Genomic DNA, 72089 nt, shown 5'->3' with positions numbered 1-72089 from the left:
TAATGGAGTTCGTCCAGGAGGGACTATGTCTCTAAGCCCCAGTTTCAAGAGGGTGTGGGCCGCTACATTAAGTGTTGTCAATAGTGATGATGTACATAAGAGGTGATGTCACTATCATACAAGGAAAATTCCCTCACACGGGAGTGGCTCCAAGAGATGTTCCGCTACAGGAACTCTCAGTCAAAAAGGACTCCTATCAGTATGACACAAACTCATGCATGATGATAATGAGCATCCCGCCAACATGGCATAAAATGGATCTCAATGAAAACATGCATTGTGACACATGAGTATCCCATCAACATGATGGCAAAGGGACCTTGAACAAAACATGATGAATCATGACAACAAGTACATCACATAGATGATTCCACATCACATCAAGCAGGAATCATGAAAACAAGTAAGAGACAAGATCCCATATCAAACATCAAATAGGGATCTGTGCAGCACAATGCATAGCAAAAGAATTACATGAACACACTACATATACCTCACATCCAGGTGCCATCTGAAGAAAAGGATGTCAAACTGTTGATCTGTCTGTACCATTGATCTCACAATGTCGAACCGCGTGGAAATGGTTGCTCACACATAAATGTTAACACTTGCACTCCACTTAGAGAAGTGGCTGAAAAATGAAATGATAAAATGGAAAATTTGAATACAGTGTCAAATTTGTGGCGTCGAATAGTGCAAAATCGACTATCAAATTTCTAAATTCTAAGAAAGTGGAATTCTAGGGCTTAAGGAATCTTTTAGATTCTCCTAGATTCCTCAAATATTCCCTCCTCCAAGTCCTTTGCAAATAAACTACTCAGATCAGGAAACTGACTATGCCATCGGGTTCATGTCGCTGAGAGGTGTAATATTGACATAAAATTTGTCCAATTTGGACACTACAAAAATTTCACCCTCTTGGAAATTTCGCTCAGTCATGGTTCCACCTGCAAATAAATTAATTAAAAATTCACCTTGATTTCCATGCCTTCTCCTGGTTCCTCCATGCTACCTGGGCGCACTAGTGAAATGAAGGTTTATATATATTTTCGGGCAGATTAACCAAGGAATTTGTTTGGTGTATTGGTTAAAATTGAAATTGGTTGAGGAGGGGTCGGGTGGTCAAATCTCGCCCCTCCCATTTTTATACATTATAGTTTTTTTATAAAATCGAATGTATGTTTTGTGGGTTTGGGTCCGCATTGGGCGGCTCACCCCATACCCACGCACTATTTTATTTGTTGGAAAATTTGTCACATTAATGTTCAATGCATTAGTTGTTTGGAGGCACGTTTGGTTAATGTTTGGGTCGTTGGTTTATGGTGGTGCATTATATGATTTGGTTTCCACCACATGGGGCCGCCTGGTGGGGGCCGGCCCACATGTACTGGGTGGGTTCGATCCCCACCGGCCTCACATCAAATGGCATATGGTTATGTCATTAATATGGAGAGGCGTGGGGTGGTGGGGGTGGTGACCCACCACCTCCTTTTTTTATATTTTTATATTTTTATTTTTTGTAATAATAATGAGCCCTTTTCGAAAATTTCAAAATTTGACCGAAGGAGTCAAATTAAACAGGCCACAAATTTCCCTGGAATCTAGTGCAATTTGGCTGGAATCTGGTGACCGGATTTTGTCCAAATCGTAGCCTCCTTAAGCCTGCACAGTCAGCAAAAGCTAACCAAAACATTGACTGCCTCTATCTTCCTCATCCAGACTCGGATTGAAAAACCATTTGCACCATCATGATCACAATGATGAGATATTTAACATGAACCTAGTTCGAGCATATTCCAAACATTTTGATTTTTGACCCTTCCTGAGTCCTCTTAGACTTCTGCATGTGTCTGGAGCCACCTAGATCAATCCTCCCCACTTGGTCCTCCAAAAGCATGAAAAATAGCCTGCAACTTCTCTATACCTTCTCTGCATCACAAGCATCCTGAAATTCCTCGCTTCCATCTCCTTCACCTTTGTTCTTCGGAGCCTTAAGTAATGAGTTGTTACCTGCAACCTCTGCAACCTGCAGTACATTGTTTTGCAAATTACATGCTTGACTTACATGACCAACTAATGACCCAAGCATCCCACACTTGCCACGAGTTTATACCACATACTCAGTGGTCAAGTTTACATCAATATGGACACAATACCCTAGCTACGACAACAAGGCCAACATATCATTGTGTCTCCAACAAGTGATGGAAAAAACATCATCATTGCAACACATGATTTACAACAACAAGGCCAGACACCATTTTGTTTTGACAAGTGATGGAAACACAACATCACTTTCACAGTTTATCATGCAACTCAAAATAAGCCTAGACATCATTGTTGTTGAACAAGTGATGGAAAACACATTATCACTTTTAGATTTTAAAATGCAAAAAATGATTTACAAAAGCATGACCATGACAAGCTAACATATCTAGAAACCATTTTTCACTTATCAACGTGAATGGGTCACCCTCCTATGATGGTTTTTCTTGTCGAACAATTGTTTCACCTAGTTCATGCACCAATACTTTGTCTTTAAGCCGCTACTCTCGATGGAGCCTCCAACAAGTGGATCTTTTATGGCCACTTCTATCGCAATGACTGCAATAGGTTTTCTTCCTCTAGATTTTCTGAACATGTTTCTTTACCTGCTGTTGAGAGGGTCTTTCACGCCTCATCCTTTTGTGTTTTTCCATTCTTTTCCAACACTTAGAAAATGTATGGTTATTTAATCCACAAAAGGTACATGTTTTTCAATGCCATGTTTTATGTTCATCGTTAAAAACATGATTATAACCGAAATGAACATTCGAGTATCAAGAGTGGTTATATCTTTCCTTGTTGTCTTCGGTGTAAGTATGGCGATGAGAGCTTGCCTCAGCTCTTTCCCTGCAATTGGCACTGCCATGGGATGATGGGAATGTGTTCCCATCATTCTCTTTCCTCAATGATTTTGACGATGTCTCGAAAGCATATGACACCTTCGAGCATTCTCCTTTGGTGTATCTCAAGCCTACAAATTGAGGTCTCTACACAACCTCCAATGGTTGAGTTATGCCTTGGTTATTAACACCAAGTTATTTTTCCTCCTCGCTCCTCGTCCTGGTAAGGAGCCTCATGTTTGTCCCTATAATTGGGATCTCCAAATCTCCAACAAAAACCATACTATGTGAAGATGAAACTGAAAGGAAATCAACATCTTTTTCCTCCGCTGTCAATTTGGAAAGAACTGATGTGGGCTTCTCATCATCTATTTTTGGTGGTTCATTAGCTGTCTCGACACATTCCCCAACTTCCTTTCTAAAATACCCAGGTCCTGTCTAACGGGGTAATTCTTCTACTTTTATGGGGTTGACAATTCCTCGGCCATTAATGCCCAAGACTTCCTTCATACCCCATTCTCTTCAATAGTTTGGAGCCAATTCCTATGGTATGATTTTCAAAAATAGTGAAATCATCATCAGGAAACATACCTAAAGATGGAGAACTACTTTTTACATCACATGGGTCACGCTGCAGCTTTTCTAAGGCCTTATCCTTTGCTTGCAGTTGTCATAGCAAACTATGTTTCTCCTCTTTCTCTTCATGTAGAAGCATCTTCAATCCAGCATTATCTATTTGAAGATTCTAGTTGTTGTGCTTCAGTTCTTCCAGGGCCTCTTTTGTGGCTTCCAACTGAAGTTGCAATCACTCTTTTTCCTCTGTCTCTCTTTGTAGGGTTTCATACATTATTTCCACTCTTTTGGAAATTTTAAGCATGGTCTCATACATTCCTTTTTCATCCTCTATCGCTACACGTTCCGTTTTTCACGCTTGCAATTCACATCCACGCAAAGACCACTCTGATACCACTTGATCCAGGTCCAGGTGTGACAAAGGACCCTTCCAAGACCTTTTACTTTCATGATGTGTTAAATTGCATTTTTAAAAGAAAATAAATGAATACATCTACATGCTATAAAGAAGAGGAACATGACATTCATCAACACATGAAAACATAAGTCATTGATAATGGAGTTCGTCTAGGAGGGACTACATCTCTAAGCCCTGGTGTCAAAAGGGTGTAGGCCGCTACATTAATTGATGTCAATAGTGATGATGTACATAAGAGGTGATGTCGTTATCATAAAAGGAAAATTCCCTCATGCAAGAGTGGCTCCAAGAGATGTTCCTCTATAGGAACTCTTAGTCAAAAAGGACTCCTATCAGTATGACACAACTCATGCATGATGATAATGAGAATCCCACCAACATGGAATAAAATGGATCTCAATTCAAACATGCCTGGTGACACATGGGTATCCCATCAACATGACGACAAAGGGATCTCAAACAAAACATGACGAATCATGACAACAAGTACATCACACAAATGATTCCGCATCACATCAAGCAAGAATCATGAAAACAAGTAAGAGACAAGATCCCACATCAAACATCAAACAGGGATCTGTGTAGCACAATGCATAGCAAAAGAAGTACATGAACACACTGCGTATACCTCACATCCAAGGGCCATCTAAAGAAAAGGATGTCAAACTGCTGAAGTTGTCCGTACCATCGATCTCACGGCGTCGAACCGTGTGGAAATGGCTGCTCGCAAATAAATGTTGACACCTACACTCCACTTAGAAAAGTGCCTAAAAAATGAAATGAGAAATTGAAAAATCTTAATACAACATCATATTTGTGGCATCGAATAGTGCAAAATCGACTGTCAAATTTCTAAATTCTGAGAAAGTGGAATTCTGGGGCTTAAGGAATATTTTAGATTCCCCATAGATTCCTCAAAGATTCCCTCCTCTGGGTCCTCTGCAAATCAGCTGCTCAGATCAGGAAACTAACTGCGCCATCGGGTTTGTGTCGCTGAGAGGTGTAAGATCAACATAAAATTTGTCCAATTTGGACACTGCAAAAATTTCACCCTCCTGGAAATTTCGCTCAATCATGGTTCCACCTACAAATAAATTAATTAAAAATTCACCTCGATTTCTATGCCCGCTCCTGGTTCCTCAATGCTTCACGGGCGCAATGGTGAAATGAAGGTTTATATATATTTTCAAGTGGATTAACCAAGGAATTCGTTTGGTGTATTGGTTAAAATTGAAATTGGTTGAGGAGGGTTCAGGTGGTCAAATCCCGCCCCTCCCATTTTTATACATTATAGTTTTTTTTTATAAAATCGAATGAATGATTTGGGCGGCTCGGGTCCACATTGGGCGGCCCACCCCATACCCACGTGTTTTTTTATTTGTTGGCGTTGTTGGCGCATTAATTGTTTGGAGGCACATTTGGTTAATATTTGCGTCATTGGTTTATGGTGGCACGTTATATGATTTGGTTGCCACCACATGGGGCCGGCCCACATGGTCCGGGCAGGTTCGATCCCCGCCAACCTCACATAAAATGGCATACGATTATGTCATTCATATGGAGAGGCATGGGGTGGTGGGGGTGGTGGCCCACCACCTCCTTTTTTTATATTATTTTTTTTTTGTAATAATAATAAGGCCTTTTCAAAAATTTCAAAATTTGACCAAAGGAGTCACATTAAACATGCCACAAATTTTCCTAGAATCTGGCCTAGGTTGGTCGGAATCTGGTGGCCATATTTTGTCCGAATTGTGGCCTCCTTAAGCCTGCCCAATGTTAGTTCCATTCATCGCAGCCTGTCACCAGGGATCAACATGGGCTCTTACTATATCTAGTTTTTTCACATGATTTTCAGCACAAAACATGTCATAAGTGTGTCCATCAAAAGTAGCTCGGAAAGAGCTTTCCAACGGTATATCACACTCCAAAAACTGGCTCCCGGATCAGAAGATATGATCAATTGAGTGATTGGCTCCTGTGTATGAAAAAGGCAAGATTCACTGGATGTGGTTGTAGAGTGGTGATAGATGAAACTGCTCAGGTGTTTTCTAGAACCAACAACTCTTATCCCTATGCAATTTCCAAAATCGATAGGCAATAAATGTGTAGTGGTTGGTGCTTCCATTAAAGTAGCTACACTTCTGTGTCTAAATATGCCTAAAGCATGGCTTTCATATGCCTCTTGGTGTTATTATCAAACAAGAGCATCACTTTCATGTGATTGTGCAGCTCATGTTGAGGTCATGCGAAGAACAAAAGTTGGGATGAAGGAGTATCAATTGGAAAAGCAGTATCAATTGAAAATCACATTCTTGCATTATGTGTATATGTTTGGTGGTTGTAGGCGTTGCTCCTATACTTGCATCTGTGCAACGGCAGAGAATAGTTCTGTTCTCCACTATGGACATGCTGGAGCTCCAAATGAAAGGACACTAAAGGATGGTGACTTGGCATTATTGGATATGGTGCAGTCTATAAGTGCAACACAGGAAACTTGTAAAATTGCATGGATGTTGTCTAGAAGCAGATGATCTGCTCCTGATCTATGAGTACATGGAAAACAATAGTCTTGAAAAAGCTTTATTAGGTAAGAATGGAACTCATACCCAACTGGATTGGCCCACTCGATATAATATTTGTATTGGCACTGCACATGGACTCGCTTACCTTCATGAGGAGTCCAGCTCTCAAATAATTCATCGAGATATCAAAGCCAGTAACATTCTGTTGGATGAGTCTCTGAACCCTAAAATATCATATTTTGGCTTGGCTAAGCTATATGATGAGGCTACAACTCACATCAGCACAAGAGTTGTTGGCACAGTTGGATATATGTCTCCGGAGTATGCTATGCGGGGTCATCTTACCGAAAAAGTAGATGTATTCAGTTTTGGAATAGTTGCTTTGGAACTTGTGAGTGGTAGAAGCAACACAGACACAAGCTTGCCACAGAGGATGGTTTACCTTCTAGAGTGGACCTGGCATCTCTATGAGCAAGGAAGGCCTCTAGAATTGATGGATCCTGAGATAGAATCAACATGCTCAAAAGAAGAAATCCTCAGAGTGATTGAAGTGGCCCTTCTTTGCACTCAAGTTGTGCCTACAACGTGTCCATCGATGTCTCGAGTGGTAGAAATGCTAATTGGTGATGTTGAGGTCATTCCTGTTGCTTCTCGCCCAGGGAACAGAGAAATTTGTTTGAAACTAGAAGGAAAACCTGTGAAAAAAAAGGCTTTCATCCAAGAGGTAGCACAATCCTCGATTCTGATTCAGTGCAATGTTGTTGATATTGCAATAGATTAGGCAGAGTCCACGAATATAAAGGTTTTCACCAAAGGCCCAGCTCAGCTCCAAATCTCAGTGCCCCTGCATCCACAACACAAATAAGTCTAAAAAAAAAAAAATTAGCCAAGTCAATCAAAAGCCAAGACAAATTATAGTGGCGCTATGTGTAGCACTATGGCACTGCGCTCTTGGGTTTAGCACTGCATGTAGGACTCAGCATTGGGAATGAACTGCACTTACCTTTCATTGTAAGATTATTGGGACTGCATGTATGTTCCTTGCTACCAAGGTAGAAGAAGTTGCTTTCTCTCTTCGAGATGTGACAATGTTGTCCTATGAAATTTGGCACAAGAGGGACCCAACTGCTGCTGAACGTATTAGACAAAAAGAGTGCTATGAACAACAGAAACAGTTGGTAGTCATGGCGGAGCGGATTCTCCTTGCCACGCTGGCCTTTGATTTTAATGTGCAACATCCCTACAAATTTCTTGTTTCTGCAATCAAGATTTTTAAAGTTGAAAAAAGTTCTTTAGCACAGGTAGCATGGAATTTTGTGAATGATGGATTGATTACAACACTCTGCTTCCAGTTCAAGCCACAACATATTGCTGTTGGAGCTATCTTTCTTGCTGCTAAGTTTTTGAAGTTTAAACTGCCATTAGATGGAGAGAGGCCTTGGTGGGAGGAGTTTGATGTGACTCCTCGGCAGCTTGAGGAGGTTAGCAATCAAATGCTGGAGCTATATGAACAAACTAAGTTAACGGCAGCATCCACTTCAATTGACATCAGCTCTCCTCAAGGTCAAGCACCAAATATAAATTCATTTACTGCCAAGACTAGATGTGATACCATGCTTGGGCATGTAAATCAAGGTTCAGCAATTCCAAAAACTTTTACAAACTGGTCAAAAAGAGCACATCTGAAGCAATAAAGAACTCAGCCACTGAGAGTGAATTAACATTAATGGTAAGCTTAGGTAAAAGGGGTAACACAGATATAAAAGAGAGTTCTTATCAGGTTGGAGAAAAGAAAGCTTTCGGTGTATCTGAAGGAATATCATAGTCTGACTGATGTTGAGAAGCGATATCGCCAACGATATTTGGACATGATTGCAAATCCAGAAGTAGCAGATTTTTTTCATTCAAACTCAAAGATTATTTCAGAGATTCGTAAAAAGATGGAAGAGCTTGGCTTCATTGAAGTTGAAACTCCCGTGCTTCAGGGAGCAGTTGGTGATTATAGTTAAAATGAAGTCCTAGTAAATTCATCGATAGGATAGTGAGACAGAAAAGGCGATCAGGGAACATTTTCAAAATCTATAGTGTATAGATTTTGTGTATGGAGGTTTTGGAGGAGCTTGTTGTATGATTAAAGAAGTGCTAGCTAGAAATAGTTTGTCAAATGGTTACAAAATCAGCACGAAGATCTTCAGTTCCATTTTCTAGGGAAACAAGAATAGCAAATCGATCAAACAACTCCAAAATTCGTGTAGGCAGCTGCAAGGTGGTAGTCAAAAGGAAGATTTTGTGGAATATGGTTCCACACCTGAAGGATCAGATATAGTAATATTAATCCACTTGGAAAACCTTCACATAATTTGGGTTTTCAAAAACTATTTCTCATGGTTCTCGAGATAGTTTGGGATTTTAGTTGCAAATTAGTTTATAATAGAGTTTTATGATAGGATTTTATTTTTTATTTTTTTTAATTTTTTTATTTCCTATGTTGAGGAAATAAAAATAGATTTGTAATTTAGTATATATAGGATTATTTTTAAAAGATAGAGGTTCGATTTTTGCAGTAGAGAGAGGCTACTTGGCACTATGTAAAGTTTCCTGAATATCATTTAATAAAGCAATTTTTTCCTTTTGGACCTGGGATCCATCACGGTGTTTCCTGTTCAGTATGTTTTTCATGTCATTCACTTACATATTTTGTTTTCTCTACCTTGTTACAGCATTATCTAAGAGATGTGTTAGGAATACATCCCCTATGATGCTCCTTTCATGATGATTTTGCCATTAGATGTAATGGTTGTCTTTGCAGAATTCATCCTTTGCTAGATGCTCTGTTGAGCAATCTTGTGTTTCTCTTTCATCTAACACTGCTACTAGAGATCCATCCCCTATTTGATGCCTGCAGGGCAGCGGGCTTTCTCCCCTCTATTCTTCTCACATTTGCAATCTTCTATCTGGCTGAACATGGCACTTACTTTGCCCCAAGTTTGCCGATAGAAACTGCATTGACTCCATAGCCCAATCATCTTGTCTTTTGTTGTTTCGACCCAAAACCTTTCAAACAAATCCCTACACTCCATAGCTAGCCTAAAATTTCATTTATTGCAGCCACATCTTGTTGGCAAAGAGAGAGCCCTCTCTGGTCTTGTAGGGCTAGATGCTAAATCAAAAGATTGGTCTGTGGTTAGCTCATAGTTACCTCTTCTCAGCCTTGAGGTTAATTCTGAGTGATGACACCCAGTCAGCAAAAGTCAACCAAAACTTTGACTACCTCTATCTTCCTTATCCAGACTTGAATTGACAAACCATTCGCACCACCATGATCACGACAACAAGATTTTTAACGTGACCTTGGTTCGAGCATAATCCAAAAAAAAATATTTTTGGCCCTTCCTGAGTCCTCTGGACTTTTGCATGTGTCTAGAGCCACCTGGATCATCTCATGACATCCAAAACTTTCTTCACATGCTTGACATGATCTTCTTGTGATTTGTTGAATATCAAAAGATCATCTAAATAGGCAATTACAAATTCATCAAGAAAGGATCTTAAAACATCATTCATAACTCTCATGAATGTAGATGGAGCATTTCAAAGACAACAAGGCATAAGCAACCACTCAAACAATCCCTGTTTGGTTTTAAAAGAAATCTTCCAAATATCCTACTCAGCTATTCTAACTTGATGATATCCACTTCTCAAGTCTAATTTAGTGAAATATTTTGCATTCTTCAATTGATCTAGCAAATCATCTATTCTAGGAAGTGGGTATCAATTCTTTATGGTAATTTTATTCAAAGCTTGATAATCTACACACATGCACCAGATTCCATCTTTCTTGGGTACCAAAACAATTGGTGAACCACATGGTGAAGTAGAGGGAATAATTGAACATTTATCTAACAATTCCTGGACTTGTTTCTTAATCTCTAATGACATTCGATACATACTGATATTTGGGAGTGGAAAGTCTTGTTGTAGCTGAATTTCGTGTTGAATTCCCCTTTTTGGTGGAAATCCCTTTGGTTCTTGAAACAAGTCTCCATATTGATTGACCAAATCAATCAATTCGACTTTTAGCTTCACGTCACAACCTACAAAGGATTCATGCTTCATGTCATTCTTTCGTTTGATCATAAGGAGCATGCAATTATTGCTGGAATTGACCAGTTGCTTCATTTTCCCTATGCTTGCCAAAGATAGATTAATCTTTCTGTGATGGAATCTCACAATCTACTCCACTCCATCTTTGAACAAATGATATTTTTCTTGAATCTATGGAAAACAACTTTCCTATCATACAAATGCGGGCTTCCCAACAAAATCCCAGAAATATCCAATGGCACAATGTCTAATTCGACTTCATCAACAAAATTGGCAGTGATAGCAAATTTGAAAACACATTTCCATGTGACCTACAAATTTGCATCCTTGGTTATCCAACCCAACAGATACAGTTTATGATGAGGCATGGTTTCCATATTTAACTTCTTGACCAAGTCTGTAGAAATTAAATTTGCCTAGGATCCACTATCAAACAATGTATCAATTTTGGTGTGTTTGGAAATAACTCGGATATGGAACAACTCTATTATGTTTTCCTCATTGAAAATGTTATTGGAGTTATTTACTGCACTGGTGCTTGCCACAGCTTCCTCTTTTCTTGTATTTCCCACGACTTTCCCTTTAGTGACTGTGGATGCAATATTCGCTTCATTACCTGATTCAGAACCCAAGTCTTGTTATGTAGCAACATTTTTCTTATGTTTCCCTTTATTGTTAGATTTCTTTGGTCTTAATTCAGGATGAAGCTTCCAACAATGCGCTTCATCATGACCCTCTTTGGAAAAATTATTACACATGGGTTTCTCCCCTTCTTTCTTAACAAAAGAATTTTTCTTCTACTTTCCTTTAAATTTCTTCCCCTTTTCACCACTCTGAAATGGCTTCTTCTTACCTTCTTATTGTACATATTTCCCTCTTCCTTTGAGGTGTGTTGCTTGAACACAGACCACATCAAGATTCGTGGGACTAAACATAAGAATGGTATGTCTAATATAGCTATGAAGCCCTCCTATGCATTTTGGCAAAGTATCTTGTGACTGTAAATCTACTCCTAGCATAAGAGATCTTTTCCTAAACTCTTGAGTATACTCTTGCACTTTTTTACCTTTCAATTGTCTAAAATTTTGCCAATTCCTAATAGCATTTTGCATATGGGCTAAAGGGTAGAATTTTCTTTTTATAGGGGTAATGAAATCAAACCAAGTAATAGAGATATTACCATGTTTTTTGATCTCGTCTTGAGTCCTTGAATCCCACCATACAAGTTCTGCATGCTCCATTTTCAATGAAGCCAATTGAATTTTGATATCATCCTCTTGAAGGTTCTAAATTCTACAATACACCTCCAACTGACAAATCTAGTTATCCAGCTTCTCTGCATTAACTTCACCATTGTGCATAGGCAACTCAATTTTAACATCAAGCTTTAGGAAAGGTGATTTACCAATCCCTTTAAAAGAATGATGATGAGTATGAGTAGTGGTGGTATTAGTGGAAGAGTAGGAAGATTCTTTCGAAGAAGAAGATGGTGGAGATGGTGGAGGCTTGCCTCCATTCCCATTACCTCCTCTTGAAGAGCCTTCTCCTTTAGGAGGCATGGAGCTTTATCCCTGCAATATTTTGTTTCTCTCTTCAAAGAGGACCTTCACCATCTCTGTCATATCAAAGAGATCCTTTCTGAAGGTCTTCTCATCTCCTGTCATGATAGGTTCTCCTTCATGAGATATGATCTTTCGAGACTCAACTGCAACTTCTGTAAATTGAGGATGTACTGGTGTAGAAGAGTTTGGCAACCTTGCTCGTCTTCCACTTGACCCAATTTTATGGCTTTAAACCATCTTTCCTTCACCTCTTTTGATCTTTGACCTTGTAAGCATGACATAAACTTGCAAACAACTAAATCCTTTTTTCACAAAAAAAATCTAGTAAGAAAAAATCTCGCTTTGATACCAACTTGATCTGAATGGAGAAAATTAGTTATGTTGTGCTAATTCCCCATTCAGATTAAAACCCAGGATGCTTATCATTTTCTTATCAAGTGCTTAAGGATTCGATACTTTTGCGTAATTAACTTATTCCCATGAGAGTTTCTTATGGAAATGTTAGAAACAATTTAACATAAAACATATGATGAACAGCAGGAAAATAACAACAAAGAAAATCCAAATACAACACACAGTGTTTTGGGAAATTTTAGTGCTTCTTAAATAGCACCTAACCCCTAGACCTAGTAGCAAGTCTAGAACAATAGTTAAAGTAATTCTATTGCTTTTCCTATAGCTAACAGATAAAAGAAAGAGGAGCAAAAGTACCACCCTGTATCTCTCGCTCGATCCCTCTTCCCTTTGGCCGCTTTCACCACTCCCTTCCATACTTAACTCACTTGAAAGGTACCTACACACAAGCCGAGATAGAAAACCATAAAAGCATACATATCGATATGTTAACTAAACATATTATAGAATCGAAAGTACAATATACATCACATAACACATGAGATGGAAAAAGCATATAACTCTTTATTCATAGAAGGAAAGATTACAACCCATCTAGATGCATGTCCGATTTAGCATCATCCTCCCAGCTTCAAACCATTCTCTCCTCATGGAAACAACAATTTGATATGATAACATTACTCTCTCTACTAATCTCATCCAAGCAACATTCCCTTGGCTTAAGAAGTTCCAACCTTCCTAACTAGACCAGCCTTTGAGAGCTTGGTCCTTTTACCGCTGAACAGAGGAGGTTAGGCCATTAATGGCTCTCATGAATGCTTTGCCATATTTGGGAAGTGGTTCCATGGAGGAAGGGATAATGGGTCAAGGTTCATTCATCTCCTTCCTCATCCAAAAACGAGCCCAATCCCTCTAGAAACATCTAGAAGCATCCATTGGATGAGGAATCCAATGGATTTATTTGAAAAATTCGTTGGATCTCGCCCATCACAGGTGATACAAAGGCTAGGTGATATGCATAGCACCCTGACAGTGTAGTGCCTGCCATTCATTGCCAGCTAGATAGAAGACTACCTACGATGGTCTCTTTAGGGAAATTTTTTGGATGAATGGTGTCATGAAACTCTTGGGAAGCAGGCATGATGCAGGTTGACTTCATTAGGGAATGACAACAACTGAATTAGGGTTTGATAGACCCTAATATCACTGATTTGGAAGTTGGGGTTGATGTGCCCATATTTCCCTATAACAGATGCCCCCTAAAACATGAAGTCAAAAATAACCATGTCGAGTGAGGTGCTTTACCACTTTGGAGAGAAGGTTTCGAACTGGAAGGTGACCTGTATCAGTTACAATACAAATATAATGATATTTTAATTTTTTCTCATAATTTAGCTGAGGGAAGGCATACCCATGCTTAGCTTTATAAACTTTCATTACATGTACAAATATAGTCATCTACAGATGTAGACCCATGAATGGATGACCATGAATGTAAGGCCATTATACATTTGATATAATACTCCTGAAAAATATATCACAACCCAAATGGATAAAACTAGATCCGGGGTCTTCAATCTCATCCAATCTTTCACTCAATGTACAAGTCTAACCATGTGAATAGATTATTTGAAGTCGAACATGGAGAGACATTGTCGATTACCAGCCAATGATGTAAGTCATTAACAGACGCGAGAGGAATCACTGATAATGATAATGACCCTCAAGGTACTGCAGTACAGTCCGCATGGTGTGAATAAATGATTTGATGTCGAACACCATATGAAGTTTTTCGGTCGAAGGCCATTGATGTCAACCTATCGTCGGAAGCGAGAAACTTGCCAATGATGTATGCAAGCCTCAAGGTACTGAAGGGGTGTTTCTAAGTCAACTTCTTGGATGATGTCCTGATGTTGACAATAAGTGACTCGTCGCAGGTGGGCCTTGATGTATCCCACATCAATGACACGAAACGAGGTAAATGATTTTTGAGATGAAACATCGACTAACGACACCAGGTTCAGGAATGGCAGGCATGAAAATGAAGGTTTACTGTATTGTAAAGGATGAAGTTTTGAACTGAATGACTTCTCTTGAACATATCGGCGACATTGAGGTGAATTAGTAGCATTGACCCAAAACAAAGTAATGGATGCTATGATATACCAACGATGTGATAACCATCAAGCTGAATGAACCAACCCACATAGTCATGGTGATGAGGTGAAAGTGTCATGTTCAAGAGCGACCTGCGACCATAAAGTATTCCCAGCTTTTTCCCATTTTCCCCAGTCATTACTGACCAATACCTATTTATTTTTTATCAATCTTGAGGAGGATAACATATGCTTGTTGTATAATTCCACCCTTCAAGTGAATCCATCGCTATTTGATGTTTTAATGAGTCTAGCGAAGGTGAAACTCGGTCTTGTCTAGATGGACAAGTTTGTCGCTATTTAATGCTTTTAACGAGTTTAACGACAAAGACAACTCTGTCCTTTTCATGTTTAGAGAGTCTTAAAAGGGACTAAAAGAGAACTCGAAAAGTTCTTTTTCGTACATTTGTCTCTCAAGCCCAAAAATGCATAAAACAATGCAAGAGAGAACCTATTGATCATGTTTGACCAACGAGTACCTTTTTTGTAGTTAATCTATCTCAGCTCGAAGAAGGGGTAAAACTATACTGAGTAGATATCAATTCTAATCCATTAACGAGCTAGAAATGACAAGCGCTCGGCAATCTTTTCATGTTTAGAGAGTATGAAAAGAGCTTAAAAAGGACTCCATTTTGAGGAACGAGTGGTGTCTAGGGTAGAAACTGGTTCCGGTAATATTGGAACTTCTTAAAACATGTTGATTTATGTGAATAGGCTGGCTAATAAGACCACTCATTGCAGCTGTTCCTCAAAAAAGGTAAAACAACCAAGTGAAAGCGTATGATCGGCCAAAGGGATGGTGGTGATGGGATGAAAACAACCAAGGCTCATCTGATGAAAGAGGCCGATAGAATGGAAATCACAAGGGTTAAATTGGAAATGGGTTCATTTTTAGACAAGCTTGAACCATAGGGAATTGTTCTTGGATTCAGTTTCATGTTTATATAAGCTTGAAATGAAAAACTATGCTTGGATTCAATTTCATTTTTACACAAGCTAAAATGAAAAAATATGCTTGCAATTGGTTTACATGCCCCCAGCACGATGAAACGGAGAGTCTCCTGTAACCAAATGGAAGTCGCTGCGGTGAAGAAGGACAGTTATCCAGCACTCTTTTGGCTTCATCCAAATAGGAACAAAGGTGAATGGGGTGATTCCCTTCACATAACCTACAGGGAAACTTAACTTTACCACTAGGTGCATGCACCCCAAGCTTCATTACATTCAACTAAGTAGACTACTCATGGCTATCAAGTTGATGGAATGAAGGTTCCTTTACGAGATCAAGTGAAAGACTCGACTGGGATTTTACGAGATCTAATCAAAGACTCGACTCAACTTGGAACTTTGTTCGAGGGGACCTTGTTTCATTTTTTAATGAGCTTGACACAAGACAAGAAACTCTATTCAGATTCCTTATTTCATTTTTTAACGAGCTTGACACAAGACAAGGAATTATGCTCATAGACCCTTGTTTCATTTCTTAACGAGGTTGACACAAGACAACGGACTATCCTCGAAGATCCTTGTTTCATTTTTAAACGAGGTTGACACAAGACAATGAACTATCCTCAGACTCTTGTTTCATTTTTTAACGAGGTTGACACAAGACAGTGAACTATCCTCGGACCCTCTTGTTTCATTTTCTAATGAGGTTGACACAAGACAACGAACTATCCTCGGACTCCTTGTTTCATTTTTTAATGAGGTCGACACAAGACAAAGAACTCTCCTCGAACCCTTGGTTTCAGTTTTTAACGAGGTTGACACAAGAAAACGAACTATCCTCGGAGGCCTGTTTCATTCTTTAACGAGGTTGAGACAGTAAAAGAACTATCCTCATACTCCTTGGTTTCATTTTTTAACGAGGTTGACACAAGACAAGGAACTATCCTCGAACTCCTTGTTTCATTTTTTAATGAGGTTGACACAAGACAACGAACTATCCTCGGATTCCTGGTTTCATTTTTTAACAAGGTTGAAATAGTAAAAGAACTATCCTCGAATTCCTTGATCACAACTCATAAGTGGTCATGAAGGAAAGATCTAGTTCCAATGCCCCCAGTACATGATGTACAACATCACTGAATTGATCATCAATTGATGTATGTATGGAATAGGTTGCCACATAATTAACCCATGGCGGGGATGATACCATAATTTGGTACAAAAGGACCATTTAGGGAAGATGGTTGACTGGGAGTCATATTTGGATCAGGAAATGAAAGTTGGTAAACAGTGAAAATCCTACCTTCATGCCAGAAACAAATAACTCAAAAGAGTGTTGAAACAATAGCTCCCATGTCATAAACATAGTCACGCTCAAGAAGTAAATTATAATCTAAAGGGTTTGGGACCACCATCACATTCAGATAAATGGTTTTCCCTCCCAAACTAATAGGTAACTGAGGGAGGAAACCTAATGGTTGATTGGTTCCTCTGTTAAAACCCAACAAATTCTGAGTAACTGGCACAAGCAGCGGTGAACTGAGTGCTTGCCAAGCAGTTGAGGAAAGGATACTCACTGATGCACCTTCATCTATAATAGTTCCCAATACAATCATATTACAAAGTTGTGCTATGATTTGGAAAGACACATAAGAAGGAAGGCGGTATCCTGCTAGTCGATTCCAATCAAAGGAAGTGACTAGACTACTTGGAGGGGGTATCGTAGAAACGGGAGAATTAACCCCTTGAGTTACGAGAGCAAGAGGATTTTCCTCCTATCTTAATGGAATAGAAGAACTGCCCCCAAGCTCCTTTGAATCTGATGAAACAAAAAGAACTTGAGTGGTATTATTTTGACTCTCTTTAGGAAAGGTACGATTAGCTGAAGGTGAAATAGGATCAACTGTTACCTCAACCTGTTGATTTGGGTCGGGTATAGACTCAGAGGATTCACTTTTAGAGAGAGTGGGCTTTACCAACGGTTGATTTGAGTCAGTCAATTCATCAACTAGTGAAGGATTCAGGGAGAGTTTCCTGTAACTAGATGGAAGTCGCTATGGTGAAGTAGGACGGTTATCCAACACTCTTTTGGCTTCATCCAAATAGGGACAAAGGTGAATGGGGTGATTCCATTCACATAACCTACATGGAAACTTGACTTTTCCCTTCTGTCCATGAACTTACTATCACTAGTTGATGGTATGTCGCCAACATGATCTCCAGAGGTTGATGACACGAGATGAAGTGATCGAGAGGACCATTCTTCTAAGATCTGAGGAATATCAAGACAATTTCGAAGAATATGGTCTCCCGCACAAAGTTTTCATGGATATCGAACTTTGTGAGGCTTGACAGATGGTTTCTCATCAGATGTTGCATTCAAAGCAATGGTTGCTTGGTTTACCCTCTACTAAATTTGCTTCTTCTTCTTCTTCTTCTCCCCTTTCTTCTTCTTCTTAGCCAGCTGTTTACTAGTACCAGTACTTTCACCAGGTGAAGAGGTAGAAGGGGAGGAGGAAACAACCGAGGAAGAAGGAAAAGGGTCAACTTTAGGATCAACTGGAGGTTGATTTTGTCCAGTTGGAGGAGTACTCGATTGTGAAGAAATCACGACATTTTGAACCAAAGAGGTTGAAAACAACCATACTAGCAAGCCAATGGTAAATCCCGGAAGGGACAATGTAGCCATATATGGAGCACCAATATTTCCAAATGGAGGAAAAGGACTAGGATTCCCATCAAAAGGAATTCCTTAATTGGTGGACTCTGGATTTGTCGCCATATGTTTCAACCTAAGATCAACTAAAAAAACAAGCGTGGAGGATGTTATCCACAGTTAATTAATTTTTACGACATTAGAACTTAACTTTGCTTTTTCATTTCTTAAGAGTCGAGAAAAAGCAAAAGATGACACTAGTTTCTTTCGTTGTTTAATGAGCTTGAAAGGACAAGCGCTCAGATGGACCTTTTCTTTTAAGGAGTCGAAAAGGAACAAAAGTGACTACTCTAGAGATACTAATCAAGATGATTTACCAAACTACTCACAAAACTGCAATATACACCTTGGTGGTAAATTAAAGAGAAATTACCAAGGATTTACCATATGGCAGTCAGTCTTCCCGAATGTTGTGTTTGGTGCATTGTGATCGGTAAGGCGACAGACTCGGCTTCCTGGCTTTCTTCAAACTCTGTCTATAGTTTATATAACTCATCATAGAGCATAAAACATCACAAAAACATCATCTCTCCCCAGTAGATTCACCAATTTGTTTTGGAAAATTTTGGTGCTTTTTAAATAGTACCTAACCCCTAGACCTAGTAGCAAGTATAGAACAACAGTTAAAGTAATTCTATTGCTTTTCCTATAGCTAACAGATAAAAGAAAGAGAAGCAAAAGTACCAACCTGTATCTCTCGCTCGATCCCTCTTCCCTTTGACTGCTTTCACCACTCCCTTCCGTACTTAACTCGCTTGAAAGGTACCTACACACAAGTCGAGACAGAAAACCATCAAAGCATACATATTGATTTGTTAACTAAACATATTATAGAATTGAAAGTACAATATACATCACATAACACATGAGATGGAAAAATCATAGAACTCTTTATTCATAGAAGGAAAGATTACAACCCATGTAGATGCATGTCTGATTCAGCATCATCCTCCCAGCTTCAAACCCTTCTCTCCTCATGGAAACAATAATTTGACATGATAGCATTACTCTCTCTACTAATCTCATCCAAGCAGCATTTCCTTAGATTAAGAAGTTCCAACCTTCCTAACTAGACCAGCCTTTGAGAGCTTGGTCCTTTTATAGCTAAGCAAAGGAGGTTAAGCCATTAATGGCTCTCATGAATGCTTTGCCATATTTGGGAAGTGGTTCCATGGAGGAAGGGATAATGGTTCAAGGTTCATTAATCTCCTTCCTCATCCAAAAGCAAGCTCATTCCCTCTAGAAACATCTAGAAGCATCCATTGGATGAGGAATCCAATGGATTTACTTGAGAAATTCGTTGGATCTCACCCATCGCAGGTGATACAAAGGCCAGGTGCTATGAATAGCACCCTAACAGTGTAGTGCCTGCCATTCATTGCCAGCCAGATAGAAGGCTACCTGCGATGGTCTCTTTAGGGACATTTTTTGGATGAATGGTGTCATAAAACTCTTGGGAAGCAGGCACGATGCAGGTTAACTTCATTAGGGAATGACAACAACTGAATTAGGGGTTAATAGACCCTAATATCACTGATCTGGAAGTTGGGGTTGATGTGCCCAAATTTTCCTATAACACACAGCAAGCACATGATAATGGAGTTCACCCCTCCTGGGCTACGTCTCCTTGGTCTAGCTTCCAATGGCTTGGGCCTCTCTATTATGCTCAAATTACAACAAAAGTGTGTTTACAATGCTCAAATGCCTCTGAAACCTGTCTCAATGAGTTCAGAATACTCAAAAATTTCTATCCAGCCACTTTTCGCATCCAATCTGGATAATAGCTGAAGAAGTTATGATTTCTCCCAGTTCTTCCACTATTTGTTCCACAAATTGCTCCAAAACCGACCAAAAACCGCATTTCCGCTCCAAAATCTGCTAACGGAGCAAGTAATTCACCACACAGTGGGCTATATCTTGTCAGTTGTATCGTAAATCGCAATTGTCAAGTGTTGTGGGCTCTTATGGTCTTGTTAACACAACAAATGTTGCGATTGTGATATCGTGGACCCGCCGATGATATTTAACTGTAACATATAAAATCTCACGTCTGGGGTCCATCACTAATCGGAATTAGTGAAGTTCAGCAATTGAGGGTCTTGTTAACACGGTGGAACACTGCAATGCGATATCGGTAGACCCAATGGGATATTAAATCGCAACCTATAGTGGCATCGCATCCGAGAACTATCACATTTCGCGATGTTAATGGCAGAATGTTGTGTGATGGAATATCAGAAGACCCGACAGAAACTTAAACTGTGACATATAAAATCCCACGTCCAGTTAATTTATCGCATCACAACCTAGTAACTGTCAGGGGCCGATTCTGACTTGGTCTCCCTTCACTGATCGGTGATTGTGATATGCGATGGCCTTATCACATCACAACCCTGAACCTATTGGGGCCAATTTGTAATGCCTTTCCGCCTTGCAACTACAATTTGCAAAATGCAAGGACCAATGGAAACCTGCCACTTGGCACCTCCTCATTCGTTGAAGACCTTGCCACATCATCGCAATCCTTCCATTTTGACAAGTCAAACTTAAACTTTGACTTATTCTAACTTTTTCATAAGAACTCGGATTTGAGTATCGTTGGATTCAGAGTGACGATCTCTTCAATCTAAAGCTAAGTTTGACAAGATTTTGACACTAACATTTTTAGCATAATTCTAAGCACTTGATCATATTTATTGCCCCTTTTTCCTTTTCCAATGCCAATATCAATTTCCATATCCATTAATTAACCACAAGTGATGCCCACTTTAATTTTTTTTCTCTCCATTTAGCTTGGAATACATGTCCCATGACCATAGTCTTATTTTTTCCTTTTTTACATGGAAATATAACCCTAGTTGTTACAAACCCCTCCCCCTTGGGGGAACACCATCCTCGGTGTTTGATGACAATTATAACCAAAAAAACATATTTCTTATTGGAGCTTGTAACACAATCTGATGTACTATTTACAATAACAACCTGCTAAGAAACATGACAAACATATCGTTTATTGGAGCTTTATAAACACATCTCAATACAGTTTTTACAATTAAAAACACATATACTAATGAAAAAATTCTTCAACTATCAAATGAACATATTCTTTATGGAGAATTATAAACATAATTCGATACATTATCAATAATATGCACATATATACATATGCACATTTTCTTTAACTAGCAAATAGAAGGCTACAATGCCTGCATCAGTGACAATGGAATTAGAGGCTCACACCTCCACCCTAAAAATTAGTACCAGGGGTTCACTTCCTTCCTAAGAAGTCCAAAATTCACTTCTAAATCAAGGCCTTCCTTTAATGTCCTTTGCTACAATCCTTATGCTACTTGTTATCTCAGTGAACAATTATTGACTCATTGTTTCCGAGCACACTCCCAATGTGCTTCTAATTCTAATTAGCAATGTTGTTGACCAAAAAAAAATTATTCCCCGACCTTCCCTTCTCTGCTTCTTATTCCCTCGAGCAATATGGTCACCCCCTTCCATGCAGTCACTCACCTTCCAAGTTTCCTTGCATCGCTTGTCTGCTTCCCAGTCCCTCTTACAATCTATCCCTTAGCAAGGTTTCCTCACATTGGAAGGTCCCAAAACCAAGGCATACCATTACCTCAAAACCATCATACCATTCATAGCATGCTTATGGCAATAAATTTAAATTATTGGGTACCAGTGTCCCACAATGAACCTTCTCTTGAATGCTTAAGCAGGATACTGTTACATGTTCCAAACCTATTTTTTGTTGTTGTTAGTTCTCTTGCAGCCATTTCCAACCACCCAAATCGAGAATTTTCATTTTTTCCTATACCAAGCATATAATTTCCATTAGGTTTGAAAGGAATTTTAATGAATTCAAATCATACCTCATGGATACATCTTCAGTAAGGTGGCACTTACAATTATGTTTAATCCCAATCACAACAAGTCAAATTAGCTCCTTGATCAATCATCATGTATAAACATATCACATCTGGTTAGCTCAAAACTTAACCATCATAAATCAGAATCATAGATTATGTTCATAATTTTGAAATTAAAAGTTTAAATAAAATGATGATATTTATCTATCAAATGGTTCTTTTCTTTTTCCTTTGTTCTTTGTCCTTTTCATACACACATTGAATTGGTTTCCCAAACTCAACAAGCACCTAGTTCCTTCTCTTCTCTTTCATATGTAGTATCAACATTAAGGACATCCAAGGACTGTACCACCTCCACCCTCAATATCAGTAATCAGGGTATCCAGAGACTATACCGCATCTACCCTCAGTATCAGCAAAAAGGGTATCCAGAGACTATACCATCTCTACCCTTAGTATCAACAACAAGGGTATCCAAAGACCATATTTCCTCTACCCTCAGTATCAAAAGCTTAATATTGGTCTCTTCCCAAGTTTTCCAGGGTTGTAAGGACTACTATCTCAACCCACGGCCTCTAGGGAACCCAAGCTGTTACAGGGCTCTAACCCACAACCTTCAAGGAACCCAAGCTATTACAAGGCTCCAGAGATCTTGTCCCAACCCATAGCCTCTAGGGATCTTGAGAACCAATCCCTTCACAACACATACACATACATACAGTGTACAACACAACGCACACATGTACACATAGTACAATACAATGAATACGCATGTCATAATACAATTACTACACAATACACATGACACAGTACAACTTGTACACAACACAACATGTACACAATAGTAGTACTACACATCTAGATGTCGTACCATCTCTAACAGAAAACCTTGCCTCTAGTTTCTTTCTCATGCCTTACTAGGTTCATACACAAGTCAAGTCCTAGGTTTGTGGCTCTTTCCATTATCCATGCTTATCCTCTCGTGTCGCGGATCTCACTACTTTCATTCCACTGATGTATCCTTCAACATTTTTTGTCCATAACATAAACATAGGCATAGTTATAAGCCCATAATATCAAAATCATATCCACATTATACTAACCTCTTAGACCTTTTAGGGCTGACCTCCTACTTGATTCCTCATGAAACCATGAACCTTTTCATGCCATTCACCTGCATAAACAAATCATTCTTCCACAAGAATGATCCATGATGACCCTATCAGACAATAGCATTCATATATATATATATATAATCATGATCACAACACAATTACCAGTTTTCATAAGGTCAAGGTTAAGAGAACTTCCTTTATCAATGCAAAACATGCACAACATTAATAACTATAGTTCCCAACATAGCTAATGCATTTGATACCTCAAATACATTTTCTTTGCCTTTCTTCTTAACTTCCTCATGATTGTCCTACCACTATCCATTTACCCCCATGGACGCAACCAACCCAACTGGCTGTCATATTCTTGCCTTCAGCTTCCCTTTATTCATACATCAACCTTCATCTTGGTCTTACATTACTTGTTGGGTTTCACTCAACTCCCCTTGGGTTCCATTAGCTTTCCTCTTTACCCCAAGAAATTCCCAAGACCCTCAAAACTTAAAAGGAAAGAATAAGAAGATAAGATGAAAAAAATAGAAATACAGACAACAATACAACACCACAAACAAAGTGGCATGTCCATGCACCAATCATAGTCAAAACCACAAATCAAGCATAAACAAATCACAAAACACCAAAAGGTAAAAACTTTCAACAAACACCATGACTCAACCCTCATGGTTTCTCGGTGCTTCCAAGGGTTCATGAATACAAGCTCAGCGCAAGCCTTCTTCAAGATCTATGGTAATCTCTTTTTCCATGTAATTCCCTAAATCATACTGCCATAAACACACAATTTTCAATGCATTAATAATATAACAATATACTAGTTACCTTACCATGTTGTACTGACCATGTTTCCCTAAAACTGAACACATGCATGTATCGTCTCTCAAGGGATTCCAATTCCCTTGATGAATTCATCTATAACTTGGAAGCCAACTATTATGTCTACATTTGCTTAACCATCTTCCATGTAGCTTCCTCAGCCCCAAAGTGATTCCATGCACTTTAACTTTCTCTATTTCTTGGTCTCAAAGCATGAGCTTATTCTACTACAGCATGCATTGAAGCTCTACTTGGAACTCTCCCTCTAGTTCCACCTTCCATCTCAATAATGGATGGTTGATGATTTTCCTGCCTATTATCCACTGCTACATAGATCCGAGGAATGCTCTAACCTACATCCCCAACTATCTACACCTCCTGAGAATTCTAGATCTCAGGCTTATCATGCTTCCATTGTGCCTCTCTGATACAAAGGGAAATATTCCCTACGATGATCTCCACCACAAGTTTAACACGGCAATGTTTCTTTACCATTTCCTTTATTCTTCTACTCCACAGGCTACAACCCATGTCCTTTTTTAGTTTCATTGAACTTATTACATGGAGCCACATTTTCCTTTGGTCTTCTCATTACCCTTTCAATTGCACTTCAACTCAATATTTCACTGTGACTTCTCATAAAAATTCTTTAACTTTTTTATGGTTTCCTCCAATGACCAAGGCTCATGAAACTCAATCCAATCTATGAATGATAATGGAAATCCATTGATAAACCTTTGGATATTTTCTTTCTCATCCTTGAGGGAGGGGACATATATCAACAACTTTAGAAATTTGGTTGTGTACTCTTCATCTATCATGTAACCCATTTTGAGCTCACAAAACTACCTGGCATTTCCACCATAATATCTCTCAGATAGGCACTTCTTCCTGAAGAGCTTTTTAAACTCACCCCAATTCAACTCCTCTTCCCTGATGCCTCTAACATTCTTAGCATCTTCCTACCAGATATATTATTTTCCCTTGAGACTAAAGGTAGCTATATTTGCTTTCACACTCTCTGAGTAATCATGCAACCTAAATAATTTCTTGTTGGGTGTGGGATCCCCCCAAGGCAAGTTTTGGGGCTTAAAGCCCAAGTTTTGACTAAGTCTATTGTAAAGACTCCATGATTTATGGGCACAGAGGGCGAAGATGGTCAATGATTTAAAGGGTTGTCCACCCTCATTTTTGTAATGTAATGTTGGTTTGAGAGATCTACCCATGGTCCATGGACCATGGGATTATATAAATAGAGCGAGGCTCTAAGTGTAAAAGAACATGAGTCTAAGGATAGAAAGAAGGTAATGAAGTAGTGAGTCGAAGTGTAGTGTTGTATCTTTGGGTCGTAGAGTAGGAGAAGGCTCTGTAGCTGAGTGCACAGAGGCCTAGTAGTCTATAGCTGAGTGTATGGACCCCTAAAGTTGAGTGTGCAGGGCAGGTCAAGTCTGTTACCATTGGAAACATTAATAAAGAGAATTTTTACCATACTTTTGTGTATATTTTCCTGTTTTATGCATTATTGGGTATGAGTTTCAAGTTTACTATTTATTTACTGCGCGAACTTATATAAATGTTCTAAGTAAATGAATATAATACAAGGTATCTGTTTATGTGAAGATAAATAACTATTATAAGAAGATAAGTAGGATCCATGGCGTGACTTGGGGAATTAATGCATATCACTGCTCCAGTAGTTCGAAAGCCCACAACCACTAGTTAGGGTTGCGCGAAGGTGAATATATCAGGGCATGAAAGCCTCACAAGCCAGGGAAGTGTGCAAAGTAACCTATGTGAAGGTATTCACAGTTGGACCAAATCAACCCCTCAGACATCTCCAGGGTGCAAAAACCTGGTTCTAACATCCCCCCATACTACTTTGGGTGAGACCTCAATCCGCGCTCCGCGGACTGTTTTCGAAAGGGCCAGTGGTACAGGGATTTGTTTGACTAATTAACTCTGAACCTAGGTCAGGCCCCCCCAACCCAACAAATGGTTCCGTTGCCAGGACTAGAATCTGCATAGAGATGTCTGATGTCATATCATTGGAATCCAACTAAGAAAGAAATTGAAGGTTGGTTGGACAGGAGAATTCACAAGTTCGCGGCGCAGGAGAATAGGAATCTATGACTATCAAAAGAAGAGTGGTTAAACTAATACCTGTACACAGATATCCATGAAATTTTCATCGCATCTTTGTTGTATGAGTGGATCACGAAGTTAGCAGATAGCCAAGGAAGGTTCAAGCTCGACAGTCCTATTGTGTGGACCCCAGCATTGGTGCGTAGATTGGAAGCGTTGGAGGATAAGATCGTGCGTATTGTTGATCACTAGCTCGTTCGAATTATAAGAAGATTCATTACTGAGTTCGTGGTAGATACTTCAATCAGCTATAGTGAGGCAGAGTGACGCTTCCTCAAAGGACTGCAAGGTAAGTACGTTAAGTCTCTAAACACTTGGATTAAAATGCTACTGTGTGAAAAGCGGATTATGCAAATACATTGATGTTTGGGGCTACGTGAAGTGGGAGAATTTACATAAACGAAGGTAGTGCAAAACTAGAAACTAGCCCCTTGATTTCACCTCTGCGAGGGGATGAGGAAGAGCTCGCGAAGGTCTCACCAAGAAGTGCAATCAATTTCATAAGGAAGATAGTTCCGTGCATACCACCCCCACCCACACCACTACAAATTTCACCGTCTTCACCCCCATCTTCACCCGTACCACCTCCGCCACCACCGCGAGTCAATATGGCAAGCGCAATAAAGTTGTTGGTGTTCAAGGGAGTAGGAAATGAAGATCCGGATGAGTTTTGGTTCGTCATAAAAGCTGTATGGGAAGTGGAGGGAGTTATAGATGACAATATAAATAAGGCGACACTACTTAGCGCTCTACGGGATCGTGCACTGACCTAGTATATTAAGCATTATAATGACAATCCAAATGCAGTGATCGCGGATATCCAAATTGCACTGAACAGAGAATTTAGTAGGCCGAATTCAGAGGTGCAGTCGATCATTGGGTTCAAGGAGATCACGATGCTACCCAGTGAGACTCCTTGGGAGTTGAACCAAAGACTGAAGTGCACAATTTTCAAAGCTAATATGACTTTGACGCATGGACAACACCGCGAATGGTTTGTAGCATCGCTAACACCGCATTTAAGGAATGCATTGTCACAACAAAGACTAACAACTCAGGCCGAGGCCTTGGAGATCGCGATGAGGCTGCATGAAACCCTAATATAGGATCCTAACCTAGGATTTCAGCAAATCCACACACAGTTGAAAAACTTGTGCCTTGAGATGCAGACTCTGAAACAAGACAGGATAGCTCACCTTGAAGTGAGCGACGAGGTATGGTGTGTTAAATGTAAGAGTCAAGGTCATGACAAGGACCATTGCCCAGTGTTCATGAATTACCTTGTGAGAGGAGGACCAATGCCTTTAAGGCCAGAGGTACAAGCAGGACCTAGCGTGGCGCTTGCTTTGTGGTGCGCAATTTCTCAAATAGGAGGAAAGCATGCTATGGACAACTACCATTTGTTGCAGAAGTACACACAAAATTCACAACAGTTGTTCTGTAATTTCTGTAGATCAGTGGGACATGATGAGCACACCTGTAGAAGCTATGAGCTGATGATGGATAGGACTCCCACCTACAGAGTTTAGGCCGAAACGCGACCCCTTGACCAGAACGCAAGAGTGGTGCGAACCGGATTTCAAGGGCACAGACGAGGCCGAGGTGGAGGAGGACCTGGAAGAGGTTGCGAACAACTGATATGTTACAATTGCGGAGGGACATAACATTATTCCCATGATTGCATAAATCTGACGCGTCCATCATGTTTGTATTGTACCTTGTTTGATCATGAGATGGAGGATTGTCCCACACTGATAGCAAGGCTGCGCGACAAGGGAGCGCTCCAACCTCCCCCGACTCAGAACCTGCAAATGATGAGGTTTGAGCCACGCGAGGAAGACCCTAATGTAAACATTGTGCTCTGAAGTGGAATTACGACAAAGTTTGATTTGGAGCGCGCTAGGGAAACCTTCATGGAAGCTAGAAAGAGCTTCACTGATGCCTCCACTTCAGGAAGCAAGGACAGACCAGAGCCAGAAATGGACCCATTAATGCTCACAACGTTCCTCGAAACACGCATGAAGCTACTTCGCGACAGCAAGGCTATAAAGGGATTGCAGGAACTCATAAATAGATGCATTGGGACTGTGCCAGAAGAACCCCGCGTAGTCTAGAAGATTGGAAAACATGCGACAAGGATGGGAAGAGATTAACCACACAGATTAGAGAATATGAGATGGACCAAGTGATTTTGGATTTAGGATTGGACGTGAACGTTCTACCGAAGCAAACATGGGAGCACATGGGAAGGCCTATGCTACAATGGTCTCCTATCCAACTACGAGTGGAGAACCAATAGAATATCCTACCTATGGGAAGATTCTAGGGAATCACCGTGGATATTGAAGGAGAAAGCATGCTAGCAAATTTTGAAGTGATAGAGATTGTTGATGACAACAATCCCTAGCCTGTGTTATTAGGAATATATTAGGCCATTGACATGAACAGGTTGATAAATCTGAAGAAGCACAAAATGATTTTTGAGAAAAAGTCTCTGTGCGTAGTCATACCTTTGGACCCTGCAGAAGGATTGTGCTACACGGAGCCAATGCGCGACTATGAAAGTGACGATGACTTAAACTGCATCTACAAGATAACCGCACGAGAGCAAGACTGGGTAAATCCCACCATGAATGGGTGAATCTCATGGGAGTGTGAAATCTCATGTACATCAGATTTGGATGAAGAGATAGAGAAATTTCAGAACCAGTTACACGAGGTAACTACACTGAATTGCAACATGATGACAAGGTCGTTGAGCTGCGTATCAACGAATGTAAGGGATCTGCCTACGTATGATGGGTTAAGTGAGGTAGATGCCTTCCTGAATAGATTTGAAAGAGAGGTGCCAAAACAGCAACGTTTCAAGGCTTTGAAATGGTTATGCCCGCGAGGTGGTGGGGTACGCACCAAGGAAGCTTTGAGGATTGGTGAAAATGTAGGAGAATGATGTGCATGCATTTTGGGAAGCCTCAGATGCATCTAACAGAAAAGTATGACGGATGGGATGATCCACGTGCGCACCTTGCCAAGTGGACAAGGGTTTATGGGGAAGAGCCACAACCTGAATGGGTGCACCTGTTCTGTCATACCCTAGATGTGATACCCATGAACTGGTATATAGAGACGGAGCTCTGCCATGGGACGATTAAATGGGATATCTTGCGTGAAGGGTTCCTGTTAACCTTCACGTTTGAGGATTTTTGTTTGGACACTGTTGATGATGCACTACAAGCAGTAAAAGCAGTTATCTTTAAGATACCCTAAGAGCCAATAGAATTGATTTAGCTAGAATGGGCTACTCAGCTGAGTTGTGCGCTGGAGTGTTATAATGTAAATACTGAAGAAGGTGACAAGGACCCGCAAAAATTTAACATTCCAGAAATTGAAGGCTATCGCAAGGTTCAAGGACCACTGATTGAAGACCCTAACATAACCACGCTAGTAAAGACAAAACAGGTGAACATTGGTACGAAAGCTGAACCTAAGTATGCCACACTCGGCGACTACTGGGATGATGTGACGGTGGATAAGGTTGTTGAGTTACTCCACGAGTACCAAAACTTATTCCCGATCAAGATCATGAACTTAAAAGGAATCATCAGAGATTTAGGAGTGATGCACATCACATTAAAGCTCGACGCAAATCCAGTTAAGTAGAGGCCTTACCGCTTGAATCTAAAATGCAATGAGAAGGTCTACATAGAACTAAACAAAATGCTTGCAGTAGGAATCATTGAGCCGGTGGAAGAATCTGATTGGGTAAGCCCTATGGTAGTAGAGGAAAAGAAACAGAAGGGCAAGATAAGAATATGTGTGGACCTTAGAAAATTGAATGACGCACGTGTGCATGATCCATTCCCAACTCCATTCACAGATGAAGTATTGGAAAATCTCAGTGGGCAGGAAGCATATTCTTTCACTGATGGATTTTCAGGGTACCACCATATCAAAATCGCACTGGAAGATAGAAGTAAGACAACCTTCGCGACAGAGTGGGGCTGATTTCAATACACTGTTATGACATTTGGATTGAAGAACGCACCGGCCATCTTTCCGCACATAGTTGTTGCAGCATTCAAGGAATATATCCACAAGTTCTTGGAGGTTTATCTAGATGATTGCACTGTATTTGGATTGGTTAAGCACCATGTAGCAAGCTTATGCTTGATGTTGGATACCTGTTGAAGACACCAAATCACGTTGAACCTCAAGAAGTGTACATTCCTTGTTCCTTTTGGGAATATTTTGGGTCATGTGGTTTGCAAACAGGGACTGATGGTAGACCCCGAAAAAATTATGGTGATTCTGAATTTGGAAGCACCATGAAGTGTCAAACAGTTGTGCACTACCCTGGGACATACGGGGTACTACAGAAAGTTCATCAAAAGTTATGCCCAGATCACCATGCCGATGGAGAAGTTGTTGAAGAAAGATGTCACGTTCTACTGGAACGATGACTACAAGAAAATCCTGGATGTACTAAAAGAAAAAATGGCCTCTACACCGATTCTAGTCTTCCCGAAGTGGGACGAGGAGTTTCATGTCCATGTTGATGCATCGTGTATAGCACTGGGAGTGATACTAATGTAGGAGGGGGGTAAGGGCTTGGATCGCCCTATCGCGTTCATGAGTCGTAGGTTGTCTAAAGCAGAAAAGAACTATTCCACAACTGAACGCAAGGGGTTGGTTATGGTATACGCACTCCAAAAATATCAGCACTATTTACTAGGAGGAAACTTCAAGATGTATACATATCATTCCACGCTGAAATACTTGGTCAATAATCCTGTGTTGGGGGGCTGCATATGTAGGTGGCTTCTATTGTTCCAAGAATATGATTTTGAGGTCGTTGTGAAGCCTGGGCGCCTAAACGCAGGAGCAGATCACCTGTTGCGCATTGAGACAGGCGAGGAACCTACTAGTCTAGAGGAAGGACTACCTGACGCACAGCTCTTTTCTATGCACGTAGCGTATGGACACTTTGAAGACATAATCCACTTTCTCATGACTGGAACTACACCAAAAGAATACTTCGTTCAACAGAAGAAGGAACTGTTGGTGCGTGCGGCAGATTTTCCTGTCATCACGGGGCACCTATATAAAATGGACAATGATGAGATACTACGAAGGTATGTACCTGAATTTGAAATAAGTCATATTCTCGCGGACGCACATGGGGGTGTTGCAGGAGTGCATTATGCAGGACGAGCGACCGTGCAAAAGATTCTCCGCGAAGGGTTGTGGTGGCCAACCCTTCATCAGGATTCAAAAGCACACTACAAGGCCTATGATGTATGTCAAAGAACAGGTAAACCATTGCAAAGGGAAATGATGCCTTTGAATCCGCAAATGACATTGCAACCCTTTGAAAAGTGGGCAATCGACTCTGTAGGACCTATGAAACATCAGGGAAAGACAGGCGCACAATACAGTATCACTAAGACAGAGTACCTAACTCATTGGGCAGAAGCACAGCCGGTAAAATATTGCATGACTGCCACGGCCACGAAGTTTCTATTTGAACGCGTATTGACATGATTTGGATGACCGAAGATCTTGATGAGCAATCGCGGTACACATTTCCTGAACGAAACAATCAGCACGCTAACAGAAGAATTTCAGATGTATCATCAGAAATGCACACCGTATCACCCACAAGCCAATGGGACAGTAGAAGCATTTAACAAAATACTATAGATTGCACTGACTAAAGTATGCAACGCGCAACGAAGTGATTGGGACCTACGAGTACCTATAGTATTATGGGCTTATCAGACAACCTGCAAGAAACTGATAGGCCAAACACCTTTCCGCTTGGTCTATGGAGTGGAAGTCGTAATGCTAATGGAGTATATTGTGCGTAGTCTGTGCATAGTAGCGCTCATAGGTATGACGGACCATGGAGCCTTGGAGGAGAGGCTCGTGCAGTTGGAGGAACTCGAAGAGGAACGATTTTTGGTTGGATTCCATCAACAAGTACAAAAGTAGAGCGAAAAGGCCTAGCACGATCGACATATTAAGTTACGCACCTTCAAGGTAAATGATTTTGTGTTACTATATGACAGTAAGTTTGATAAATTCCCGAGAAAGTTTAGAATGCATTGGATGGGACTGTATGTTGTTAAGGAGGTCACAAATGGTGGTGCAGTGTAGCTGGTAAAGCTAAATGGAGAACCTTTCCCAAGCAAAGTGAATGGTAGTTGATTGAAGCCATACATGAGTGACTCGGCTATCTAACTAGCCGACAAAATCATAGTCTTCATGCTCCAGGCAATTGAAAGAAGGCATAGGACAATAAGCAGATGCAGGGGAGCAGTTCTGACACCATGGTCTCAGAACAACGAGTACAGGAGATTCAGCAGGTAGTTGCTCAGTGCGCTATTGACCTTGCAGCAGTCTGAGCCGAGCTAGGACGTCTCTGTGCGAAGATCTCTGTACTGACAGAGTGACTCGAGGGTGACTCATGATGTTTGTGTTAGGGGCCTGTTGGGCATGGGATCCCCCCAAGGCAAGTTTCGGGGCTTAAAGCCCAAGTTTTGACTAAGTCTATTGTAAAGAGTCCACGATCTATGGGCGCGGAGGGCAAAGATGGTCAATGAGTTAAAGGGTTGTCCGCCCTCATTTTTGTAATGTAATGTCGGTTTGAGAGATATACCCATGGTCTGCAGACCATGGGATTGTATAAATAGAGCGAGGCTCTAAGTGTAAAAGAACATGACTCTAAGGATAGAAAGAAGGTGATGAAGTAGTGAGTCGAAGTGTAGAGTTGTATCTTTGGGTCGTAGAGTAGGAGAAGGCTATGCAGCTAAGTGCACAGAGGCCTAGTAGTTTGGAGCTGAGTGCACAGAGGCCTAGTAGTTTGGAGTTGAGTGCGCAGACCCCTGAAGCTAAGTGCGTAAGGCAGGTCAAGTCTGTAACCACTGGAAACATTAATAAGGAGAAGTTTTGCCATATTTCTGTGTATCTTTTCCTGTTTTATGCATTATTAGATATGAGTTTCAAGTTTACTGTTTATTTACTACACGAACTTATATAAATGTGCTAAGTAAATGAATATAATACAAGGTATCTATTTATGCAAAGATAACTAACTGTTATAAGAAGATAAGTAAGATCCATAGTGTGACTTGGGGAATTAGTGCAGATCGCTGCTCCAGCAGTATGAGAGCCCACAACCACTGGTTAGGGCTGCACAAAGGTGAATATATCAGGTCGTGAAGGCCTTGCAGGGCAAGGAAGTGCGCAAAGTAACCTGTGCGAAGGTATTCACAGTTGGACCAAATCAACCCCTCAGACATATCCAGGGTGCAAAAACCTAGTTCCAACATCCCCCCATACTACTTTGGGTGAGACCTTAGTCCATCGAAAGGGCCAATAGTACAGGGATTTGTTTGGCTAATTAACTCCGAACTTGGGTCAGGCCCCCACAAGCCAACATTTCTTCATCCCAAGCAACCATGCTTTTTCATCTTCTAATTTAGTTAACTTGCCATCAAAAGTAGGAGGCTTGGATTTCTTTAAATCTTCTGGAAAGTAACCCCTATCACTCCTCCTATAAGGATGCTAAAAATGATGACAATTATGTCTCCCGAAAGAAGAACTAAATAAAATACAAAAGTATTAGCCCTCCTCTCAGGTATATCCGGGAGTCTGCCACTCTTCACTGTATCATCCCTATCCAACATGTACCTTTTCTTAGATTTGCTTCCATCTACACCATTAGTCCTATCTTCTTGTTTGTCTCCATGACCGATCCTTAGTTATTACCACTTTTGCAAATCTCAAAGGCTTTGAAGAATCACTACATTGACTGCAACTTTCTTTTCTTGAGCTTTGTTGTGCTTCAATCAACCTGTTATTATTTCCTTTGCAACTTCTAATATCTGCTTTCAAGCTTCTCAATGTATATGCCAAACCAGGAGAATATCCCTTCCTTTTTCTCAATTGATCTCTCCCATCCTACTAATGTCTCTTCCATCCTGTACGAAGATTCATATGAATTGTACTCAACTATTATGCTCTTCATTTCTAGTCTTCTATTTTCCTGCAAACATACCATGTTAGATAAACCAAATAGAAGACACAATCAAAATCATACCTTAATATATCTTAGGGGAGGCTATCACATCTCTATAAGTCAGTCCAAATTAGCATGATACATAATAATATCAAGAAATTATCTATCATGAAAGCAGCCGCAATGAAAACAATCAATGGGCATATGACCTCAATGCATATAACAACAAATTATCTATCATGCATGAAAACCGATGCATGTGCATATGACCGCACTAATTAACTAGCATCTATCATGCATGTAACCACAATAGCAATAAAATAAATGCCATGCATATGAATGCAATGCGTATAACATCAATTAACCATCATGCATGCATACCAAACACATAAACCTACATGGAAACCTAATTTTACCCCGAGGTTCAATGTTGCAACCTTTCTTTAATACCACTCTATAACACCCCACCCCACATTTACCTGCTTTTACAAGCTCACTGGGGTAAACATGAGCTTAGAGTTACTATGCATGACCCTACTTCCAACACTTACTATAAATAGCATAAATAACCAATTTTTCCAACACTTACTATAACACTTAGGAACACTTGAGCACACCCTTAGCAACTTGGTTCCATTGTTAACCTTTTCCCTGAGTCTAGGTCACTCCTTAACCTAGCTCACAGCACAGTCACATGCATAGAAGGAAATCAGTGCAGCCACGGGCTTCTAGCCACACAGGTGACCAATCCTCCCTTTCGTTGCAGTCACATGGATGACCCAACTTCAATGAGGATGTGGAAGAGGATTCCTAGTCTCAAAGTTTGGCTCCATAAACTTCAGCCAACAATCATCCAACTGTCCAGATCCTTCTAGAACTCTATCCTTAACCTGTAGAATTCTTCATGCACTATTCTTGGCTATGTTCTTGCTCAAGCTTGTCAAATACATGATAATCATTTATACAAACACTTTGTAGACAAAGTACATGTAGCTCATGAATGCATATATGTTCATTGATTCATTAAGTCATATGAGGATTATCAAGAAGGATCACTTCCCTCTCTTACTAGTTGTATAAACACATGTTATCTCATGCATTCAAATATATAGCCAAGAACCTATCAAACCATGGAGTAGGACCATAATAAGAGCATATAACACAATGATAAATATATCATGTTTATGACCAATATTTAACCAGAAAGAAACCATGAAAAAGTAGTCATATAATTGCGTACTAAATTAGAGCTTGTGCTGATTGATCTCATTAAATGCCAACCAAGTCAGGGACTTCCACATACCACCTAACCATAGATTCGTACTAAACCAAATATTTCTTTCAATTAGTCGCCCCCATGCCATATTCCAAGCATGAATGTGGGATCTCAAGGGATAAACCAAAACAAAACCAACCAGGGAATCCAGAGGCTAAACCACCTCAACCCTCAACCATAGTGGTTTCACCTAAACTGGTCCATCAATCACCAAACCAACACAAGCTTGGGTGCTTCAGAATTTCCTCACCATACCTAGAGGAAATTTCCTATATCCACTGACCTGTCAAGGACTTCTCAGAGAAAACCATCTGCACCCCCAACCCTTGGGATTATCGTTAGACCACCTCTCTCGAATCTGAAATCTTTCAGAAACCTAAAGCTCAACCAAGAATGAATCTGATCACACCATGGTTATCTAGAAAATGGAAAGGGAAGGCTGCAACAACTACCTATTCAGGAAAACCCCATGTCAATGACAACAAAATAACATGTAAACCAAATGCATGTACCATGCATTCAAATCCCATCAAGGAAACCACATATGCAACCTATTACCTGCAAAATCTTCCTGCTATAGATGCTCCTCCAATATTTTCCTTGCACTCCCTTGCTTTCCTTTGCTTGCTTGCTTGTGTCCAAGTGGTCTCTCTCTCTCTCCCCCCCCCCCCCCCCCCCGCCACCCCATGGAGTTCAATTTCTGAAACTAATCAAAAGTTGTCAATTGTTTCTCAGATACCTTTTATCATTGATGTCTAGTGTCTCTCCCTTTCCTTTTCCTCTTTTCCTTCATTTTCCTTTATTTTCTCTTTAATTTCCCCTGCATGCACATTCTTGTCTCCTCATCTTCCTTTTCTCCTATTTTCCTTTATTTCTTGAATTAATTGTCATTTGTTGCCCCTTTTCCTTTGTCAATGCCAATGCCAATTTCCATAGTCATTAATTAACCACAACTGATGCCCACTTAAATGTTCTTCCCTCCATTCAGCTTGGAATACGTGTCCCATGACCTTGGTCTTATTTTTTCCTTTTTTTCATGGAAATATAACTCGGGTTGTTATAGAGACAACATTACATCTCTTTGTAATTGTCCTTTTGTGACACAATTTTTTACACTTATTCAATCAGCATTTAATCAGAAAGCCCTTAAGATCAACATCTCACTTGCAAACTCCATAAGCCAATGGCTATTAGATAAAAGTGTTCATTCATACTAAGGTCTCCCATGCATCATGATCAACAATATATGGAAAGATCATAACTTAATTTTGTTCCAAGACAAGGTGATGGCCCCTCAACTATGCACTTCCAAATTTATTTCTCTTGCAAAGGAATATCAAACTGAAAATAAATCTTCTCCATAGCGTATGCCCCACATGCCAAAGCTTGACTATGATATTTTGTGGGGCTTCTTCGATGGAACCCGCTAAGGACACCCATCTCGTGTGGTGTTGGAGTGGTCATATACTTCCATCAAACTTATTTTCTTTCTTGCTCATATTTTCCTGGCAATGAATCCAACAACAAGTGATAATTTATAGGGATTTGGTTTCTTCTCGAGACCGCCATGATGAAAATATTCTCAAACTCCAAGTTCTTGGGGATTCCAAGTTGGTCATTGACTAGGTCACGAGAAGGGATACAATCCAAAATATTGGCTTAGATTCGAGCCTTCGGGAAATTTAACAGTTAGCCTCTTCTTTTGAGTGAATTTCCTATAGTCACATCTTGGAAGAACTAAACATGGAGGTTGATGCCCTCTCCAAAGAAGCTCTTGAGCTTCCCCGAGGAACTAAAAGAATAATGGATTTAGCAATGGGAAAGAAATTGATGTTATGGAGTTTCATTTGTAAATCACTTCTCTGGTCCTCAATCTTTCTCATTTCCATTTTGATATGATGATAGTTGTACCTTTTTTTGTATAAGTCCTCCCATTTTTAGCACAAGGAACAATACACGAAAGAAGAAAGCATTGTAGATGGAAAAAAGTCACAAAGTTTAAAAGAGGAATGACTCTCTTTAAGGACCCACAGGCAACCGACTAGTATGTATATATTTTGAATAATGAATATATAGGTTTATTTTTTCTCTTGGAAAAAAGCATAAAACAATTGAAAGTAAAAAAAAAAAATCTTACAATTAAAACATTTCAATTACATGTTACTTAATATGAGAGTGATTTTTAAGTCCTTCCATGTTCAATATGGAGTTGACATATATATATATATATATATATAGAGAGAGAGAGAGAGAGAGAGAGAGAGAGAGGATTTCAATACATGTTGCTAGATGTGAGGGATTTATGTAATTCTTTCCATGCTCAACATGGATTTTACACACATATATAAAGAATCAATATAGATGCATTTTGATTCTAGATTTGTCTTGCACCAAGAGGGATCAAATCCTTTACAGTACAAACTTATCCTCAAATTTTACATTTTAAAAGAAATTTTGAACCTAAAAAATTTGATTCCAAAATTAAAATAAATCTTACACCAATATTTTTATAATATCATTATAAATTTAAAATTAATAATATTAAATTCATGTTTATATCACATATATATTATACTCTTTTTCTCTCTCTTTTCTTTCATTCACAATAAGACTTCTAAATGGCCTCAAATGGGCCTCACATCCAATCGACTCCACCAAAGGAGTGTGACCCAAATGGGCCGGAGGATCGAAACCTCGCCTGGCCTCGCCTAAGAGAACCATTAACTGGGCAGGAAAGTTTCAACAAACCAGGTGAAATGATATATGATGTACTAACTGAAATGCAAATAACACATAATTTGTAACTCATTAAACAACTTAAAACTTCTACTTAGATTTCATTAATTTCTATTTTCCAAGATATATCTATTAATCTTCGGGCAGCTCCGGGCAGCTCCATTTCCTTCGTTCGAGGCCTATCACGTACGCAAAATGATACGGCTTGTGCAGGCAAACATCACGGATCCCATACATGTTTCGTTGCAGTTGCTATAATCACATGAACAAAGTATCATTAATAAAATTATGAGCGTCGTTGCCCGGGAGTGGTATAGTTTAAACTTTATTCATGTTATCGATAAGCAGGGGAAGACAGTGTTGAATAAATTATGTTGAACAGTACTCTAGATCATAGATTTAAAAACTAAATCCCATATCGATGTGACACGCCACCATCAGTAATACTATTATACTCACAAATAGATATGCCATAAACAAGGACGATAACTCTAAATGTCGAATTATTATATTCAGATTTAGAGATGCCTTACCATCTTCTTTTTATTTTGAAATTCGATAGTTTAACCCAATCACAGTTGGTGTTAAAAAAACATATCAGATAGTTTAATCTAATCACATCACCCACCTTATATGCGAGACGGATAAGTAGAGGGTACGCAAAGAAGTTTGAGAAAAGAGAATTGGCATATTTTGCAATAAGGGTGAAGACAGGATCATCACTTTAATTTAATCGTATCACTTTATATGCGAGTCGGATAAGTAGAGGGTCCGTAAAAAAGTTTGAGAAAAGAGAGAATATATATATTTTGCAATAAGGGTGAAGACAGGATCAGTGCAAGATAGAGGGTTTCCAAAGAAATTTGAGAAAAGAGAATTGGGATATTTTGCAATAAAATGTGGTGGACACTTGTCATGGAAGGTGAAATTTAGTAGGAAGAATTAGGAACCTGCTAGGATATTTGAGAAAAGAGAATTGGGATATTTTGCAATAAAATGTGGTGGACACTTGTCATGGAAGGTGAAATTTAGTAGGAAGAACTAGGAACCTGCTAGGATATCTGCATTCAGTCTCTATTTAATATGAAAACAGTTTGAAGGTTAACAATATGCACTATTTATTTAGGGAGGATAGATCAACAAGATTGCTAGCTTTCCAGTCAAGATAGGACAACATATCCTATTTATTTGCAGAAGATAAGATCAACCAGATTACTAGCTTTCTAATCAAAATCCATAACAAAAAAACAAAAATCCAAAAAATATGAAAATGAACTAAAAACCAGGGACTTATCAGGATATCTGCATTCAGTCCCGATTTAATATGAAAACAGTTTGAAGGTTAACAACATGCACTATCTATTTAAGGGGGATAAAGATCAACAAGATTGCTAACCTTCTAATCAAGATCGAACAACATACACTATTTATTTAAAAAAAATAAGATCAACCAAATTACTAGTCTCCTAATCAAAATCCATTCTCCTAATCAAAATCCATAACAAAAAAAACCAGAAATCCAAAAAAATATGAAAATGAACTAAGGCTCTTATTCGCTTAGTCTTAATTTTGCAATTTAGATAAAGATGGCTACCAATCACGAACACAAAAATGTGTAGCCACCGATCTGACACAAAATTGTCTACAAATCAACACAAAAATGTGTAGCTGCCAATCACTGACACGAAAATGTCCGTATATACACATATACAATACTGCCTTACCGAACACAAACCATACCCAACCCTTATATTTTATATATCCTCCTGCAACCCTAACTATCTTATCTTTAAATTTGTGTCCAATCAAATCACAAAGCACACGTCGCCATCCCAATCTTTGCCCGTGATGCCGATGAATATATTAAGAAACTGAAGCCATCCGACTGTATTCTATGCATTGTACTTCAAAACCCGTGACGGGCAGAAGAAACCGGAAAGGAAAGGAAAGCAACACAGGTACACGTGAAATGTCGGCCGTTTTGGACTCGTCCCTCAACAAAACCCCACACCCTTCGTCACATATTATCTTCCAGACTCTTCTCTCGTTAATCTCAACTTTTAAAGTAACGCCAGCTCTTCGCAAATCTCAACTATTAAAGTAACGTCCGTGCTTCACAAGTTTCATTGGCGGGCCTGCAAAAGAATTCGCTCTGCAAAATTTCATTGCATAAGGAATCAATTACCAGCGTTGGCATTCATTAGTTATGGGTAACTGTCTGCCATCTCGCGGATCCGGAAACCTCTCTGCACATCTCATGGGCCGTGAGGAATTGATAATGGTGATGAAATCGGACGGAAAGATAATGGAATTCATGGCTCCCCTTGTCGTCAGAGATCTCATGTCGGCGTACCCACAGCATTCGGTTGTGCATTCAAAGGACGCAAAATGCCGCTCTCTTTCACCGGACGAGAAGTTGGTACCCAGGCAGCTTTATCGGCTACTAATTATGCCTAATTATTCGCCTCCTCTTTCCAAAGACGCCGTTTTAGCAGAGGCCAAAACCATCGATAATGGCGGAATTAACAGAGAAAGGCGCGCGAGTACTGGGCCCGCTTCTTCATTTAAGTGTGTGCAGAATGGCAGCGGTATTCTGAGAGTTAAGATGGTAATCACGAAACGGGAACTCGAGGCCTTGCTTTCGGATGATGGTTGTATGAAGGACAAAGCATTGTTGCTTCAGCGTGCGTGTAAAGCCGAGTACGTTAAAGAAGATTATGTTACCAGAAGCAGCCACAGCAACGACGGATGGAGGCCATCGTTAGAGAGCATTCGGGAGGTGAATTAATTAAGGGAACAACTACATATTCGTTCCATTGTTAAGCTGCAGTTGCAGGCGCTCTCAGAATATTTGTTATCGATAGTGTTCTTGTCAATGTGCTCTCGGTTGGAATTGGCATGGTACATTACCCCAATTCATATATTTTCTTTGCAACATATGTGTACAGCCTTTGGGAGTTTAGCTTAGAGGTGATCTGCAGATTGGATGGTATATAACATTTGAATATATAGAGATTGGATGGTATGTAAGGTTTGAATATATAGCTTGGAGGTTATCTCCGGCGAGAGGCTATGGTTAATTTCCATGAATGTAACTAAGCGTTTCAGAACATATTGTGTTCCCATGACTTTGCCCATTACATATACATTTGTAGTAGAAAAGAATTCCAGTGCTCTCTTTTTATATATATATGTTTGATAGGTATATTTTTGCTTCAATTGAAATGGTAGAAAATGAAATTCTCTACCTTTGCAGTAGAAAATATCAATTTATAATTTTATTTATTTTTTATTTGATTAAGTCAAAATGTTTACATAACATGACATTCTAACATATCTTTCATACTAAGTACAATAATTATTAGGTGGATGGTAAAAATCTAATCTAACTTGCATAGAATATTCTTAGTAGTATACACAAATCTAAGATAAGATTTATTTCCAAACTAGTTATGTCTTTTTTTCTCTTTTAGTTAAATTCATTAATTAAAAAAATGACATATGAACAAGTGTCATATGAAATGAACTATGGTTTTTTGGGCATGTGATATTGATAAGCCATGGTATTGGCCCATTATATTGTAACAAAACCTATTTAGAATTCAAGAATCTCCATGATAAAGTGAGGTTGAATCTCCATGGTGAAGAAATTAGTATTCAATGGAAAATAAAGTAATCAAAAGAATAGAGATGCAACTCTCAAGTGAGATAAAGCTCAACTTTGAGATTTCCTACAGTCACACTTGCATTCGTCCAAGCAGAAAACACCTACATATAGGATTATAAAGTGGTTGGGGTGTCCAGATAACCTCCTCATAAATGGGATCTAAAAACTACACATTCTCAATGAGACACAATAAAATGTTAATAAGGATATAATTTGGAAGTTTCTCTACTATTCTAACTCTCCCCTTTGATAGAAAAATGTATTTTCTACCACTTAACTGATTTCAAAATAATTTATATTTTTCCTTTCCAATAGGCTTTGTAAGGATGTCAACCACATTTTCATTGGTATTATAGTAAATTAAATCAATTTCCTTAAACTACAACTTTTCTCTGACAAAATGGTAATGAGTCTCAATATGTTTTGAACTTACATGGTATACATGATCATTGGCTAGTTTGATGGAGCTTTAATTATCACACATGATAATCATTGGCCTTTTTTGTTCGTCTCCTACGTCTTCAAGAACTTGCCTCAACCAGATTGTTTCTCGAATCCAAGGTTGAATGTATATCCTAAAGTTGATCTTTTATCAGTGGGATTTCTGGCCCAGACTGCATCTGAATAACCTACCAAATCAAATTCAAATTCATCAGTATCTTTAGTATCAAAACTAATAGTCCCTTTCAAATATCAAAAGACATTCTTTGTTGCTTTCCAATGGCTTTCAAGAAGCTTTTCCATAAACCAACTTATGATGCAAACTTAATATGTTATGTCTAGCTTGGTTGTAGTGAGATAGTTTAAACTTCCCAACAACTAATAATACAATGTATCCACCACATTAGTCCCATCATCACTATAGAGTTTGAAATTTTGTCCTAAAGGTACAAACACTGCCATCTGTTGATCTATTTCGAACCTTTTTAAAATCTCTCTTATATATTTTCTTTTGGTAACCAATGTCTACCCAACTTCTCTCCATATTTCAAGACCTAAGTGATAATGCAATTCACCAAGATATTTAATTTCAAAAACCTATTATAGTTTTATTTTCACTTCATCAATTAACCTAGATGCATTGACAACTATAATGAGATCATCAACATACAAGGAAATCAAAACAAGGTGCCCCTTCTAGTCTGTCTTGATATAGATTTTAGGGACTTTTATTTCTCATAAAACCTTTTCTAAGAAAAAAATATTTTATCTTCACATACCATGATCTTGGTGCCTAATTCAACACATATAAGGCTTTTGTTAGTTCACAAACAAGATGTTCATAACCCTTATTAACAAATATTTTTGGATGAACAAGATATACTTCTTCTTTTAGTTCCTCATTTTAAAAAGTAAATTTAAAATCTAGTTGATGTAGTTTTCATTCATATTTGCAGCTAATGCAATCATTAATCTAATTGTATTTAACTTAGAACAATGTAAACTATCAAACAAGAATTGTACCGAGTACTATTTTTTTGATGTAGCAAAAAATCATCCAATTTTGAAAAGTGTTGATTCAGAATACACATCTTTTTAGCATACTTTTGACACTTTAAATTTTCCTATGTATCAAGTATGAATATTTTTTGATGTGATTAATCTAAAAGACATGCTTATTACATTATGGATCACAAAAGCCTAAGATCTAACAATGTCAATAATTTTCATGTTGGTTTTGAAAAGTGTTGATGCAACATCAACCCCTTTATTTAGAGGGCCTATTTTTTACACTTTAATTTTTTGATGTATTAAGTGTGGATAAAAAATTTTAAATGTTAGTGATTTTCATGCATATTTTGAAAAGCATCAACATTTTTTTAAGACATATTTTTGAAACTTTAAATTTTTCTAACCAATTTGGTGTCTCGCTTGGCCATTACTTTAAAATTGACTACTAATAATAATATATTAAGTATGATTTATTTTTTAAATGTTAGTGATTTTCAAGATGATTTTGAAAAGTGTTGATGCAGCATCAACCCCTTTTTTAAGAGGGTTTATTTTGTACACTTTAAAATTTTTAATGTATTAAATGTGGATAAACTTTTTTAAATGTTGGTGATTTTCATGCGAATTTTTATTTGTATCAATATTTGTATTTTTAAAGCATATTTTTGACACTTTAAATTTTCTTATGTCCTAAATATGCACAACTTTTTTTAAGTGTTGATTATTTAACCTTTTTTTAAGTTGTCTTATTCATCTTCTTGTTTTTCATCCTAATATGTTTGTTTTAAGGGTTTTCCAAACTTGTGCTGTTTCTTTTTCTTTACAATGATTTTTTATAATGAATTTTTTTTTTTGTGAAATTTAAAAAAAAATAATAATAACTTTAATATTTTGAAACTATAATTTTTTATATATTTATATATCATTAATTAATACTTCAATACACAAAAAAAAAAAATGTCACTAAATTATCTATATATATTTTGGGAATCGGCTAAGCCCACCAAGGGGGCTCGAGGTGCCACTGCACAGGGCAGGCAGGTCTGCATGCAACTCCTTGCAGACGCACGTCGCCCTGAACCGTGACCCCTCGAGCCCCTTGGGCAAGGCCTATGTATATATATACACATATATTTTTAATTGATTTGAAATGTTTATTTTATTTTTTATGTAATTTTTTTCAAGATTGGTAATGTTTTTTTCTTTTTCTTATTATTATTATTCTGGATTTGAGACCTCTGTGGTACAATATTTTTGAATTAGTGACCGGAGATTCCACAGTAAGAACATTTTTCTGCCAACGTTTCAAATCCCAACCGGGATCCATCATCAGGACAACTTGAAGCTTGATAGAAGAAGAGCAGATCTTTAGGGTATACATAGAGATGAGGAAAGAAGAGGGGAAGGTCGGCTCTCTCCAAACATTCCAAACATGTTCAACATATCTCCAATGTACTTTTTCTAAGAGAGGAATATAAACTTCGGATGTCAGGTTACTTCAATACCAAGATAGTAATAAACATAGCCCAAAAATGTCATTTCAAAACTTTTTGTTACTTCTTTCTTTATGGATGAAATGTAGTTCTCATTGAACCTTGTCATCAAAATATCATCTACATACACCACAAGATATACAATTATTTTACCAAAGTTCTTAACAAACAAATTTGCATCATTAAGATCGCAATGTTTGAAATTGAGTTTCAGAAGATGCACAATTAACTTCTCATACTAGGTTCATGGTGCTATCTTGAGACCATACAAGGATTTTACGAGCTTGCATACTTTGTGTTCTTGACCCTTCACAATAAATCCTTCTAGCTGGGACATAAAAACATTCTATTTCAAATCTGCATTCAAGAAAGTATTTTTTACATCCATTTAATGGACTTTCCAACTATTCTGAGCTACCAAGGAAAAGAGTGTCCTAATGGTATCCCATTTCACTGTGGGGGAAAAGGTTTCCTCATTATCGACCCCTTCCTTCTATGCAAAACCTTTTTCCACAAGCATGGATTTATGCTTGTCAAGTGAGCCATCTAATTCATACTTATCCTTGAAGAACCACTTGTAGCCTATTGGTTTGGTTCCCACTGGAGGATCAGCTAGCTTCCAAGTGTCATTCTTTATCAAAACATCATATTCTTTCTGCATCTCTTCAAAATATATATATAAATTTAGTTCACAATCATAAGAAACATCCATATCAATAAGTGAATCAGGATCATCTTCATCACCTTCATTTTGTCTGGTTGAGCTTCTTGTTCATGTCTTTCCAACCTCATCAGGATGAACACCTTCAAGTGTCTTTGTTAGTCATTTTGGAGGACCTTTCTGAGATGGCCCAAGCTACTCATTTGACTGAGATGGGGCTGAATCAAGATTTAGTCTCCCAATTATGCCAATCACATCACTCAAAGTGTCATCAGTGGCTGGAGCTTCATGCAAGGGAGAGAGTGCTTCAGAAGAAGATTCCATAGATTGGTCCAGTATAGAGATCCCCCCTTCAAGATGTGGAATCTCATTATCAAACGCTTGAAAATAATTTGCATGTTTGAATCTATCCAAGCGATCAAGATGTCACTCAACAACATTGTTAGTCTTGGAAGATTAAAGAAAGACCACATCTATAGATATTATAAACTTCCTAGTAACTTCATCATAGAGACAGTATGCTTTGTAGGTATTTGAGTACCCAAGAAGATACATTTGTGACTCCTTGCACCGAGTTTGTTTCTCTATTCCTTAGGTATCAAGGCATAGCAGGTGGAACCAAAAACCATGAGATGCCTCATCGAACGAATGTGGTCATACCACATTTCATAGGGAGTCTTGTTTTTGATAGCATGAGATGGACACATATTATTTATATACACAACACATAAAACCACATCAACTCAAAATATCAACCTAGCATTCTTGAAAAACATCATCGAACGTACCATATTTAAGATTGCCATGTTCATTCTTTCAGCTACTTTGTTTTGTTGGGGAATAAGGCACGGTTGTTTGATGTTTGATCCCATTATGGCGAAGATAGTTTTCAAATTCGTTTGAAGTATATTATTTTCCATTATCAGTATGAATAGAGCCAATATGAGATTGTGCATCATTTTCAATCCATGCATGAAAGTTCTTAAATGTTTCAAACCCTTTAGATTTGTTCTTCAATAAATGACCTCAACACATTATAGTGTAGTCATCAATAAATGTCATCATATATTTATTTCCGTTTGCAAAAGGAACAGGAATTGGGCCACACAAATCAAAATGAATGAGTTCAAGCTTTCTATGTGCTCTGGAATGAGAATCATGAAAAGATAGTTTGTTGCGCTTTCCTAAGATACAAGAATCACATTGCATAAGTTTCCTAAGAATAGTAGGAAAACAAGTAACACCATTTTTCTTCAACAAATGAAGACTGTCATATTTTGTGTCCAAATCTAGCATGCCATAAAAGACTTGATGGAAGTGTACCTTTATCATAGTGATAACTTTATGAAAATTTCAATGCATGATCAGAGGTTCCTTGCATCTTCAGAAGTCTTTCTTCTTTAATCCCAGTCATGACAAGTGAGTGATATGATGCTTTTATGACCTCAACCTTGTCATCAAATATGTGAATGGAGTTTCCTTGCTGGCGGATGTGGACCAAAGACAACAAGTTTCCCCTCACCTCAAGGAGGTATAGAACATATTGTAGAAGAAAGTATGGAAGTCTAGGCAATTTGAGCTTGATGGTGCCAAGCCTTGATGGTGCCAAGCCCTGATGGCTTGAGTTTAGATGTTTCTACAAAATATATTGCTCCATCTACATTATCAATTCATTCTTTAAATAAATTTCTTCTGAAAGTCATGTGGAAACTTTCTCCTGAATCAAGCAACCAAGCATCTTTCCATGAAGCAATTGAATCATTGAATAATTCTTCAATTACTCCAATGATGCAATGTTCCACAACATAATGAGCAGATTCGGGTTCTTTTCCTTTCCCTTTACCAGGTGTTTTACCCCCCCCCCCTCCCCAAAATTATTCCTTCCTCTTCCTCTTCCTCTTCGACCACCTCTTCCTCTAGAAGAATCATGTGCATGCAACTTCTTCAAAAGACTAAGGCTTTTTCTTCTTCCCAAAATCCTTCTCTCTTTCAGCAAAATTCTTCTCAAGGGAGTCAAAGGTAATCTCCTTAAGTTTTCCACGTGCTTGCAATGACTCAAGATAATGTGAATAAGTGGGATATAGTGCCTTAACATAAGCTATGAGAGGAATATCTATTTCAACACTAGTGGCTTTTATGTCATGCATAGTGGATCTTACTTCTGATGCTAAGGAAAGAGGTGTTAGGTGTCATGTGTTATATTACTTCCACGAGTAGTCCCACGCGTGGGGGGGTCACAGGGGGGCCGATGGTGCCCCCTGTTATTTGTGTCAAGCATAGCAGGGGGGGCACAGCCCCCCTAATTGGGGAGTTTCAAGGGGGAGGTAGCCCCCTGCACAAGGTTCGTAAAAAAAAATTGGACCCTATATTAGGTGGGCTGACCTACCTATAGTTTTGTGCATGGGTTTCACACATGGTTTTGAGCATGATGGTTTTGTTCCCATGGTATTTTGAAGATCTGGTCAAGGGAATTACGATTATGTTCTAATACAGGGTTAATGGATTAGGGTTTATGAATACTTTGGCATGTATATATATGTATTGTAACATTGAAAGGAACATAATGAAAAATCAATCTGGTAGTCTCGGATTTGGGATCAAGGGGAAAATCTTTGTGTATTTGTTTAGTGTTTCTTTCCATTGTATATATTCTATTTTTTAAGAATTCATTTGCAGGTAATTTTTGTACAAGGTTAAAACCTATATTTGGTATCAGAGTTGTTTCGGCTTCAAGGGGATGCCTTTGTTGCTGAGGGTTTTTTCTCGGGCCTGTGGTAGACCCTGTTCAGTGGGAGATTTGCGAGATCAATTCTTACGATGAAAAGAAGATGGCCAGCAGTGGAAATATAGAGATCGATAAATTTAATGGTCATAGCTTTGATTTGTGGAAACTCAATATGGAGGATCTATTGGTAGATAAAGATCATTGGATCATGGTATATCCAGGTACTAAACCAATGACAATGTCAACAAAAGACTGGGAAAAGAAGGATCAGAAGGAAAAGAGCACAATACGATTGTGTATCTTAGATTCAATATTGTAGAATGTATCAGGGGAAACTACAGTGAAGGATTTTTGGATCAAGTTAGGGACTCTGTACCAATCTAAATCTCTGGTGAAAAAATTGTTCCCGCAAAAAAAGTTGTATAACCTAAGGATGAAAGATTGAGACACAATTACAGAGCATCTAAACACCTTTAATATTTTGGTAAGCCAGTTTTTATTTGTTGATATAAAAATTCCAAATGAAGATAAGTGCATCATTTTTTTGTGTTTTGTACCAAATTCGTGGGTTAGTCTGGTTGTTGCTATAGGTAGCAAGACAACTACCTTGAAGTTTGATGAAATAGTATCATCCTTGTTGTCAGAGGAGATGAGATGGAAAAATATGGAGAGCCAGAATTGAGATTCCTTGTCTGTACGAGGGCAATCCCATAATAGAAAAAAATAAGTCCTTGAGTGTGAGATCTAAATCTAGAGGGATATCTAAATATCCAGGAAAACGTGTAAAGGTATGTTGGAAATTCATAAAGGAAAGGCACTACAAAAAGGATTGTAGATCTAAAGCTCCTAAGAAAGGAAAGGGATTTGATGATGCTCCTTCTGCAGAGGAGAAAACCACCTCAGATGAAGATGGGGATGTGTAATTGGCTTCTTCTTCAAGTACACATGTAGATCATAAGGCATGGTTGATTGACTCAGGTGCATCCTTTCACTTGACTCCCCATAGGGAGTGGTTCTGTGAGTATGAGAAATATGATGGTGGTGAGGTCTTCTTAGGGGATTACATGAAGGCTAGAACCATCGGACGTTAAAAAGTCAAGTTGAAGTTGCAAGATGGAAGGCTTAGAACACTTCCAGGTGTTCTGCATATTCTTGGATTGGCTGGAAATGTGATTTATGTAAGAAATATGGATAATTCAGGTGTGAAAGCAGTGTTCGGGAGATATACCTAAAAGATGGTTCAGGTAGCACCAGTATTGATGCAGGGAGTTCGGATTGGAACTTTGTACAAGTTTCTGGGTAGTATTGTTATTGAAAGATGCAATAGTTCTGTGGTTCCTGAAAGTGGAGCAGAAAATCTAGTGGTCTCTAGAGAAAAGACCATGCTATGGCATCAAAGGCTTGGACATATTGGAGAGAAGGGCCTTTGAATAGTTCATGGTAATGGTATGGTAGAAGGTATGTCTATTGCTCCTTGGATTTTGATTTATGTGAACATTGTGTATATGGGAAGCAGAATCGGGTGAGTTTCCCCCTGGTGCTAAGAGGGCGAAAGGGATATTAGAGTTTGCGCACAGTGATTTGTTTGGACCTATGTCAGTTCCATCACTACGTAAGTTTGTGTACTATGTATCATATATAGATGAATTCTCAAGGAATACATGGATATATTTCCTCAAGAAGAAATCTGAAGCCTTTAACAGGTTTAAAGAATTTAAGGCTCTGGTGGAAAACTGGACAAAGAAAAAGATGAAGGTGTTGAGGACAAATAATGGTGGAGAGTTCTAAAAGAAGGAATTTGAAGAGTTTTGTAAGAAGTGTGGTATAGCACGACAGAAGACTACTCCATACACACCTCAGCAAAATGGAGTTACAGAAAGAATGAACAGAATGTTGATGGAAAAGGAAAGAAGTATGCTCAGTGATGTCGAGTTAGGATAGAAATTTTGGGCAGAAGCAATGGAGACTACATGTTACTAGGTTAATATATCACCTTCATCAGTGTTGGAGGATAAGACTCCACATAAGGTATGGACTGGTAAGAAACCCTCTATTTCACATCTGAGGGTATTTGGTTGTGATACATATGTACATGTTCCAAAGCAGAAAAGAACCAAGTTGGATAGTAAATATGAAAGGTGCATCTTTATTGGGTATAAGGATGGTTTAAAAGGTTATAAGCTTTGGAACCTAGAAACAAGGAAGGTTGTGTACAACTGAGATGTGGTGTTTAGAGAGGTGAAAGATGTTATTAAACATGAATTCCTACCAAAGGAACCTGAGAAGATAGAGTTTGAGCTAAAGGAGGAAGAATCAAACTCTACAACAAAACAGGAATCAGAAGATGAAGAGCCACAAACTCCAGCTCTGAGAAGATCAATTCGAGAAAGAAGGCAGCCAAAAAGGTATAGTCCATCTGCTTTCTGTTCAAATTTTGTTTTATCTATTATTGATGATGATCCTAGAAATGTGAAGGAAGCAATAGATTCAGAGGATGGCAAACTCTGGAAAGAGGCCATGGTTGATGAAATGGCATCTTTGCACAAAAATGAGGCTTGGGATCTCGTGGAGTTGTCAGCTTGAAGGAAACCCGTTGGCAACAAATGGGTGTTCAAGAAGAAGACAAATGCATAAGGAAAGGTGGAGAAATACAAAGCTCGGTTGGTAGCAAAAGGTTATTCCCAAGTGCCGAGAATTGTTTTTGGTGATATTTTTTCTCCTATTGCCAAGGTAGCTTCCATTAGATTACTTTTATATGTTTCTACTTCTTTTGGTTTTGAGGTAGAACAGATGGATGTGAAGACAACATTTCTTCATGGGGATTTGGAAGAGGAGATCTACATGAAGCAACCTGAAGGCTTTGCATTGAAGGGTAAGAAAGAACCGGTATGCAAGTTAAAGAAGTCTATGTATGGGTTAAAATAGTCACCAAGGATGTGGTAACAGAAATCTGATACATATATACGATGACTTGGCTTACCTAGAAGCAAACCAGATCACTATGTGTATTTTAAATTAATTGGTGACCATGTTATTTATCTGGTCTTGTATGTGGATGATATGTTGCTTATTAGAAATGACAAAGAAATTATCCAGGATTTGAAGACCCAATTGTCCTCCAAATTCGACATGAAGGATCTTGGTGTTGCAAACAATATTTTGGGCATGAAAATTAAACGAGATCGGGAAAAAAGGAAGCTCTAGTTAAACTAGAGGAAGTATGTCGAGACAATACTGCAAAGGTTTAATATGCAGGATAGTAAACTGATGAAGGTTCCTATTCTTGTAGGTGTAAAGCTATTTGTTGAACAGTGTCTCAAAACACAAGAAGAGGAAGAGAACATGTCTTGTGTCCCATACACAAGTGTAGTCGGTAGCTTGATGTATGCAATGGTTTGTACTAGACCAGACATTACAAATGCAATGGGAGTATTGAGCAAGTTTATGTCAAAACCAAGGAAGGAGCATTAGACAAAAATGCGGTGGGTTTTTAAGTATTTGTGTGGCACTAGTGATTATGGTATGTGCTACCAAGGAAGACCATGATTGGACAGAGTTTTGGACATTCATGGCTTTGTTGATGCAAACTAGGTTGAAGATCTGGATCGGAGAATATCTACAAGTGGGTATGTGTTTAACCTATTTGGAGGTGCAATTAGTTGGATGAGAAAGAGATAGTCTAAGGTGGCACTTTCAACTACAGAGGCAGAATACATGGTAGCCACTTGTGCAAGCAAGGAAGCAGTTTGGTTGCAGAGATTGTGTTCAAGTATGGGGTTAGTACATTGAGCTATAAGGATAGACCGTGACAGGCAAAGTGTAATTTTCTTAGCAAAGAACCTAGCATATCATTCAAAGACAAAGCACATTGATGTTCAGTATCACTTTGTGAGGGATATGGTTGAGGAAAAAAAGGTGTTGTTGGTAAAGGTGGACACTTTAAAGAATGTTTCAAATGAATTAATGAAGTTTGTGAGCACTAAGATTTTTTCTTGGTGTAGAGAAACAATGGGCATTGTAAGGCCGGACCAATGAATAAGCTCTCCTATGACCCCCTATGTGGAAAAGGAAACAACAAGTGGAATATTGTTGGGTGTGTGTTATATTCTTTCCATGACTAGTTTCACACGCGGGGGGGTCACAGAGGGGGTGAGGGTGTGTCTTGTTTGTTGCACTAAGCGCAGCATGGGGGTCACAGGGTGGGTGAAGCCCCCCCTATCGGGGGGTTTCAGGGGGGAAGTACCCCCCCTGTACAGGGTCCAGGGCAACACCCCAGAATAATTTTTTTAGACCCTATATTAGGTGGGCGGACCTACCTATGATTTTGTGCATGGGTTTCACACATGGTTTTAGGCATGATGGTTTTCTACCCATGCTATTTTATAGATCCGATCAAGGGAACTATTGTTATGTTTTAATCTGGGGTTAATGGATTGGGGTTTATGAATGACTCGGCATGTATATATATGTATTGTAACATTGAAAGGAACATAATGAAAAATCAATCTGGTAGTCCCGATTTTGGGATACAGGGGAAAATATCTGTGTATTTTTTTGTGTTTCTCGCCATTGTACATTTTCTATTTTTTAAGAATTCATTTGAAAATAATTTATGTATAGAGTTAAAACCTACAAGAGGGTCATCATTTTTCAACTCAAGATTGAACAACTTGATCATCAGTTGAGCAACTTCAAGCTCAGAGTGTGAGTCGTATAATTCGTTCAACTTCTTTAAGGCTTCAAAGGCATTTGAAAATAGTGAAATATAATGACTCATCTCTTCATTTATTAGATGTTGCAATCAAGGCGTAAACCTTGTTGTTCTTATGTTTTTCAAATGGCAAGCTTCTTATCTAAAGTGGGATTTTCAGGTACGTTATCTCCTTCTCCTTCAGAAACCCCTTTCCACAACTCATTAAAAAATTAAGGTGTGCTTTGTCTTACTAGACCGCTCATGATAGTTCTCTTTGCTAGAGAGAACTACTCCAACTATGGAGATGAATGAATGCATCTTAAAAAAATACTATGTGATTTTTATTTCCAAAATAATTGTAGCCTTACATCTTTTTCCTTCTTGATTAAGTAAGAAACTTGTTGAATGACAAAACATCACTTTACACTATGTCAAAATTTTAACATATATACCACCACTCATAATGCTTCACCACTCATATATAACGCATAAGATATATCATGAACATATATCATTTCCACCACTCATAACGTAAGAATTCCACCCACTCTCATATTATATATGGCAGCCTCAACATATAAAAGGATTTTGAATTCATTAAATATATGAACCATATCCAATCTTTAACATAATCAACACATATAACTTAAATGGGATCTTCACACTTATTCAATACCAATGAAAATATTTCATATATACGGAGAGAATCATTTATCTATATTTTAAAATAGGTTAACGCAGGTTTGCATTGATTTTCAACATCCATACATAGCCCATCCAACACATAATATAAAGCACCAGAATTATGTATACCAACACCAATAGAACACATACCAAACAATGTACGTAGGCATATTAGCATATGCATGAAGCTAACACACATTCAATAGAACTCATTGCATACCATACGCAGTAGACCATAACCTTCACAACTAAACTCATGACATTACTCGCATACCATTAACACAGATGTGAGACTACAACACACAATTTCACTGGATTTTCATACATGACCATACCATTTCAATGCATATAATTCCACCCAATTCAACACAAAGGTAATTGTAGGTTCAATGCAAATGTATGCAAAGGTCTCAACAAACTATTACGCACCATTCAACATAGAGATACCACGAGCAGGAATGCCCAATACTCAAATCAACTCCAAGGGTTTGAATTTACAGAATATGGCAGAGAGCAGAGGGATAGAATAATGGTAGATTTCTACCGGAGTTACAACAGAAGAGGAAAACCAAAAATTGGGTTGGCTCTTATACCATGTTAGGCCAAGAGTAACTCCATGAATGTGATCTTTGTATTTGCATTATGAGATCATTGATAAGTACATTGGAGGGGGACTCCTGGAATTCAAATTCTAGTGTCCCTTCACCTTCATTATTTTTGTATTTACAATATTTGCATAATTTTCCTAATCCCAAAGATTAGGTGCCAACACTTCTCTTCTCCTCCGTTATGGTGAATCATCTCGTCCTATTGGTGTGTTGGGGTTTCTTGAGGTGTACACATTATTAGATTATTCTTCTTGTTTATATTCTTCTTTATCATCTACTTATTCCTTAACATCATCATAATCATGAAGAATATGACATGCATCATATTTCTCCTCCTTATGGCCTTCATCATAATCATGAAGAATAAACTTTGTAAAGTCACATTGTGTGGTAGAATATATGTAGGGTCACTTCAAGGTTGTTGCAACATGTGCAAGAATTGGAGGTTTATACAAGCTTGATGTGACAAGTAAAGCCATCAAACGTTGGCATCCATGAACATGACAATATAATCTCTTTGGAAACAAAGGTATGACACCTTAATTATCATGATTTGTTGCTACGTTAGAAACAAATAATAGTGGAGGGACTTCCATTGTTTAAAAAGTAATATTATGCATGTGAACATTATGCATTAGGGAAGATGCATAGGGAAGAATTCCCTACTCATACAAATAGAAGAAAGAGGGATATTCTTGAACTTGTGCATATAGATATGTTTGGGCCTAAGAAAAAAATGGTGGAGCATAATATTTTTTGATCTTTATTGAAACAACGCATCTCTACATAGAAAAAATTTGTGTAGAGGGATCAAACTTTTTATATGCTTTATAATCATAATAGTAACCAATGAAAATACACTTGATAGCTTTTGCATCAAGTCTTCTCCTATATTCTTTCGAAACATGAGAGAATGCTTTACTTCCAAATATTCTTAAATGGATTATAGCTATTTTATTACCATAAAGAGCTTCAAAGGGAGTCTTATGATATAAAATTTTAGTGGGACTTCTATTTTTCAAATAAACAACAATGCTAATAGCCTCAGCCCAAAATGCATTAGTAAGGTTTTTACCTTTGATCATACTTTGTCCACATTCTACTAAGGTTTTGTTCTTTATTTTCACTACTCCATTCTATTGTGGAGTATGTGGAACCATGTACTATTGTACAATTCGATGAGATATATAATACTTGAAAAATGCACCTAATGTATACTCTCCCCCTTGATCTGATCGAAGGATCTTGATGTATTTGTTTGTTTGCTTCTCAACCAAGTTTTTAAATTCTTTAAAGCATTCAATACATCATTTTTATTTCTCATGAAATAAAACCACGTATATTTGTGCAATCATCAATAAAGATCAAAAAATAATATGCCCCACTTTTTTTTGCTTAGGACCAAACATATCTATATGCACAAGTTCAAGAATATCCATTTTTCTTCTATCTGTATGAGTAGGGAATTCTTCCCTATGCATCTTCCCTAATGCATAATGTTCACATGCATAATATTATTTTTTAAACAATGGAAGTCCCTCCACTATTATTTGTTTCTAAATTAGCAACAAATCGTGATAATTAAGGTGTCATACCTTTGTTTCCAAAGAGATTATATTGTCATGTTCATGGATGCCAACGTTTTATGGCTTTTACTTGTCACATCAAGCTTGTATAAACCTCCAATTCTTGCACATGTTGCAACAACCTTGAAGTGACCCTACATATATTTTACCACACAATGTGACTTTACAAAGTTTAACTTCTGATACTCTGATCTGTTATAGTGGAAATTGAGATTAGGTTCTTCTCCATGCTAGGCACATACATCACATTGTGAATTTTTTTGACACTACCATTTGGTAATGTTATGGGAACATCGCCATATCCTTTAATTTGGTGTGAAAAATAATCCCAATGATATATATTTTTACCTTTGTTAGTTTCATGTAAATTTTCAAATCAATGATTAGTACAAGCCATGTGAATGGAGGCTCTAGAATAAAAAAAACCATGCATTTGAATCATTGGTGTCGGAAGATAGGGCATTGTCTAAAACAAATAGTCTAAGATGAAGTCATGATTCATTTCTTCCCCTCCATCAAGAAAATGACCAGTGTGCATTTTGTTTGTATGTTTAGATTCATGATACTTTATTTTCAAATAATCTCTAGAATAGTGTCCAGCTTTGCCATAGTAATGACATTTAGTTTTAACATCAATATTTTAGGGTGTTATACCTTGTTGTGGCTTTGTAAATGGTGGACTTCAATTTTATGGCTTTTCATGTGGTGGCTTTCCCCCTTTGATTCCTTCCCATGGCTTTCCTCTGAAAGGATGTTTCCCTTTTGCTAGAAATGCCAAATCAGAAATTTGAGGTCTAAAGTTATTTTTTCTTTCTTCCTCTTACATGATTATACCTTCCAACTTATAAAAAGTGGGAGCCTTCTTTGATGAAAGGCCTATAATGAACCTTTGGTACTCATATAGCATTCCATTTAAGGGTATGGTGACTAAATCAATATAAGATATTTTTACTCCTATATCTCCAAGCTTGTCTATAATGTCTTTAATTCTCGAAATTAAATTACTAATTCTTTGATTTTATTCCATCTTAATGGAAAGGATGTTTCTCTTTAGAGACAGGACTCTATTTGTATTCTTTTACTCCTACAAGTCTTTAAGTGTTGTCCATGCATCATTGGAAATCTCGTAATCTCATATACGGGGTATGATGTTGTCCTTCACATAAATTCTGAGAAATATCTTTGTCTTAGGCTCTCACCTATCCCAATCTTTAATTGATGTAGTTGTAGTTCGTACGATGGCATTAGGATTCACTTCATTCCCATGGAATCGATCAAACATTGTAACCTTCCATCAATTTCTACAATTTAAACTTCCAATTTACATAATTGGAACCATCTAAATTAGTTTCTTCATTTAGATATGTTTCCACAAAAGGATTATCCATTGAGCACAATTTTAAATATTGCACACCTAAAAAAAAACTTGCAACAAATTCCTTCAAGACAAGAAAAAAATAAAATCATATTTTTTTACCACACTTCAAATCCTTCAAACTTGTAGCACACCACTTCAACGTGCAGCTAGCTCATCCTCAAAGAAGCTACAAAAATATTCTAATTGTCTATGCTCTTCACAAAGACAACACACCATTACAGCCCAATGATAGATTCCTTGCTCTTCTTCTCGACTTGTTGCAATTCCAATTGCACACTCAACCAACATGGGCCTAGGATTGTGCTCCCTAACATGGCACCACACAATATATTGGACTCAATTTATTTTAGATAGAGTGAATCGGAAACCTATGATGGTATTGAGCTCTCAATTGCCTTTTATAGACTCAAAAGAAGGAGACAAAGCTCGAAAGTTCTCTAAAGAAATACATACAACAAAGGTTTTACACAAGAGCTCTAATATAATAACCAACTTATGTTGATATACCTTGAACCATATTAACTGATTAGAGGGGAAAATAATTTGGTGTGCCTTAACACCACTATTGCAAGTCAATATACTTCACGTAGACAATTTTCATACATAGGTGCTTTACAGAGTGTTTGCTAGATAGTGTGAATCTAGATAGTCTCACAGGAGTCTCACTTATGTACTTGCAACTCCACCAACTACGAACAACTTTGCAGCTATCTGGAGACCTAGGTTCGCATCCAAGCAACCACACCATAGGAAATGTACTCCATGTTCTCTGTTGAGACGTTGACCACTACATAGGAAATGTACTCCATGCAAGGCTACATATATCTTTGCACTCCAACTCCTGCACTAGAAACATTTTAACGCTTCTCCCATGCACATTCAAATTAGCATTGGTTGCTCATCGATCTATGTTGATTCACAGGTGTAAATGCATAGGTTCTCATATTATTGTCTTCTCATTGACAGTAATGCATAGCTTTAGCACTCTTTACCAATCATCAATCACAACTCTTTTCTCAACACAAAATTTCAATGCAACCACTCCACGGGGCTTAGTGCCTCACACCAGCCTCATGACTCTCAACTCGGCTCTGATACCAAAACAATAATAAATGGAAGACAAAGTAATTGGAAGGAGAGAGATGCATCTCTCAGGTGAGACAAGGATCAATTTTCAGACTATTTGCACTCACACTTGACATCATCCAGGCATAAAACACTTACATCTATAGGATTACAAAGTGGTTGAGGAGTTTGAACAACCTCCTCATAAATAGGATCTAAAATCTACACAATCTCAACGAGGCACTTAAAAATTCTAATAATGATATAATCTATAAATTTCTCCATTATTCTAATAGAAGAATCTTGTTACGTGTTTTTTTAAATGTATATACGTTTAAGTTATATATTAATTATTTTTATCATTAATAATAATTATTATTATATTTTTAAATAAAGTCATAATTTATTTAAGTTATATATTAATTATTTATATCATTAATAATAATAATAATAATTTTTTTTTTTTGTTTTCTAAGTAATGTGAGTCCTGAGATGACTGTCATGTCTAACCTACGGTTTGAGTAACCATGACCCAAGGGTATCTAGGTCATCAAAATCACTTGGGGATCTGTTGGAGGAAAAAAACAAATTGTTTAAATTTTGTTAAGTGAAGGACTGTGCAGGAGGATAGAGGATCATAGAAGGAGAAGATGTTGCGAAGTAGAGGGAGTTGGCATAGGAGGAAGAGGCGCAGTAGGGAAGTACCACACAAGAAGAAGATGTCAGTGTTTGGAGAGTGAGGATGCGTGTGAATAAGGATAGGTAGTATAGATTCTACAATTGTGGTGAAGGAGGAGAGGGACGTCATGGCAAGGAAGTTAGAGATATTTTATAGGTAGGGGAAGGTTGGTGAAGTGGAGTGAATGGGATAGAGATATTTTCAAAGGATGGTTAAGAAAACATGGGCCAACAAAAAGAGAGATATAAGAAGATATCTTAATGGCTTGCTAAACAGGAGGACAATTGGAGAGCTGGAGGATCAAATCGAGAAGGTTTGAGGGGTTACCAAGGATAGATAAAAGGAGATACTCGATATGGACCAGAGGTTAGAAGGTTGATCAACATATTAGACAACGGGATGATGGCTGCTTAGGATACAATTGCCGAAGGTGAAGATCATTTATATGCATGTATCTTCTTTGTTGTGATTGTAGTCTTAAGTATTAATGTATGAGCCTATAGTTTCTCTACAACCCCTTATGTAAATTCAATCATATATAGTAAAGGTTGGATGGTGTACTGTGTGTGCTTCCATTCTTGTCCTTTTTGCAGATTCTAATGGCTAGTGAGTCAGATTACATGATATTTGCATTGTAGCGCCTGGCACCTTTACTTATTTATAATGAAGATGGATGGTTGGGTTGCCCCTAATATCTTTTTTAATGTATGAATTTATCTCTTTGTTTATGGTATGTTGGTTTAACATGTGTCTAATTTCCTACTGCAACTCTAAGTATGTGTGAATGTCTTGAATGATTACGTTATTTGAAGTTCTGGTAATGAATTAATACTTTATAGTGTCCCCATAATGAATAGTGTATGTTGTTGTTAAATTCGTCCCACTAGCCGAAAGGTGTTAGTCAATTTAGCCTCCAGGGAATTGTCGCTTATGACTTTCATGTTAACCAGTGAACATAGGAGTCTAGAGTTCCTGTGTGGTGTGTAGCCCTAGGGTTATGGTTAAGTGTTTGTCCTATGGGTGTTTGAGCCTTACGCTACAAGTGGGAGTCTAAGGTCTTAAACTCTTAATAACCTCGCCAGACTATGGAAACCTAGTTCCAGTAGTCACTCAGTAGCATCTTAGGTGAGACTTCACCCACTCTGTAGGTGTTGTCGAAAGGGCCAATGATGGGCGGGTTTTATTGCCCAACCACATAACAAATTGTGGGTCTATCAAAGTCATGTGTGCCAACAAATGGTTCTGTTGTTGGGACTGGGATGGTTGTGTGATGGAATTTTCTTGTATGAATGTGGAAGCCATGGAATCCCACCAAGGAGGAGATTGCTTAGTGGTTTAAATGGAAGTAGCACGATTTTGCAATGAAAGAGATTGGGGATAAGAGACATGGCATGGATAAATGGTTGCAGAAGCACGTGTCCATTGAATTCCATGAAGCTTTCTTTGGAAAATTCCCAAATCTCTTGACAAATTGGGTTCAGGAGCTAAAGGAAAGAAATCCAACGTATTGTCACAATAGACCAAGGAGGTGGACTCTACAGGAGGTACGCCATCTACAAGAAGTAAGTAATAAAACTTCACACGTTGAAGATTTTTGGTTTGAAAGTTTGTTGGAGGGGTATATTGTTGAGTTTACAGTGGAAGTAGCAGTATTGTATATTGTGGTGTAGAGAAAGTTTCTAAAGGAACCATGAGGTAGATTTATATGGTCATTTCCGTTATCCATCAATATGTTGTTGTATGGACATGGAGTTTTACCTTTGGAATCAGACAACATGAGCAAGTAGATCATTTAGACACTGAAGGGAGTGGGGGAGAACCAAGAAATGGTCTAAGAAGAGGGAAAGGAGAAAAGGTAGGGAGATTACGGTGGAAGTTGGCAGTAGGTATGAGACTGTGTAAGTGAAGGTCAAGAGAGAATATGGAGAGAGATAGTTTTAAGGGTGGTACTTTAAGGAGTGTGTTCTCGCTGTGACAAACATCCTCCAAAATTTTTCTTACACTTAAATTTTGGAGCCTACTTGTGATCTTAGGGTCTATCATTCCTCGTTTGTTTGTAGTCACTTCATGGTTGGTTGATTTTTCCTAACTATCAAAGCCACTTTCTTACACATGCCTATCTTTCGACATATTCATAAGCACTTCTCTTACAAGAAATATTAGCAGTCAAAGCACAGCATAATCCTTGCTGATAGTGCTTGTGCAATCTCTAAGGACAATGATCGTGCAGTTCCTAGAGACAAGGACTATGCAGTCCTTGTTGACAATTAGTGGACAATTGTAAGATTGATAGGTCCCTCATTGTTGGTTGTGATCGTATCATCTCTTGGGTGAGTTTTCTCAACTGTCGCTTTTGTGCACTTTGATTTTCATTAGTTTCATTTTCACTTTTGCGATTGTCGCCTTTCTTTCTTTCACTTATGCAAGTGGCACCTTTGTATATTATTTTCTATAACATGTGTTTCTTTCACTTTCTTTAGCTTTTGCAAGTGTCACTTTCATTTTTTTTCTTACTGTCGCAAGTGTCATCTTTTGGTTAGAAAAGTGTCGCATCTAGTCAAAGGGAGTCCATTGTACATTCTTGAAGGGAAGTTCTGATGCATTCTTCTACATTATTGTGTTCTATCTATGATAAAGGTGTGCATTGGACACATTCCCAAAGTCTCGAGCATTGTTTCACTAGTGTCATCACCTACGTTGCAAAATGTATCATAAGTGGTGCATGTTGTAAAAGCGAAGCTATGATTCATTTCAAGAGGCATCTTTGGTACCAGTGGGCCCTATCTATCATATAGACATGTTAGACTCATCCCCAAAGTTTTATGCACTATTGCACTAGTGTCACCACTATCGTCGCAAAGTGTATCTTTAGTGTCACACTTGGAGGAGGTTGTTGTATTATCGTCGCAATGAGGGGATCATGTTGCTCTTGTGTACTGAGTGTTCAATGTTGTGTCATTGATTGTTCTGAGTGTGTGTGATCATTCATAAGCTCAATCATGGTTTCACTTATACCTCACTAATCCCACACTTAGTTAAATTTTGGAAATTTCATGCCCGATCAACTTGACCTCACTTAGCCCCCTAGAACTACACACTTTGCAGTGTCAACTCTCAAGTTGATCCCTTGCCTCTTGGAAGTACACAATGCGTAGTTCCTGCCTCCAAGGAATGTGCATTGTGTAGTCTCAGTGTTCAACCTTGCCCTCTTGACCCCCACAACTGCACATTTCATCCTCCCAATTAGCCTCCTTCTGAGCACTACGTAGTGGCAAGCCTCAAGCTATCGTACTGCCTCCTTGAGCTACGCAATTATGCAATTCCTAGGCCTCTCTCTCTCTCTCTTGCACTGTGCATTAGGCAACTTAAAGGCTCAAGATTACCTCACTGAGATCCTCAACTGCACAATCATCTTTCCCAGGCCTCCAACATTAGGCATTATGCAATCTCAAGCTTCATCCCATCACTCCTAGCCCTTGGAACTGTGCACTATGCAATCCTTGGGCCTTCCTTCCTATCTAATGCCCAGTCCCAGCTCAACCTATCATTTTCGTGAAGCAAGCTAGACTAGGAGATTTTCGGGTTGATGTCGTCTTATCACCAATGGATTCCACTTACAGGTACTATATCTTGACATGACTAGGCATTCATTGAAACCAATCTTTTCCGACCACACTTGTTGGCAGTCACTGCAACCAATCTTTGGCAGAAATTTTCTTGCATCCACAAGGTTTTGGGAGCGAGCAACGTCTCCAAAATTCTTCTTGTTTGAACTCAAATCTATCATTCACATTCAAAATAAATAAATAGAAGGGAGATAGTCCAGAACTCAATTTATTTCACTCCACATGTTAAGACAATGAAAGAGTGCTTCGATTCAAAAAAATTAAATGCTCCCTCACAACGTGCAACAATCCCAAAGGGTTGAATCCATCTTTGAATTAACCAAGCTTTGATACGATGAAAATAATGGGCAGAGAAACAAAGGCACACATAATGATTCTAACTCACACTATATGTTTTTATTATAGAGCAATATATATTTGTGTTTGATAGTTACAAATCCACAAACCGACTAACCATCACAATTGACTCAATAACAGGAAATAACTAATCACCTACGTAATTATCCAAGTAAACTCAAGATTAATTTCTAAAAAAAAACATTTGGGACACTTGGATCGTGGAGAATTTACAACTCAAACTTGTGATTGTAAGAAACCCCGACCAAATTCTAGACAAATTAGATTGGAAAAAATGCCAAAAAACTTCCAAAATATAAAATAAATAAACTACTCCTTTCAAAATATTCCCCAAATTTACAATTTAATTAAGAATAACTACACATCATTGACATTAACAGAAAAATGCCATGCTACCCATCACTGTCACAAAAATGTATGTACATACACATAGATAACACTACCAGAACACGAACTGTAACTAAAACATACATTTTATATATCCTTCTCCAATGCTAACTATCTTTACTTTGAATTTGTCTTGAATCAAATCACAAAAGACACGGCACCATCCCAATCTTTGCTCATGATACCAATAAATTCATAAAAAAATATACCCACTGTTAGATTTTGACACGTCAATTATCCAATAATAGACATATACCACCCTGCCAAAAACAAACAAATATCCGCCTATACTCTATTCATTATACTTCCCAGACCCGTGTTGCGGAAACCATCGGCCTATATTCTATTCATTATACTTCCAAGACCCGTGACTGGCAGAAGAAACCGGAGAGGAAAGCAACACGTGAAATGCCGGCTGCTTTGGACTCGTCTCTCAACAAAACCCCACACCCTTCGTCACATATTCTCTTCCAGATTCTTCTCGCGTTCATCTCAACTACTGAAGTAACGTAACGTCAGTTCTTCACAAACGACAAATCATTATTGCTTTAGCGTCAGTACGTTAAAGACGATTGTGTTACCAGAAAAGTTGCAGCAACGACAGATGGAGACCATCGTTAGAGAGTATTCCATAGGTGAATTAATTAAGGCCACATATTCTTGTCTTCGTAAAGTTGCAGTTGCAGATGCTCTCAGAATGTTCGTTATCGATACCGTTCTTGTTGTGCGCTTGGTTGAAATTGCTAATTTGGTATGTTACGTAGCCCAATTCACGGTTGAAGTTGCTAATTTGGTATGGTACATTATCCCAATTCATATATTTTATTTGTAAAATATGTGTACAGCCTTTGGGAAATTAGGTTAGAGGTGATCTCCAGATTGGTTGGTATATAGCGTTTGAGAATATAGCTTGGAGGTTATCTCCAGATTGGATGGTACGAGGCTATGGTTTAAGTTCAATGAATGTAAGTTTCAGAACATATTGTGTCTCACGACTTTGCCCTTTACATGTACGTTTGTAGTAGAAAAGATGACGGGATATATATATATATATGCAATTGAAAAAGTAGTTAATAAAATTTGTATTTAAAGTTCTCATAATTGGATCTCTCATGTTTGGTGAAAGAAGAGTATAATTTAATGATCGATGAGTGTACGTTGGATTTATTTGTGAATGGATTATATTTTAATAGAAACTAAATTATTTTATGTGTAGTTTTTTTTTTTTATATAGGTTAAAGATCGTATTTCTGATAGATTTGATAGGTAATAAATTTAAAATTAAAATGAATTTATTTTTTTTAATATATATATATAGTGTAGGTTATTTTGATGTTGGACATCAAAGAAAAAAGTTATAAGTATTTTTTATTTTCATATTATTAAATTATTTTAATTATAATAAATTATTTAAAAGTTGTAAATATAATAATTTTCTTTCTGTTCTTCTTTTAGAAGGAGAAAATTCATAATTTCTATTATAAGAATAATAATTTTCTTTTTATTTGGTATAATAATTTTTTTGTAATTATTATATATATAAAAAGTTGATATTGAAATATTTTAATTAAAGTAAATATTAGAATAATTTATATATTAGGGGCACGTCTGATCTTTTGTCCTGAAAAACAAGTGAACCTAAGATTTGTATGGGGATTAGGAGCAACAACCAATAATAAGGTTGAGCTTCTCGCTCTTTGGAAAGGCTTGGACATTGCTCTAAGTCATAGAATCAAGGAATTAAATGTCATAGGGGACTCTCTCCTAGTGATTAGAATGTTTTCAGAACCCAATAAATCATTTGACCTTTTAAGTCCTTCAATAGTAAAGAGGATCAATCATCACATGAAAAAATTTGGAAATCTAACCCTAATCCACATCCTCCACCATCTCAATCGAGACGCCAATGAAATAGAGAATCGTGGCTCCATCCTAGGGGTGGGAAAATTTGAATTAAATTAATGGGGCCTAGGAATTATTCCCATACCTTAGTTGCATTATGTTTTATTTGGAGCACATGGCCATCAAAGATGGCGCTAGCAGGAACATTATGAATGGAATGATTATTCGCATGGGAGATAGGTGTGTGATGGAACAAGAAGAGTACCCATTTGGCAACGCATTGGAGTATCGAGGTAAGTTCTTAAGATCTCCACAAAGCTTCAAATTTGAGCAAAAAGGTTCCATGGAAAGCTAGTTTAATTACCTTCTCAGGAGGATGGCATATCAACAAGGAGTTTTAATGTCAAAGAGACGGAGGAAGATTTCACCTCACGCAACTATGAATTGGCTACTTGGTTGGTTTAACAGGTCTCTTAGGTAAGACAAATCTTTAATGGGGATGAAGATCGAAGATTTGCAGGCATTAATAGCGAGGGTAGAGGACAATTACGAGACTTAGAAGGATGTGTTATATAAGGCGACCCTGCATCCACCAAAGGCATCTGCTCGCTTAATCTCTGAATCTTTTCCGAGAAATTGTGTCTTTCTAAGAGGTTTGGTGATGGTTGATGAGGCTCATCGTTAGGTACATTATAAGGGTCATATTGCCATCCTCCAACTTTAGAACTATCTCTCTCTCACATTTTTTTACATTTTTTGTTATATTATGATTAGTGAGAGTGCTAAAAGATGTTTTGCTATGTCATTTGGCCTAATATGGTTTAATTACAGGAAATGGAGCATTCTTTAGATAATTTCCATGCAGGGGCTCAAAGTAGACAACAGGGAGAGATTCTAGGAGGTTGTACACCTCCTTAACTCCTTCAATCAACCCAAGATCACAATGCTCTCGCATCAGCTCGAGGTCATTGGAAGCCAAGCAAGACGAAGTAATTGGTAGCCAAGCAAGTGTAATTAATGAAGATCAAGATCCACCACTCTTGAGTTATGCGATACAAACATTCCTATTTTGTAGGGAGTTGCTAGTACCTACCCTCTTGTATAAATAAACATGTAAAAGAGCTCATCAAGATTCTAGTTTTGTTTTCATCTAAGTAGCTATTGAGCTCAAGTACTTGGTATTGTTATTCTTGATTGTTATATGATGTGTTAGAAATTGATGCAATGATAATGAGAAGTTTCTTATTGGTTCATCACTGAGTTAGTTCCAGAGGGTTGAGGCTCTTAGGTTTGGGCCCAACCCCAGTGGCTTAGGTCCCTCTTATGTATTTGTATCTCTTTTTAGTTCATAGTGCTTATTAGTTTCTTGCATTTCATTAGAAAATAACCCATCAAAATTCTGTGATTGCAACCTCTACCTCATCTCTCCCATGGGAGCATGAATAGAAGGATCTATAATCACAACCAAAAAATACTATGTTTATGATTTCTTGGAAGAATATTTATGTTAGTCATCTTGTTTTTCATGTGCTTACTATAGCTTAGGAGTTGATTTATTGACTAGATCATAGTTTTTGGCATAGATTAGATGGCATTTAAATTCAACTCATCTTTTCCACTATTAGTTGTTTCATTTTGTCAATGATAAAAGGGTATATGCATGTGATGATTGCAGGGTTGTTTGGTTCGCAGGAAAGGTCACCTTCACCACCTCCATCTTGGACTTCCTCACCCTCTTTTATGAATCCCAAATTTTGTCTTCTAAATTCTATTCTTGATATCCGTTTCCTAGACAGTTGTGAGTAGTTCTCCTAGTGCAAATCATGCCTTCAAAAGGCTCTGAGCTTGGATAGGGTCTTTGTCCACCCTTCATCTGTTTAACTCAACCTCCATCCACCTTTCCATCCCTTGAACCCATCATTTCTACCTCTTAAACCTTCTCGACAGCCTTCCTATACCATTACAAGTCTTCCTGTAGCATTACAGGCCTTCCTGTAGCATTACAGGGCACCTGTAGCAGCCTCTTATAGCACACCTGTAGCAGCCTATTTCCTCATCAGTTTTGACCTTTGCAACAATCTGGACTTAGCTTAGAAGTAAGTTTACCCCCAACTGTGACTCCATGATCAAGGACTGCACCTAGGCCACTCCAAATCCTCATTTTCCTTCAATGCAAAATAGAATAGCGTTAGTTTCTTTATCACATATTTGGCACAAATAGAACATTGATTTATATGAATGTATGAGCTAGATAGATAATACATGGAATCTTGAGTTATGATTTGGTAGGTTAGCTTCTTGTCTGCAAGTAGATTTGGTAGTTAGGTGGTTGATTGCAAGATAATGTAGTTTCCTTTCTGCAAGTAGTGTAGCTATTATCTTTTCATGAGTTGATTCAATAGCATCTGCAAGTTGAAGTTCATATAATTTCCTTTTCATGGTTAGAGGTAGCTTCTAAATTTCACCTTCATTAGCTAGTTATCATTCTAATTCAGTAGGAGGAATGGCCTTGGAGCACTATTGATCAATTGTCCTAGTTGAGGGTGGCATGAGTAGAATCCCATCTACTATGCATATAACACTGTCACCTTGAAGTTTGTACGAACCCCGGGTTGATAAATAGAGTTGAGGAGCCCTTGGCAGTTGCAGCACTCTTGGTGCAATACCAGGGCTCACCACTTTTTTGTGTCGTTGTTGGGGAGGTGTCTAGGTAGATGTTATTTCTGATTAAGATATGTTTTTTGTTTTGCATATAGTTTTGAAAAAGTAACATAAAAGAAAAAGAGAAAAAATTTCTTTCATGCCTCGTAGGAATAGAGATACTTAAGGAAAATTCTTACCAAACACCCCAACACCCTCAAGCAGTCAACCTTCACTCTTCTTCAGTGACTGTCAACTTCCCTCTCTAACTCCAGGGGAGATAGAAGACCCTCTAGGTGAGCAACCTGATATCTTTGAAGAACATATTGGGGAAGAAGAAGAACCCACTTCACCTACCCAAAACATAGTTGAAAACAAGAACAATGAGGTTTTCCCTATCAAAGAGACTAATGGAGATGTTATAATGAAGAATATATGCCTTACTACCCTTCCACGGTTCCATGGCTTAACCTCTAAGGATCTTGATACCTCCATGTTTGAATTTTTTGTTGTCCGTACGACCTATGACTATGCCTCTAATGACCAGAAGCTAAAGGTATTCCCATCTAACCTTAAGGATGCATCCTTGCATTGTTTTATGCGTCTGCTTGAGGGTAGCATCACTACCTAGGCTCAAATGCAACAAGCCTTTAATAGCAAGTACATGGACTACTACAGGTCCAAAGAAATCAAGGAATAAATATTTAGAATGACTCTTGGACCTGATGAATCCCTAGAGGAATATGAGGAGAGATTTCAACTCAGTTATATGAGGGCCAGATGCACCCTTGATCCTGAATCACTCAATCTAGTTCTTCTCTGAGGGATCAGGGAGGACATGTTGGAAACCCTCAACATGTTGTCTAGGGGAGATATCTATCATTTATCCTATGATGACATTAAAATAGTGTTCAAAAATCACTCTAGGGCTGCTAGAAAGAAGGGTAGGGCTAGTCAAGGCTTGATCAGTTCCTCTCCTTCCACAACATCCATCAAGAATGATATTGGGAACATGTTGGAGGACTTTAAAAGTGAAATGTTGAATACCTTTGCTTTGCAAATGAATACCATGTAGATCAAGAGGAAACAAGAGGAAGTAGAGAGAGCCCTAGCTATTTTCTGCCCTAAATGCAAGAGAAGGCACCCCAAAAATGAATGTCCATTAAATGTCATAGAGGTCTACTCAATTTATGAGGAAAACCATCCCATAGATAAATTCCCTTATTTTCTTGGTTTAAAATTTGTAAGGGGCAGAAGGTGGGGCTCAGAAACGTTTCTTTATAAATCAAAGGAGGCCTCAAGGACCTCGGCCATACCAGTAGGACATGCAAGGTGCATCTTACTCTTATTACCATCCCAACCAGAATGCACCCTTTCCACCCTGGTACGCTTCCACTCATCCCTCATGGTCCACACCTCCTTCTTGGCCTTATGTTCCTCAATATCCTCCTCAACATGTCAATCAACCATTTTAGTCATGTGCTCCCCAACCTCCTCAATGGAACAACCCATCACAAGGGTGGAGGACCCAATTCAATCAACCTCTTGCTTTATTGCCTCTACCTCCACCTCAACCACAACCCACTCATCTTGTTCCACCCAAGCAACCTCATATGCCTTCTCAACCTAATCCAAACCCAAATAACAAGCAAGCACCACAGGTCTATAGTGGAGAGACATCTTATCCTACATATGTTGTGGAGATCCAAGAAATCAACCTTAGGTCTAGAAGAGTGCTTCCAGATAACCAACCTCCATCTCCACCTGAAGAACTTGAAGAGGAAAAGGAAGAGAGTACCCCTCAAGTAAATCCACCTCCTTTTCTTGAGAGATTGGTTCACCCTAGACATCACACCCTAGAAGAGATTGAACTTCTAGGAGAATTAAAGAATTTGTGTGTTAAAATACCCCTTCTCCAAGCTATTAAGGATGTTCCCATCTATAATAAGTTGATCAAGGAGAAATGTTTCAAACACCTTGGAAGAAGAAAAAGAGACACCCTCACCATCAATGTTATTGGTAAATTATCTAATTTGATGTTGGGGAGAGTAATTTTTCTGAAATACTTAGACCCTGGAAGTCTAGTAGTGGATGTACACATTAATGCCATCATTGTCCCTCATACCCTAATTGATATTTGGGCTACCATCAATGTGATGAATAAAGAAACCATGCTAAAACTAAACCTCCAAGGAGCCTTCAAGAAGACCACTACAGTGCTGCAACTTGTAGATAGATCCCATCTAGCTCCTGAGGGAGTTGTTGAGGATGTCATTGTGTCCGTTAACTCCTAGGAAGGCCATGGTTAGCCACTGTTGATGCTTACATTAGTTGCGAGGATGGGAACATGACCATTAAGAATGGGCATTTGTCCAAACAATTGGTATTGTATCCTCCTGCTCAGCCATCCATTGATCATGAATTACCCTTGTGGATAGAAGAGGAGGAGGAAGATGAATTGTGTCATACAACATCCTACCCAATATGTAGCTTAGATATTGTTATAGGATGGGGGGAACCTGTTGAAGATGACCTCATTGACGAGATGCTTCAGAACCAACCCCACACTACCATACCTCTTAATGAGCTAGTGAAAGAATCTGAGAGTAGTCTTTGGACTAAATTATGAAAGGTTGACCCAAGTCCTTCCCATGTCAAAGTTGTATAATTTGGTCCATCTAGAACCTTGAATATTAACCCCTCTCTCTCGGCCAACCAAGAAGAGAAATTTTGCAAGATGCAGAGAGAACACTTAGATGCCTTTTCTTGGAACTATAAAGAAATGAAGGGGGTGCATCCCTCAGTTTGTACTCATCACATCTACATCAAGGAGGGATGCAAACTTGTGTGCCAACCTCATAGGAGAATGAACCTGACCCTCAAGGACATAGTAAATGAAAAGTTGCAAAAGTTGATGGATGTAGGGTTCTGTTGTGGTCACCAACAACCCCCCTTCTTCACTTAACATTAGCAATAACGTCAAGCAAAGAGGGGACCCTGAACAAAAAAAATCCCCAAAAAATATTTTTTCTAAAGTTTTTATATTTCTCTCCCCAAGGCCTAAATCGCATCGCAAAGAAAGGCCGAAGCATTACTCGAGCGCGAAAAGCAAGACCGCGAATGGGCGATGCGAAGTTCGTCGCGTCGCATACATCACACGGGCCCCTTTAAAAGAAGACCCTCGAAAATCGCCAACCGCCGATATGCGAAATCGCCAATCGCAAGCATCACGCTATACGGCATAACCATTAAACAAAATTTGCGATCTGCGATGGAAGCGATTTGCGATCTGCGATGGAAGCGATTTGCGATCTGCGATGGAAGCGATTTGCGATCTGCGATGGAAGCGATTTGCGATCTGCGATCTGAAAAGACTTATCACACGACAAAGCCCAGGATTAAGTGCGCGCCTTGAAGGAATTTAATGACGTCATGCTTGAGTATCAAGGAATGATTGCATCGCATTTATCGAAGAGTCAAGTTATGATGCATGTCAGGATTACGCATTCATTAGAGTTTAATGCTTTCATGTCAATCTATTCATTTCCCTGCTTCTTTGCGTAGACTGCAAGACACGCAACTGATATAAATCTATATGCAGGAAACATCTGAGAGAAAGGGGAAAGCGCCAATCAAACAGCAGAGAGAAGATGCCTCCGCAAACGGATGCCGCATGCAGCAGGACCGCGGATTCCAGACTATCAGACAACCAGCACTGATGAAATTAGACTATCCAGGACTCAGAGTCAAAGGCGCACAAAAGCAGTGTGTTCAGAAAAGATCCTGAAGCTCAGACTTGGTAAAGCAAAGAAAGAAGTGCCTGAGAAGGAAGACGCTTCAGGAAAACCTGGAACAAAGAACGGAAACAATTCTTAAAATAGGGGGATGTCCATACAGCACGGCTCCTAACCCACTCAGTCATTTGCACAACCGGAAACCAAAACAGCAACAGCAAAATCAGTTCGAGAAGAACCTGGGTTGCGCTAAGTATACATGCGGCGAATACACCCAGCTAGAGAAAGGTTTTCGAAAATATCTTCCGGTCTGTCAGAAGGAAGTGCCAGCTCCTGTTATTTCCACTTTTATCTCCCGAGCAAAAGAAGAAGGCAGTCAGCCGACTCTTCCCAGGAAAACGTTGCGCTATTGACAGCACTAAAGAGAATATACAGAAACGGTCAGAAATTAGATTTAAAGTTTTAGAAATAAATTTGCTTTTAGTAAAGGGCAGTCATTTGAAGTCGATTCCCTAGATTCGTGTAATTAATATCAATTAGCTAGTAGTATTTAACCCTTCTCATGGTTTTTGG

General features: G+C 38.4%; 1 protein-coding gene and 1 pseudogene across 1 annotated transcript; both read left to right on the top strand.

The window, feature by feature from the left end:
• Positions 1-6429: 6429 nt before the first annotated feature.
• Positions 6430-7179, top strand: LOC149229494 (putative LRR receptor-like serine/threonine-protein kinase At1g56140 pseudogene; annotated as a pseudogene).
• Positions 7180-40304: 33125 nt separating this feature from the next.
• LOC149229493 (uncharacterized) lies at positions 40305-41381 on the top strand. Its single transcript, XM_089375853.1, has one exon. The coding sequence runs from the start codon at positions 40446-40448 to the stop codon at positions 41025-41027; it is 582 nt and encodes a 193-aa protein (XP_089231979.1). The 5' UTR covers positions 40305-40445; the 3' UTR covers positions 41028-41381.
• Positions 41382-72089: the final 30708 nt, after the last annotated feature.

Source organism: Pinus tabuliformis, chromosome J (assembly GCF_031772625.1).
Source record: "Pinus tabuliformis cultivar Carrire ecotype Pingquan chromosome J, CPIR1, whole genome shotgun sequence".
Taxonomy (NCBI): Eukaryota; Viridiplantae; Streptophyta; class Pinopsida; order Pinales; family Pinaceae; genus Pinus; species Pinus tabuliformis.
The sequence above is the reverse complement of the archived record's forward strand: the minus strand, read 5'-3'. Positions and strand labels throughout refer to the sequence as shown.

Coding starts and splice junctions, on each gene's coding strand:
- LOC149229493 (XM_089375853.1), top strand. CDS start 40,446: ATGGGTAACTGTCTGCCATCTCGCGGATCCGGAAACCTCTCTGCACAT.